The sequence below is a fragment of the Salvia hispanica genome, chromosome 4 (genome assembly GCF_029641045.1).
Source record: "Salvia hispanica isolate PSC_SH4W2 chromosome 4, Shi_PSC_v1, whole genome shotgun sequence".
NCBI classification, from domain to species: domain Eukaryota; kingdom Viridiplantae; phylum Streptophyta; class Magnoliopsida; order Lamiales; family Lamiaceae; genus Salvia; species Salvia hispanica.
The window spans coordinates 23,662,258-23,734,346 of NC_142695.1; the positions used below are offsets into that span (position 1 = coordinate 23,662,258).

At 36.2% G+C, this 72,089-nt stretch overlaps 2 protein-coding genes, 2 long non-coding RNA genes and 2 pseudogenes across 4 annotated transcripts; 2 read left to right on the forward strand and 4 right to left on the reverse strand.

Annotated features, from left to right (window-relative positions):
- Positions 1–7,997: 7,997 nt before the first annotated feature.
- On the reverse strand, positions 7,998–11,259 carry LOC148927503 (homoarginine-6-hydroxylase 2-ODD-C23-like). The gene is made up of 12 exons (XM_089056052.1): positions 11,199–11,259; positions 10,973–11,088; positions 10,366–10,484; positions 10,220–10,283; positions 10,035–10,102; positions 9,807–9,865; positions 9,580–9,742; positions 9,446–9,465; positions 9,313–9,359; positions 9,158–9,238; positions 8,976–9,065; positions 7,998–8,906 (listed from the first exon to the last, which is right to left on the reverse strand). Exons 1-12 carry the CDS (start codon positions 11,230–11,232, stop codon positions 8,775–8,777), a joined length of 993 nt encoding a protein of 330 aa, XP_088912178.1. The 5' UTR covers positions 11,233–11,259; the 3' UTR covers positions 7,998–8,774.
- An 11,012-nt stretch (positions 11,260–22,271) lies between these two features.
- LOC148927504 (phototropic-responsive NPH3 family protein NPY3-like) lies at positions 22,272–35,441 on the reverse strand (annotated as a pseudogene).
- A 1,143-nt stretch (positions 35,442–36,584) lies between these two features.
- Positions 36,585–38,004, reverse strand: LOC148927505 (uncharacterized). The gene is made up of 2 exons (XR_016128983.1): positions 37,870–38,004; positions 36,585–37,754 (listed from the first exon to the last, which is right to left on the reverse strand). It is a non-coding gene; the product is annotated as an uncharacterized LOC148927505 (long non-coding RNA).
- On the forward strand, positions 36,908–39,924 carry LOC148927506 (Leucine-rich repeat protein kinase family protein). The gene is made up of 2 exons (XM_089057367.1): positions 36,908–38,273; positions 38,974–39,924. The coding sequence occupies exons 1-2, from the start codon at positions 36,908–36,910 to the stop codon at positions 39,534–39,536; spliced, it is 1,929 nt and encodes a 642-aa protein (XP_088913493.1). The 3' UTR covers positions 39,537–39,924.
- An 8,450-nt stretch (positions 39,925–48,374) lies between these two features.
- Positions 48,375–50,586, reverse strand: LOC148927507 (uncharacterized; annotated as a pseudogene).
- A 667-nt stretch (positions 50,587–51,253) lies between these two features.
- On the forward strand, positions 51,254–52,720 carry LOC148927508 (uncharacterized). The gene is made up of 2 exons (XR_016128732.1): positions 51,254–51,420; positions 52,146–52,720. It is a non-coding gene; the product is annotated as an uncharacterized LOC148927508 (long non-coding RNA).
- The last annotated feature ends 19,369 nt before the right edge of the window (positions 52,721–72,089 follow it).

Genomic DNA, 72,089 nt, shown 5'->3' on the forward strand with positions numbered 1-72,089 from the left:
TAAATAGAATTAAGATTTGCATAAATCTTGGTTGATTGGATTTTGTTTATCTTAAGGATTATGATGGAAATGTTTCCAACTAGTAATATCCTAATACGATTTAAATAATGATAATCATAGATCAACGTTATCTTGAATTGTAGGATTTGATTTTATCGAAATAAAATCTTGAATAATCCTAAATGGATTTAGATAGTTAACTCTATCTTGTTAAATCCTAAATAAATTTGGATAATTATTATCCAATATAAAACTTAATTATTTAATTGATTCTCCCTTGACTAGATTAAATAATTGTCGATAATTATCATGTGTGTTTAAATGTCATGCATTAAATGGATTTATTTGTTTATTTGGTGTTTATCTATTTTAAGTGGATTATCTGCTTTATCTGCTTATGTGATAATTATGCAAAAACCATACAAAATATCTAAGTGATGATTACAACAAGTGCGTTGTATACGGTCTCCATCGGTTGGTCTGCCAAATTTTGAGAAGCTAGTTTCTAATATTATCGCCACCCACTCTGTGGGGACAATAATCCTACGAAACAGTAAGTTCATACGGGCAGACTTCTCACACAATAAATAGAATGAACTAGAAAGTGGTTCCTAATATTATCGCCACCCACTCTGTTGGGACAATAATCCTAAGGAACTACGAGTTTCAGGGTTCAATCAGAATTTATGAGATAGCTTGATTTTGTCATCAGCACATGAACATTGTCATGGGAGTGTGTTGTAGAGATAAAATTCTGTAATGCTAAATCTGATGGTCGTGTTTAGGCAACATTAGGCGGCCATGCCATCTTGTGGTCTCTGGACTATTCGTCGGTGTTGTGACCAGTAAAAATGTTAAAGTTGTGAATGAGTATTGACCTCTTCTAAAGGGTACCTGTTTTCGATTTTACGGTTGCAAGATACATAATTGTTTTGTGGTTATTTGCGATTATGTATTGAGCATAAGTATGTGATAATAAGTTTATTTGCCAAATCTTCATTATGTCATTTAATATTTGTCTGCGATCCTTAAAGAAAGTAAACTCGAATGCCTAAATTATGTAGACCGGAAATGAAAATGGATAAGATTTTCATCGCTGAAAGCTTGGAGTTTATATTCAATGACTCATGTCCTCCATTTCCTCGACATAATTCCACGAAGAATGTTCGAGAATGCATTATGCATGTACTTGACAAGCTCTTTGAGGAATAAGGTCAAGCTATTTTTCCTTTAAGTAGCTTGACAAGTCTTGGTTAATGACGATGAAAGATGGATATCAATAGAATCTGTCAAGATGATTCGATTTGAATATCCTAGAGTGACAGAATGTTTTGAGGATCTTTTGATCACTCAAATAGTTTCTGACACAAGTCATCGCCTAAAGTAATAAGAAATGGCTACAAGAAGGTTTAACTGAAAAGTAGAAAATCTTCAGAATAATAGTCGTTATATTACTGTTAGATGAAAGTAACATGATAGATGACGAATTCATAAAGGCTGCATTTTTCTTAAGTCCTAGTTCATTTGAACAAAAGACTAGATGTGGAAATGGGAGAGCCTGAATTGTTATCAAAGTTTATTTAAAGCGAGAAAAGATTTTTGTGAGTTGGATTGACCTGTTTTTATAGATGGACAATGACTTACATGACAATGCAACTTCTAAGTAAGAGATCTTGATCCAGTTAGGTTTTTGTTGCAGTGGGAGCTATTAATGCTCAACTATTGTTTTATGGTTGATGCTTAAGGCATCATAGTATTAAAATAATATAAATGCGACAAGGTTCAGTGTTCAACAACACATCAACTTCTTAACATTGAATGATAAAGTATTTATGGCTCTTAATCTTAAGGCCAAGAAAATACTTAGCTATTATTCAAACTGATCTAGACTATCAAGATTTTAACAATTTGTTTGTTAAATAGCTTGAAAGTCGAGAATGTATGTTTGATGCACTACGAGTTAGAATCGTTTGATTCAGAATACTTATAGAAGTACAACATAGAAAGACTAGCGAGTCTTAATGGTTTTCACCATAAGAAGAGGAGCAAAGTGTTATGATCAGTAGTGAGAGTCTAATCTCCATTAACGAATCCAAGCATTCTTCTAAAGAATGAGATCGTTATGTAAGAAGGAATCCAAGTCTTTCTAAGACAAGTTTGATTAAGTGATGAGTTTCTAAGAAGGATAAGCATTAGATACAACGAGATACACCTTAAAGAAACTACCAACATCAGTACCTTCTACAAAACACGAGTTGTGGACTAGAGCGACACTAGTCTAGCACATCTCAAGGTGTAATGTTGTTCCAACATGTGTTGGAAAAGTGTCCAAGAAATTGGAGTTGACTACTGAGGCATGTTTTAGGTTGTCCCAAATGATGTAAGGTTATAAGTTCTATAATCTTCAAAGATATAATTCTTGTATGAAGATCATGAGATGAACTACAAGCCTAACAGCGTGATGACTCTCAAAATACAGAGAGAGATATCAGATTTTCCACATGACCAAGAAGTCTTACAATTAGAAACTTTTGCACTAATAAAATCAATTTCAGTACCTAAGATAGTAAGAACCATGTCGTAGTGGGAGCGTTCCACGGGAACAAAACAAGTTCATGGGTCTAAGAGTGTCGTAAGACTTAGTCTTAGATTAACTTGAACATAATCTCTTTAACTAAAATGTAGTATTGGTTAATTTGGATAATCATCTTTGAAAAGGTGATAGATTTCATATTATAATCAAAGATAGACAATGACAATGGGTTATGCCCAAAGAGAATTATCTTCTCGTCTGTCGTTGTGCCAAGATTGATTCGATCCTACTGTCTATCAGAACTTACATAAATTAGAATAAATGTATTATGATTTTCAAGATAGCTTTCTATAAATAGAAGTCTTGAAGAAATCATCTGCATCCAACATCCTAATGGGTATGTAATAAAGGGCAAGAAACACATGATTGGAAGCTTATAAAGACCTTCGTGGTCTTAGGCTTGCATCTAAATCAGAGTATATGTGTTTTATCAAAATTGTCAAATGTCTAGAATTTGACTTTTGCCCATAGCAGTGCTGTAAGCACAAGGAAGTTGAAAGTGCATTAAAAATGGTATTATTGGTACTCTACGATGATGAAATCTACAAAGTTGCAAACAACTAAGATTGGCATCTGGCGTAGGAAAATTGGTTGTCTACCCAGTTTTTAGATAAAGGATTAAAGAGAAACTAATTACATTCTGAGCATCTAAGTCCTTTTACGATTGCTAGAAAGAATGTTGAGATTCTCTTAAGAATCCTATATCTGTACATTGCTTAGAACATTTTAGCATTAGAAATTCCATAAAAAGGTTAATACCTTTCAAGATGGAATTGTCTTGTCTCTAGTCAAGTGTCGTTTGACGCTTAGTGAGATCAAGAATTATAGACTAGTTTCGGAGATAGTTGTCTCATGACAAGTATATATCATATTAACCATGGCAAAGGACTTTGATTGAGGTAAAGAGTATACCATAGTGCTTGAGAAAGACTAATTGCTATATTCTAATTTACCAGTCATTCATGTATTGTCCTTGGGGTTACACTGACTTAGTTTTTTTACTAATCAGTGATCGAGTAAGTCATCCTCTGAATATGTGTTTACCTTAGGAATATCTTCCTAATAGCTTTAATCGTAAGTTTGAGTATGCCTATGAGTATTTTTTTTATTACTCTAGTGAAGGTTAACTCAAGGGACACACGAGTTTATTAAGCTAAGCAATCACATATGAAGATGAAATTAATTAAAGATCAAGTACGCAACAAATATATTATGATAAAAAAGATATTATCAGAGAACAACCAAGCAGATTTTTCTTTCACTTAGTGAAATGAATGGTAGTTCGATATATCTAGTACAAAGACCTACTTTGAGTATAAGTGGGAGAGTTTTTTGGCAGTGGGTATACTCGAAAGCATGTTTTGAGTATAAGTGGGAGATTGTTAGGTTTGGTATACTGAAAAGCATGTTTCGAGCAGTTTCGCGCGAATAGAATCTTGCTTGTATACGTAAAACTCTACAATCCATTTTTAACCCGATTCAGTATTATTCGAGCAGTTTCGCACGAATAGAATCAGTATATTATTACATTGTGTTTGCTTGTGCATTTATAAGATGTTTTATAAATATTTAAATGTATAAGAAGCAAACAAAACCTAAGTCTTTTGCTTAGTAGACTGGTTGTGGGCGGCGTCCACTTTAAGGTAACTACAGTCGGTTCTATGCAATGCTTTGCAAAAGAGCAAGAAGAATTTCACAACCTAGATAGGCTTTGGCTACCTATCGTGAAAGGTTGCAATGTCAGTACGCATATTTCTAAGTCTTACTGAAATAAGATGACATTGGTGTGGTATAGCACTGAACGGATCTAACAGCAAAACGTGTCTTTATGCTATCTACTGAAAGACTAGGTCTTGATAAAATACTATTTCTTAATCTACATATGTTAGCATTGAGCATACGGTATTGATTATGCACTACTTTGACTTATTAAATGGTGCGGGTTTTTCGCAACGAGATACACCTTAATGTTGTAGTGCCGCGCCGCAGTGGGAGGGTCTCTCATGAGCCGGAAAGGTACATTGGTTTGGGAGAATCTATGGATCACTCCTCGGACAGCAATGTACTAGATCCCTAGAATTTTGCAGAGGCGCAGGCGGATGTCGATCATTGCCAATGGGTAAGTGCAATGGATTCGGAACTACAATCTATTATAGACAATGACGTCTACGATTCATCTGTCCTACCCGAAGGTTGTACTGCCATTGGGAGCAAATGGATATACAGACGTAAACGTGGACCCAATGGACAAGTTAAAGTCTTTAAGGCAAGACTAGTGGCTAAGGGGTATACCCAAAAGGAAAGTGTCGATTACGACGAGACCTTCTCCCCAGTGGCCATGCTCAAATCGATCCAGATTCTATTGTCTATAGCAGCTTACATGGATTAGGATGTGTGGCAGATGGACGTTAAGACTTCGTTCTTGAACGGTAGTCTTGAGGAGGCCATCTATATGGAACAACCCGAGGGTTATGCCGTCAAGGGCAAAGAGCACATGGTTTGGAAGCTTAAGAAGGCCATTTATGGTCTCAAGCAAGCATCTAGATCATGGAATCAATGTTTTGATCAGACTGTTCACAAGTTTGGATTTGAAAAATGCCCTAACGAGAGCTGCGTGTACAAGAAGGTTGAGAAGGGGAATGTGGTGTTCTTAGTTCTATATGTAGATGTCATTCTTCTGATTGGAAACAATAAAAAAAATGTTGTCATCAGTACGAACGTGGTTGTCAAACCAGTTCGAGATGAAGGATATGGGAGACGCGGGACACATTCTATGTATCAAGGTCCTACGGGACCGTGAGAAAAGGATGTTGTGCTTATCTCAAGAACCCTACATCGACACTGTACTTAGTCGTTTTAGCATGCAAGATGCCAAGAAAGGTTTCTTACCTTTTAGACATGGCATCCGTTTATCTCAAGAGATGTGTCCTAAGACAGCATCTGAGATAACAGACATGAGAAGGATACCATACGCTTCGCCAGTTGGTAGTCACATGTATGCTATGCTTTGTACAAGGCCTTATATTTGCTTTGTTGTTGGTATGGTAGCAAGATATCAGTCAAATCCAGGCCAAGGACATTGGACTGTAGTAAAGAACATACTCAAGTACCTTCCGGCAATTCCGGTTCAAGAAAAATGTCACAGTTACGGTTCCGCGGTTAATCGCCGGAACCGAAAACCTTGGGCATGTCTAATTAATACTCCCTCCGTTCCTGAAAATTTGTCACCTATTTTCTTTTTCGTCCGTCCCTAAAAATTTGTCACCTTTCACTTTTACTATTTTTGGTAGTGGACCCTACATTCCACCAACTCATTCACACTCACATTTTATTATAAAACTAATATATAAAAGTAGGACCCACATAACATCAACTTTTTCAACTCACTTTCTATTACATTTCTTAAAACCCGTGCCGGGTCAAATAGTGATAAAATTTGGGGGACGGAGGGAGTATGACGGTACTACTAAATTTTTCAAACTAATATATTAATATTAAAGTCAGTTAAGTAGTGTTTGCTATTAAGTGGAGTATTAAGTCACAATGATTATGATTCTTATAAAAATAGTACTTACTACTCCCTCCGTCCCAGAAAGATTGTCCCAATTCATTTTTTTGCACTCATTTTGCAAAAATAATAATAAATAGATAAAGTTGAAAAAGAGTAAAATAAGAGAAAGAATAACGTAGGTAAGACTATTCTCTACATTATTCTTTCTTTTACTTTACTCACTCTCTACTTTAACTATTTATTATTATTTTTACAAAACGAGTGTGAAAAAGGAAATGGATCAATCTTTCTGGGACGGAGGGAGTACTATACTAGTTAGCTATCACAAATAATGTAGAATTAAGATCTTTTATTGGGATTAAACCAAAGTATTCCCGTGAGATTGAACTGAGAAGTATATGAAATATCGAAAACAAAAAAAAAAATTGAATTAATATAGTAAAAGTTCAATTATAAAGAAAAGTAAGACCGTTGATTGAAAACTAGATATGATCATGCATTAAAGTTTAAACTAGATGGTTAATCCAAATCATATTCTTTTAAAATAAAAATAAGTCAAATAAAAAAATTAGGAAAATCCCTCTTGAAGAAAAAATTTATTAAAAATTAACAAATTATGTAAAGTCTGATAAGATTCAATTCAGCTACTATACGACTATGAGATCCGCGAAAAATGAAAGTACTTAGGAGGTGTTTGGTTAGACTTTTTTGGTTTATTTAGAAAATGAATGATTGTTGTTAATGTTTTTATTTTCATGGCATTCATGTTATATAACAAATATTTGGTTTAAATGAAGTTCAATTTCCTGCGTTTGGTTTGACTTTCAGATAGTTCAAGTTTCCTTTTTTTTAAAACAACCGACTCTTTGGTTAAAACAACGATAAAAATGGATTGTATTGATGTATTTAATGCTTCTAAAAGCCAACATAATTCTGCATTTTATGTACTACTTCCTTCGTCTCATTAAATATGAAACGTTTGTTTTTTCACACATGATTTAGAAAAATGATAATATATAACTAAAGTGGAGAAAAAATAAAGTAAAAAGAGAATAATGTAAAGAGGACTCTCCTTACATTAATCTCTCTCTTATTTTAATTTTTCACCACTTTATTTATTTGTTACTACCTCCGTCCCTGAAAGTTTGACACAGTTTATCATTTCGGTCCGTCCCTGAAAGTTTGACACACTTCACTTTTTACCATTTTTGGTAGTGTCTCATATTCCACTAACTCATTCCTACTCATATTTTATTATAAAACTAATACTCCCTTCGTCCCGCTTAAGATGACACGTTTTCCTTTTTAGTTTGTCCCAATTAAGATGACACATTTCCTTTTTTGGTAACTTTCTCTCTCCAATTAATACACTCAACCACCTTTTCTCACTCCTATTAAAATATCCATCTTTCATTATCTCTCTACTTTAATACTTACACTCACCTTCTCTCTCTCCAATTAAACACTTTAACCAATAACTCCTAAAATCCCGTGCCGGCTAAGCAATGTGTCATCTTAGCCGGGACGGAGGGAGTACTTTAAAAGTAGGACCCACATCCCACCAACTTTTTCAACTCACTTTCCATTACATTTTTTAGAACCCGTGTCGGGTCAAAGTGTGTCAATATTTGGAGGACGGGGGTAGTATTATTTTTTTAAAACAAGTGTCCAAAAGCAAATGTTGCATATTTAATGGGACATAAGGATAAGGAGTACTAATTTGTAGTTAAATGTTAGTGTATAATTTAATTATGTTAAGTAAAATAATTTAAAACTATATCCTGATTAATCATAAGTTCATTATATATTCAATATTTCATTTGTTATTATACTATAATAATAATGAAGAGTAGTTTTAAAAAATATAGGGTGGATTAATTTGGAATAACCATCTGAGCATCAATGCAATAGTAAAATAAATCAATTAAAAAGAGTCGAAGCTTAGAAGTATACAATAACTCAGTTGTAATTACAGCCAGAGATGAAGTCTTGAACATGAGATAGCAATAGGGGAATCCGTTTCGAATCTAGTTTGAGTTTGTTATACTCCATCCGTCCGATAGAAATAGGCTAAATTTCTTTTTTCGTCCGACCCATAAAAATAATCAATATCTTTTTATGAAAAAAATTTCTCCTTCTATTTTACATTATCATTCATGGGTCTTATCACCCACTACGTTATTTCGGCTACTTTTTCTTATTTTCTCTCACTTTACCAATTACGCATTAAAACTCGTGTCATCCCAATTAGTCTATTTCTATGGGACGCAGAGAGTACATGTTAAAATTCTAATATCTTGTCCCACATCGGCTTGGTGATGATCCTATCTCTTCTATATAAGGATGGATAACTCTCCCCCTTATGAGGCCTTTTAAGGGTGAGTGACTCATTTCTAATATGGTATCAGAGCAGGGCCCAAGTCGATGATGGATTTATTCTCTTTATCTCTTCTCTTGCCTATCCACGTGATGGAAGTCCGATGTGTCATTCCGGCCCACACGTGAGGGGGCGTGTTAAAATTCTAATATATTGTCCCACATTGGCTTGGTGATGATCCTATCTCTTCTATATAAGGATGGATAACCCTCTCCCTTATTATGACCCCTTTTAACCCTCCCCCTTATGACCCCTTTTAAGGGGTGAGTGGCCCATTTCTAATAGTACAAAAACTAGAAGACGAAATTGTTGAGCACTTTACTAACCAAATGCTTCCCATAAACAACAGCTCCATCAATCTTCTTCGCTCCACCACTCCTCTCCACGCATATCTCCAGTGGCTCTACAGCAGCATCGTAGTTTGTCTGATAAAAAAATTTAACTGTCAAATCGTAGCATGTATAGCAGAAGCCTATATGGGGTCACGATTCGACCTCATAGAAGTATGCAACACAGACACGATATTTCGCAGAATTGTTCATCACCCGATGCACAGTTGATTCGTATATCCCATTTGTTAAGATCTGCATCTTCCCAATATTTAGAATGAGTACATATGTTATGTGTGTGCGAATACAAGCTTTAGATAGTCTTGTCCGTGTGTGTGTGCGTGTACCTTCAACATGTCGCCTATATTGCAAACAAATGTGCCTGGAGCAGGTGCAGCCGGTATCCACTCCCCGTCAATGTTTCTCACCTACATCTCAAAAAGTCGTAAGAGAAGAAAAATTGCATATGTTTGCTTCCGGGACTAGGGAGGAAAACACGTACTTGCAGTGCAGTTATATCGTCGTCTTGATTAACCAATGTTAGTAAACCTATAGGTAAAAGCAAAAAAAAAAAAAAAATCAGTTTGGATTCATAAATGTGTTAAGATATGAAAGTGCGATGACCAAAATCCTACCGTAGTCAGTGTGTTCGCCACTGGATTTGTTCGAGTGAGAAAGACGTGCAACGTAGCCAACAAACATTAGAGGTGTCGGAAAATGGTAAATAGAGGAGAGGAAACAGAAGTAAGAAAGTAACTCCACAACTTACCATCCAATATCGTTTATGGCATCGGGCATTTGTTTTCTGTTGACAGCAGGATAGCCGATAATGCGAAGCACCCAAAACGGATCTCCTGCTATATCACCTTCGAACATATCCAAAGGTCCGCCCAACGCTAGAGCTAATCCCCTTAATATCTTTCTGGACAAATCTGCAATGATGCAACTCCTCACAAAACAGAATCGAGATACATAGAATTTTTATCGATTTAGTACCTGTGCAACGGTTGACATAATCCTCCATTAAATCTTTAAAACGAGGAGGATCACTTGGCCTGAAAATAGGAATAGATTCAACAAGGATACACGAAATAAGCTTCCTCTTGCATTGGTTAACACCATAACTAATTCCACCATTTATTTCTCTTTCTCTATCTTCATGTTGTGACAATTCAACCCTTCATTTCTCCTTTGTTAACTTCTATAACTTCTACAAATACTTACCATTGATTACATCCTTCCATAACTTCACCAAGGCCTCCATACATTCCAGGTTTCACCTCCTTGTAGCACTGTATTTTGCAAAATCAAACATACAAATTGTGTAAAATATGTAAATGATACATCAATGGAAGATAGAACAATGCAACACTGAACAATCATGAAACATGGATCCAAACCAAACCTACATCAATCGCTTCGTGCTTGTCGAGTACACCTTTGGTAATGTTAATTCCGACACGTTGATATCCCCTGCATTCATGGGCATTCTAAGTTAGAAAACCACATTAATTACATCACCAATAACTATATATGGTCATTACATCCTAGAGACCTGTATCCGGTTGCCGGAGATAGTTTTATTTTGAGCTTCTCATCGTATGGCAAATCGAAAAACCGGCGAGATATGTTTCTAATTTCTTTCACAAAAGAATCTGGAATCCCGTGGCCGGTCTGCATACACACCATTTCATTAAAACAAAACTAACAAGCTAAGAAACAGGGAAGAAGCATTGATTTTTTCTCTCACACACAAATCAACATGAATCGAGTCTAAAGATGCAAAAATAGCTACTCCCTCTGTCCACTATTTAAAGAACCATTTACTTTATTTCAAGTATGCGAACCCCACATTCCACCAACTTTTAACTCAATCCAATATAAAACTAATAAACGGGTCTCACATTCCACTCATTTTCTCCATTTACTTATCTTCACAAAGTCAAACAATTTCTTAAAACTCGTGTTGAGTCAAACAATTTCCACGGCGTAAGAAGAAAGCACACATCTCTTCAACTTAGTAATTCTGCAACATCACACACACAAATAAGCATGAATTGATCACACTTGAGATCCATAAAACACCCTCTATCTGTCTCTCTCTCTCTCTCACACACACACATACATTGAGTCTGAGAGGAAGAGAAGGACAATATTATTACCACGTAAAAGAAGCCAGCTTCTCTGCAAGCCTTGTCCAAGTTTCGAACAACTTGTGCTACACTTTGATCTTGGGTTGGGTTGGGATCGTCCCATTTCTCAACTAGTGGACCAATGTCTGTTACAAATGCATTTTTGAATTAGTCATCAATGAGGCAAGGCAAACACCAAATAAAAATTATTGATAATAGTCAAGAAAATGATGGTATAGAGAAATTGAAGAAATACCAATCAAGGGGATGGATCTGAAGTCGGTAGCCATGGCCGCAGCTCTCAAATAATTATGTAAAATTGTTGCTTCTTCTTCTGCCAAATACTTATGCTAAATATAAATAGGATTAGCAGACAATGATTGATCAAGTTGGGGCCACCACCACACCTACTACACATAACACATGCAAGTACAACTATTCCTGTCACATGTAACATGCATGTCTTGCCTTTATCAATTACTCCATCAGGTGCATAGGTAAATTTCAAAATATCAGGTGTATCAAGGAATTTTGTAAGATCATTTATCCTTCTATCTACCTGTACTTGTAATATTATTATTATTATTATTATTATTATTATTATTATTATTATTATTATTGTGAGAAGTGTGTGCATAAGTAGCCCAGCCCAATAACCGATTCAGCCCAAGAAGAGAAAGAAGGAAACGCAAGTTCAAACTCATGAACTAGCCGTTGGAGAAGTTAGGCAGTTAGAATTCTGTTATGTGTTTCCTTTGCCCTTTTCTTGTTTTAGCCGTGTGAGGCAGTTAGCTAGAGGAGCATATAGCGTGATTTCTCAGCTCATTTTGAGATGTTAATCATAGTGTAATCTCAGATTTATTGAATAAGATCTTTCACACATTTCCCTCAAAGACTCTCTTCATACTTTCACTTTCTCCTTCTCGATTACTACTCGATTATCTTCTAGATTTATAATAATAATAATAATAATAATAATAATAATAATAATAATTATGACAGTATTGTTTATAACTTCTTGTATTCATGTAAAATTTATAATCGACAAATTGACAAATTCATATTTAATGTTCCCTCCCTCCCAACTAAGATCACGTTTTCCTTTTTAATTTATCTCAATGATGCACTATTTTTTTAGCACTATAAATACCTGCAAGTATACAGAGTAGGAATAGTATAGCTAAAGGTCAGTACCAGATATCGAACACGGGAAAGGCAAACACAAAGTGTCTATCCTCTACTAGAACTCAATTACTATTTGAAAAACCGAAAGTTTTTGGGAAATTTTGAAAACAGAAAACAATTGAAAGCAAATAACAACTAATTGCAAACAAAACACGGAGATAAAATATAGAGATAAGGGAATTCCAGGGATGTGCGTTCACAGTTATGGTTATACAAATTCCAAACTACAATACCCTAGCACAGTTATTACTTTGATAGGACGAGTCGTCTAGCTTATGCACATGCGATACAAATGTTGATTACAAGATTAGGGTTGTCAATCCTAACATGTAACTCCAAAAAGCTCCAAAGACCCTTGAAAAGTCCCCACTCTCAATTAACAGTGTTGTTTTAAGGGAACTGTAGCTTCTACTAAGTGAACCTAACTCGCTAGAACTCTCTCACAGTTATGAAGCAAGTTATATTAAATCATACAAGATTGTGTCACTCAATCATGCAACATCAGAATTACTTAGGGAATAAACAAAGTAAAAGCAAAACGGATATTAAATAGAAAATTGGAATTGTATAACCAAAGTCGTTACTGTCACATCCCTAGAATCCTATGAGTTTAGTTACACATAATGGAATAAGCTAAACACATAGATTGAAGGGAAGACAATTTGAACATAAAACTAAAGCAAATAGAACCCGTAGGTTGAATCCTTGTCGTTCTTGATTTTCTTGAAATCCTTTTCAACTCCTTGCATAAAGACGTACTCTAGCTTTTAATCTCTGGGAATTTATGTTGCAAGAAGAAGCTCTCTAGGATTAGGGTTGGAGGAGGAGTCTTGGAGACTCCCCTTTTGGGGCTATTAAAGGGTTGGATTCTATGAATGAGGTTATGGGGTATATATGAGCTTGAGAAGGATCTAAATTTGGTAATAAGTTTCCTCCAAGCATTAGGAAAGATGTAATTTTCGTTCCCCATAGTAGAAGGAAAAATTTGGCTTCACAAGGTAATATCTTCCTTCATTCTTTAAATTTTCGCCTAGCTGCAGCTGGCAGCTTTGCGCGACTTTGGTAGAACGGCCATAAATCTCTCCACAGAACTCCGATTGAGGTGATCTTGGTACCAACTTGCAGCTCTTTTCAAGACAAAGAGAACGGTGTGTAGAACGCCCTAATCGCGCGCCGCATTTCTGTGGCGGACCGTCGCACCTTGGCCGGCGGTCGCCGCGTGTTGTCCAGAAGCTTCTGACTCCTTGTGGCGGTCGCCACGCACTTCCCGGCGGTCGCCGGGCGTGTCTTTGTCTTCGCTAAGCGCCGGCGGTCGCCGGACGCAACCTGAAGCTCTCCACATTTCCTACTTCGCGTTTTAACTCCCTTTTTAGGCTCAAATATGTACATTTCTCACAAAACATGTCAAAATACTAAAATAGATAAAATACGCAAATAATGGACATGTAATACAACTTTGACATAAAAAAGAGACCAAATAATGGCCTTAAAACAGTGCAAAATCCGAGCGTATCACTCAACCACATTTATACTTTTGATAATTTTCTCACTCCAAATAATACACTCAACCATTTTTTTTTCTTTTCAATTAAATATTCAACTTTCTTTCGCTCTTCACTTATACTTACACCAACTCTTCTCTCTCCAGTTAACCATAGTAACCAATAATTTATAAAATCTCGTGTCGATAAAGAAATGTGTCATCTTAGACAAGACAGAGGGAATAATTTATTCATAAAAATAATTCTATATATAGGATATAGTATAAAATTTTGAAACATATAAGTTTAGTCGGTGTAATTAGGATTTACTAAATTGTGATTTTTTAAATTTTGAAAATACATTTTTAAAAAATAGTGAAATTTGTTGGAACAAATTTGGAACACATAAAATAATAGATTAGTTTTACTATAATTTCAGACTATAAATTAACTTAGTGAAATGAGAAATTAATAACATCATTATATGGAATTTAAAATTTCAAAACAAATGATATCAATTTATTATACATTCCAGATTATAAAAGTAAATTAGATTTTGAAATCAACTAATTCAAGATTTAAGACGAACATTGATCGTTACTACAAATTAAGAGAGTAACAATTCTCTAACAACATATATGATTCGAAAGTAATCCTAATTCTTACAATTTTAAAATGGAACAAATAAAAATTTCATCCCCAATCCTATATGCTACCGTGGTGCCTCACAAATCCTACACAACACAAAGTCTCTAAAATTCTATCTAATTTTTCAAAGGGGGTATTAATTTTTTCAAACATGAAATATTTGTATCTCAATTGTCAGATTAACATATATGGACTAAATGCAAAATTTGTTTTCCCATGACAATATTCAACTTCTGCAATTAACGGTCCCTTTTTGCAAGCGATTACTAATAAAGCAATTACTAATGTCATTTTATCAATTAGTATTTCTTCATCTTCTACCTTTTTTCAAGCCGACAGATGCCTCCGTATAATGAAGAATGAGCTGAGATATGAGTCTGTTTTCTTTGCAAAACAAGGTCATTTCTACTTTCATATTAGTTTCTCATCTTTTATCTTTTCGCAAGCTTACTGATGAATCTGGAGTCGTGAAAAATGAGGCCATTGATTGATGAATAAAAAGCATCTCCGATATATGCACTTTTTATCTTTTACAAACAAAATAATTAGAACAAATAAAAATTAGCAAAACACATTTAAACATATAAGAGAGAGTAAAATATTAAAATCATGTAGGAAGAGAGTGAAAAGAGTAAATGAATGAAATTGGTGGTGTAAAGAGTGAAATGAACCTGGAAACTAAGGAATGATGGTTGATATTTTATAGAAAATTTTTTATCGGTTTTGGCTCTCTTTTCTTAAATCTGCATTTAAATTGTACAATTTTCGAAAATGGTAACAAGTCTGGTACACTTTAAATTTTCTCAGTATCTCAACATCTATAATAAAAAACTTTCACAGTATGTTGTGTTGCATGTTGTATATACTGTACATGTCGATAACTTTCCTGCCGAAAAAGAGTCTCAGTGTCATTCTTGAAAATTTTCAAACAACTATCTGTTTATATTAGTATAGATAACATATGCCCATTTTATGATTTAAGTCCTAGACATTATTTTATGAATTTTTGCATCCCAAACATTTTAACTCGGATCACAATCGGTAAAAAAGTAGTATAGATAACATATGCTCATTTTACGATTTAAGTCCTAGACATTATTTTTTAAATTTTTGCATCCCAAACATTTTAACTCGGATCACGATCGGTCAAAAAGTTACGATTCCGTCAAATTGTAACACTCAGCGTCTTTAAAATGGATTTTGACCAAATTAAGCATTTTGATTATATTTTTTTTATTATTCCAAAAATATTAAATATTAATACAATTTATTCAATTAAAGTGAAACAAATTCGGTCACACTCATCTGCTTGCTTGAAGCAATTCAAAAATCTTCCACCACCGTTCCACGCCTGAGACCTCTAGCTCCACCGCCACCAATCGTTCCAGCAGCACTACCACCCCAACCCGGACGACAACAACCCCTTAGCCTAAAGCGCGACTGTGACGAGAGCTACAGTGGCGGCGAGGTGTCGCGGAACAAGCTGAAGCCGCCCATCATCATCACCCGCGACAGCGCCAACGCGCTGCGGTCCCAGGGCCAGTTCGTCGGCGGCACAGTCGTCGACTCCGGCCTCGTCGTCATCGTGGCCGCCTCCTTCTAGCGCCTCCCCCTCGAGGAAGAAGAAGCGTCGCGCCCAGATATGCGCTATCTTAATGCGGCGGAAAATCAACTTTTCTGATCACGAGCGTCGAGGCGGGCACCGACCACCGGGCTTCTCCATCAACTACCACGTGCCAAATCTCTTCAACTTTCCAAACCAAAACCAATTGAATTTTCCAATTTGGGGGTGTTCCTTTCTAAAAGTGCGGTAGAGAAAGAATAAATTGGGGAAGAAATGGGAGAGAGAAGTGAGAATACGATTTAAATGAGAAATTGCTTTTAATAATTAACGATATAATTTGGGAGTCAATAATCATATTTAAAGATTGTAATTGGGTCATAATCCAATTAAAGATGTTGACCGTTACAATTTCACGGAATCATTAGTTTTGGACCAATTGTGTTATAAGTTTAAATGTTTGGGATGCAAAAATTCAAAACATAATGTATGAGACCAAAATCATAAAATAACCATATGTTCAGGATCAATTTTGACTTTTACTATTTAAAAAATATTTAAAACTCATCTATCAATAAAGTAAAGTCCAGTTCAAAATAGTCAACTGATGAAAAGTTAGACAAAAGATTACACCATATTTGACTTCAAGCTCATCCAAAATTAGAGGCATGGAGATAGCCAGATAGGGGAAATGAAGATACACATGGGCAGGGGCGTCGCACCACGCTGGTGCATGAAATAGTGAGGAATATGGCAAAGTAATAAACACTTAAGGTCATACATGAAATAAATGTGTGCATGTGATAAGCTACTCCTTTCGCACGCTCTCTTCGTTCTCTTTAAAGCGTGTATATTTCATTGTGAACTGCTCAAGTTAGGCAACCGACCTGATCAGGCAAGCCTATTTCTGCTTGTCTACCTGCAAAATGTGGGTGAGTGGAACCGGTAAAAGCTCAGGCTGATCAAGCTGAGTGACTCCGGCTCGAGTGAGAAGAAGGGAAGAGCTAAAAGGAGGGGGATCAAATAAAACCTTAACCCACTAATACAATTAACTAGTACTCCCTCCGTTCCATAGTAATGGAGGCAAAACTTTTCAGCACGAATATTAAGAAAAATAGTGTTAGTGAGTTAAGTAAAGAGAGAATAAAGTGGAAAATGAAAAAGGTAGAGAGATGAAGAGGGAAAAAAGTAAGAGAGAGTAAAGTAGGTGTGGAAAAATGTGTTGACTTTACTAAAAAGGGAAATGACTCTATTACTATGGAACGTACCAAAATGGCAAAATGACTCTATTACTATGGAACGGAGGGAGTATAAGGAAGTAAGGTTCGATCCCACAGAGATGAGGCGTTGGACATTTGTTTGTGCGACACGGCTTGGGGCTTGGCTGTTGCCACGCTTTACTTTGGGGTGGGTTAAGTTTAACTACTGGGTTTCGAAAGAAAAACTAAACTGAACAACTAAGCAAACCTACCTGATCAACTTGCGGACATTACTATAAATGGACAAACAAAATAAACAGATTGTCAGTCCCCTGCAAAATGTACGAAAAAGCAAAACAACTTTAACAGAATCATCTTCTTCAACTAGTCAGCATAGAAAAACAGAGCAGCTAACAGATCTGAAAAGATAAAGAAGACGAAACATCAGAAAACACATAAAACTTAAATTACTCCTACGATCTAAGCTACGACAACGTAAAACAAGAACTATGACACTTTCATGCAGATTCGAAAAATAAACACCTAGGTCTAAACAGAGAAAGATGACTCAAACATGAAACATCAAATCTAAGCTAAGACTCAATATAAAATACAAAGGCGAAAACAGATCTAAAACATAAAACATAAATCAAACAAAAAGCTAAGAAACGGAAACGAAAATCTGGATTAAACTAGGATAGAATGTAAAAGAGTCGATTACAACAAAAGAAAATAGGAACTAAGCTAAGAAAGCAGTAAATTGTTTCATCACCCCTTCTCGGAGTGGATTATAGAATGGAAAATGAAATGTGCAGGAGAACAAACACTAAACAGCAAACTACCAGCTAACTAGAACGGAACCAAGTGTGTGCAGCAAATCGAGAGCAAGGAATTGAAAGGCGACTCTGATTTCAGCCCTGAAAGAGAACTGAAATACTACCTACTCTAAGAAGATGGATGAGAACCCCCTCTAAACAACGATGCAGAAACGAAATTGGGGAAACTCCCTTCTCTTGGTGTGTCGGGCTCCTTTATATAGGGAGGTGTAGGGCTCTGATCCCTAGGGTACCACCTTCGTAAATGAGAAAACAGGAACTAAACTTCAAGAGGTAAATGAGAAAACAGGAACTAAACTTCAAAACCCATGCAGAATTTAACAGATCTAAGCATCGGACGCTTCATCCACTTCGGATCCAAGCCATCCACCACAAACCACAACAGTTCCCATCTCCGATCACACCGATCCAACCAAAATCACCGATCAATTACAATCCAACACAATTCAACTCAAACCAACAGATCAAGTGCGAAAAGCATCCAAGGTAAAGTAATAAGCAACGTAAGCATAAAACGAAAACATAACGTAAACTTTCATAGCTAAACGAGTACGAAATCAACAGAGATAACAAAATAAGGCCGAGCTTCGAACAGCGAAGACTCGGGGAATTCAAGACAGAAATTAAAAACAGAAAGTAATAAATTTTTTCTTCGCCTCTCTTAGAGACGGTGGTACACAACGATAATGCTACTACGAACCCAAACCCCTGAATTTGGTACCCCTAAGTGTGTATAGAGTGTGAGAAGTGAGCTAAGAGCGAAAGTGGATGATGGATGCCCTCAGGCGTGTTGCGTGCTCTTATTTATAAGCGTGGAGTTGAGCTTCTAGAATCTTCTTTGAATTCTCCTTTCTGCCCCTCCGTCTAGAATTTTCCTCCGTCTGGTGACTTTTTCCTTCCTTCTGCTCACTTTTCCTGCTAGACTGCTTCTCCAGGTAATTTCCTTCCATCTTTCTGGATCTGACATTTTCCTCTACATACCTGGCTTACAAACTTTGTTAGACCCAAGAAACTGTTGAATTTAACCCCATAACCAATGCATGAAATTAGCCTTATCAATGACTCACCATTACAACTCATTAAACGCTAATAATAATGTGGGTCTCACTATCCACTAATACTCCCTCCGTCCACAAAGAATGTGCACTTTGAGTTCGGCATGTGTTTTAATGCAGAATTGGTAAAGTAAGAGAGATGTAGCGAGAAAAAGTAATTGAAGTATTGTTAGTGGAGAATGGGTCTGAGATTCATAAAAATTTTAAACTGGTCAACTGATCCGGTTAGAACTGGAACCGGCCGAATAAGCAGGCCTATGTCTTTATACAAAATAATTAAAGAAACTTTATAAGCCCATTAAATATATTTACCTGTTAAATAAAAGTTAGTAATTTGTATCAAGCTCATGTGATGAACGAGTACAGTCAACTGTAACACTATAATTAGGAAACTCAAAAAAAAAATTATAAAGGTTAATTTTGGTCCTAAACATATGATCAAAATACGAATTTGGTTAAAAAAAAATACAGTACATAGTTTTTAAATTAACATCCTCATCTTGCCATGAAATTTAGGTGTGGCTATCACTACAACTTTTTAGTACTCCCTACGTCCCACTGAAGAGGTATCTGGCACCACATCTCATACATTTTTTAAGGAAATCTGTAGCATCTTCACTGTTATCAGGCACTTAGAGGGACACGAAAATGAAGATATAAAGAGAATGGGCACAAACATGAAGTCGAAGTTGGGAAACTACTGGTTAGAGGACAAAGAGCTAAACCCGATTATGAACAAGATAATGTATATTGCAGCTATGTTAGATCCGCAACAAAAGATGAAACATGTGTAGTTATGTTTGAAGACAGTGTATGGGGATCGCAAGGCAACGGAGTTGGTGGAAATGTTAAACAAGTCAATGTATGACTTGTTTGAGTTGTACCAAAGTGAGATGAATGTCAATTCAAATCAACCACTAACACCAGGATGTACAACTCAAACTAATGTACCGGTTGATTAAGATGGTTATCAGGAGGTTTACTTATCTAGTTTGGTGATTGTTGATGAAGAAGAGAAAGAGGATGTCCCAGATCTGTCAGAGTTGACTTTGTATTTCACAGAGAAGCAATACAAGATGAACATAGAGGAGGTTAGTAATTTTGACATTCTTCAATGGTGGAAGTTAAAAACTCCTCGTTATCCCGTTCTATCTGAGATGGTGAAAGATATATTGGCTATTTCAGCATCTACCGTAGCTTCAGAGTCTGCATTTAGTATTGGGGGGGGGGGGGGGGCGTGTTCTATATCCGTTTAGAAGCTCTTTTGACTCCAAAAATGGTGAAAGCTCTCATATGCTCTAAAGATTGGTTGAGATCTAGTGGGAGTAGCATAGTGATAGATGCATAAGATATATGCGGGACAGTGATGGACAAAGATTATGCAGATGGCTAGTAATTTACTTATTTATTTATGTAACATATAAAGTATTATTTTTATTTATTATTGTCTTTGATAGTGGTGGAAGCTCTTCAGAAGGTTGGCATTATGGTGGTACCGGTTAGAACTGATTCACGTGCTCTGAGTCAAGTTCAAGTGATTTAATCACTTGAGTATTTGTATTTTCATTTTGAGATATTATTTGATCTTGTTGGTTTAATTTGGATATTATCGTCAGTTTGATTTGGATTTTTTTGACATTGTTGTTTACTTATTGGTTTGTTTTGGAATTGATATTGTTGGTTTGTTTTGTTTGAATATTGATTTAACGAATATTTTAGGTATTAGATTTTTTTAGGTATATGTTTGTTTGAATTTTTAGATATGAATTGTTATATTTCTAGATGCTCGATTATTGAGTTGTTTTTTTGGGTATTGAATGATAAATATTGTCGTCTTGTTGGTTTGTATTATTATGAGCTTTTTTGAATTTTTAGGTATTTAATTTATTGAAATTTTAGTTATTGGATGATAAATATTGAATCATTTAAATCTTTAATTAAATAAATTCAGATTAAACAATAAATCGGTTCCGGTTCTGAACCTGAATCGACCGGTTCCAAACCAAAAATGATCGATTCCGATTTCGGTTCTGGTTCTGGGTTCATGAAAATTTAAAACCGGTCAACCGATCCGGTTAGAACCGAAACCGGCCGAATAAGCAGGCCTATGTCTTTATACCGAATAGTTAATGAAACTTTATAAGCTCATTAAATATATTTACCTGTTAAATAAAAGTTAGTAATAATTTGTATCAAGCTCATGCGATGAACTAGTACAGTCAACTGTAACACTATAATTAGGAAACTAAAAAAAAATAAATAGTAAAGGTTAATTTTGGTCCTAAACATATGACCAAAATACGAATTTGGTCCCAAAAAAATACATACTCCATAGTTTTTAATTTAACATCCTCATCTTGCCATGAAAATTTGGGTGTGGCTATCACTACAACTTTTTAGTACTCCCTACGTCCCACTGGAGATGACCCACTTTCCTTTTTAGTTTATTCCAACTAAGATAACTACTACTCAAAATAGAAACTCTTTTATCTCTACATTATTCCATTTCTCTTAATTTACTCTCTCCACTTACACACAAAATAAAACTGCATAAAATCGCGTGTCACCCAAGGAATTATCTTCCTTGGGACGCCTAGTAGTATTAATTAATATTGATTAAATTTATGACTTTTGCTGTTCATTTTTTATCTCTAGTTAGAATCTAATGATTCTAGATTATTTTGTTAATCTTATTTAACATTAAATAAGACAGATGTAGCATCCATACACATCGGAAATGTGGAAATGTGACTCTTTTATATACTAATATTGGTTTATGAAAATTAATTCTATTTTTTATTTTAGTCTGTTAAAAAAAAATTCTATTTGCTTATTGATATTTTTTCTCTTAAATAAATTAAATCTCATCATCCATTAATAATCAATGTTGGGAGTATCGAGACACCTATAAATCAACATGTAAAATATTTACTGTGTCACCGGTGAATACACTTGGTGATAACCAAAATAAATTTAAAACACATCAAGACATGATTTCGACAAAAGAAACTTTATTTCCGGACTTTAAGAAGAGTACTCCCTCTGTTCCATAGTAGTTGAGTCATTTTGTCATTTTGATACGTTCCATAGTAATGGAGTCATTTCTTTTTTAGTAAAAGTCAACACATTTCTTCTCACTTACTTTTAGGGCTCGTCTGGTAGCTGCAAAAATATTAAACATGGGTACATGGTTAATAGGGAATGGGTGGATAGTGTTAACCCATGTTTGGTTGAGCCCATCTAGAATGATAGGCCTATTTCCATTGTTTGGTTGAAATGGGGAATGGCTGAAACGAAGCCCAACAAACAATTATTTGCCCAAACTACCCCTCTCCCGGTTGTTTGGTGAATTATCCATCCTCACTCACAAATTGTGTGAAATTATGGTGGTAAACATCAAGTCATACACAAACTGCTCAACCAAGTCATACACTATGTCTATGTTATAAAGGGCCGTCTCACCATTTGGCGAACGGATAAGAAATCAGCCACGGTTGCCTCCCCGAGCTGCTGTGCGATTTTCGGCATCAGCTCCCTTCTTCCCGGCTCTCCACATCCCAATACGAACGATGCTTGCAGTAATTTGAGCAGGAAACCACACGACACAGAGCTTATCTCCATTGGCAACAACTCTGCGATAGTTTCAACCAAGTATCGGTACTTGAGTGTATCTCCACCTCGTATTGTTGAAATCACCCGTTTGCATAGAGCAATATGAAGCTCACAAAGCTCTCCACCCACCAGTCTTGAGGCACGGTTTGCTGTTTCATCACACCGTTCCACAGAGGATCGTTCTCGGGCAGAAGCTTCTTCCGGTTATAGGTCTACGACCAATCAACTCTGGAAGGGTCGATAAAAGCTTTGGAAGCGATGGAATTGAGGCAGTGGCTGACGATCTTCAGCTCCTCGGACCAGGGGAGATGAGACCTTGTGGTTTGAAGAAAAATTATGGAATCTTTCCAACTTCGGAAGATGTTGGAGCTGAGGAAGACGTCGATCTTTTATATGACATTACCCTTCTCGACGGTCTTGTACATTTCTAGATACTCTGTTGCACAACGCACTGCCACAACGTTGTAAGCGTTGAGCGTGGCAACCATGCCATAGCAGAACTTAGCACATATTTCGAGCGTAGTAGGTCCTCCAGGAATGTCGTCTATGCATATCTTATCGTTTTCTTCGTTTACGCTACCAACGATCCTCTAAAGGTGAGAACTCTTGGAGAGAAGAGGAAACTGCAACAAGAAGATATACTTAACCACTTTCTAAGGAATATAGACCACAATACCTAATTTGAATTCAGTCCATTCACAATTGAAAATCAAAGGGGGAGAAGCACATGAAAGAAAATGTTTACTGCACACAACAAGTCGACCACCATCCGAATTGAATCTTTCACACAAAAACCCAGCCTATACCAAAATAGCTTCAGTTTAACTGAATGACAACAGCAAGGGACGCGAAATTGGGAGCACAATCTAGCTTATAGCAGATGCACCCAATCCTGCCAGACAAACTCATCTTTGATAAAGCAACAAAATTGGCACAAATCAGAACCAATTGAATTAAACAACCACACCAAACCAAATCCATCTTCAAAACACAAACCAACAAATCGAACCCAAAAAACCTCAAATGAACAAAGCAAATAAAGTTACAGATGCACAAAGCGAACCGAAATCAATTAAACAACCACACCAAATCAGTCACAGCAACAGATCGAACTTAACAGATTAATCGAACATTCGAATTCAAACATACCCGAACGAAGCTACACCGACGGAATCCGAATTGAACTAAGGCGAGGACACAATCCGAATTGAACGAAGCTAAGCCGACGGAATCCGAATTGCACTACGGCGAGGTCAGAATCTGATTTGAACGAAGCTAAGCCGACGAGGTCTCGAACGGCGGAAATTGAGTTCCCAACGGTAACAACAAGGATGTGGTTGACGAAATCGGAGGGCAAAATTGTACAAAGGCTCGTTTCCAGCCGAATCGTGAAACACCCAAAAACCGTATACCACCTCACGACCTCGATACACTTGACACGGATGTGCTGATAGTTGTAGATGCGCGTCTGAAACCCGCTTCTGAATACCGGGTCGGTGGATTGATGTTGAGCCTACCAAACGAAGAAAATGGAGTGAAGGAAAGTGTTTTTCAGGGTATTTGGGGGCTACCAGACGCCCCCTTAGAGTTGTCAACTGGCCCGACCCAGCTCGGCCCAGGCCCAGCCCATCTGTGAAATGGTACGGGTCTGGGCTGGGCTCATTGGTTTAAGTGGGCTCCATTTGAGCCATTTTTGTAAACCTAGGCCTAGGATCATCTAAGACCCAGCCCAGACTCACCCCATCAGAGGCCCACCTTATATAGTTAATGTTTCTAAATGTAATTAACCATTAATAATAGTACTCCGTCTGTCCCATGTTACTTGCACTGTTGCTTTTCGGCTCGTCACAAACTCTTTACACTATTGAAAAACGGGTCCATAACAAACGAAATCAACGTCGATTCGGTCCTTTTTTCACGATTCCGCCAAAATTATGGAGTAGGAATTTTTAAATTTATTAGTTAGTTCATAACTTATACCCCCTTCGTCCCATAAAAATATGTGCACTTTCTATTTCTGTTCCTCCCACAAAAATATGTGCATTCTATTTTTGAAAAGTTATCCCAATTTATTACTCTCATGCATCAACTTATTTACAATTTATTACTCTTATACCACCATTAAACACCACTAATTTTGTCTTAATTCTCACGCCATATCAATTGCCCATATTTTTATGGTACGAAGGGAGTATGCCATCATCTACTTATAGTTATGCACTTTTAGATAGAGTAAAAAACGTTAAAAATGATATTAGTATAAAGTCAGCAGATAAACCTAATCATTATTTTAGTTTAGATTTAGTGTAAGTGAGACACAAATTAAAGTGATAAAATATAAGCTTTCATATAATATTTTTAGAATCTCCTTGATCTACATAAATAAAAAAAAATCAAATAAAGCCCAGCCCGACTCAGACATGGGTCTGGGCAGGGCTGGGCCAAAATATAAGCAGGCCTGGCCGGGCCGGCCCACTTGACAACTCGACTTACTTAACTCATTTAACATAACTTTTCTTAAATCGAGTGCACCTCCATTACCGCAGTACGAAGCGAGTAGAAAATAGACACTACTACCTTTAATGCTAGCATACAATCACACAAAATTTTACTACGTCAGGGGTGAATTATTTAAAAAACGCACTAAATATTATGACTGCGACAGTATACAATTATCTCTGTTGTTTTAATTACTAGCATATGTCAAAATTTCAGACAAATTTATATCAGTAACTGGCATCAAAATCAATATACATATCAATTATACAATTACGAACATGCTGAATTGTGTTTTAAAATTCAAAAATATAACAGAAGGTTTGTCAAGTTGCATGAAATTTGTGATAAGGAAAAATATACTAACAATATCGGTACATTGCATTTATTGAAAAAAAAAATAGTACTGAAAATATCAAAATTTGGATGTACTGTAATTTTCTGTAGATAATGATATGCATTTTTTTCATGGCATGGTATACGGGAAGGTTTATCGAGTAAGTTGCATGATATTTGTGATGAGGAAAAATATACTCAAATCCGTCCAAAAAAAAATAGTCTTATTTATAAACAGAACGAGTTTTGATAAGAAATTTGGTAAAGTAAGAAAGAATGAGAAAAAATATGTAAAGTAAGAACGATGTGGAGAAAAAATAGGTAAAGTAAGAGAGATATTGAAAAAAAATAGGTAAGTATAGGAGAGAGAAGAAAAAGTGGGTAAAGAATGAGAGATAGAGTTTTCATTTATAGAAGTGGGACTATTTTTTATGGACGTCCTAAAATAGCAAAGTGAGACTATTTTTCTTAGAAGGATGGAGTACTGAACATATCGGCACATAGCATTTATTGAACAAAAAATATCAAACTTTTGATAGGCGGTAAATTTTATAGATAATGATATGCATTTTTTCATACCATGATATACAACGATACACCATACTTTTCAATATACATTGTAAAAAGTAAGAATGTATTGATTTTTTTTTCATACCATGATATACAACGATACACCATACTTTTCAACATACATAGTAAAAAGTAATTCAACATACATAGTAAAAAGTAAGTATGTGGAGTATTGATTTAATCACATGCGAACCTAACCCGTTCTTTGGCTGAATTCAACTAATTATGCTCGAATGGATTTGCGGATATAAGCCGAAAGTCGCTCAGCGGGTGACGGGGTTTGAACCCGTGACCTCAAGGCCACCACATCTCTACGCTGCCAACTGCGCTGCGACCCGCCAGAAGATAAATGTAGCTCGTACCGACATTTTCAATACTGTATATGGTATGACATTTTCGATAACATATATCGTATCGAACCACCCTTGATTCGAACAATAACTACACAATATGGATAAATAAAGACTATAAATAAGTGACTCGGTTGATTCCTTGCATAAGTGAAACAACATTTCCCAACCTAGATAGACTTTAGCTTCCTATCGTGAAAGGTTGCAGTGTTAGTGGGAAAGTTTTTTTACTTTGAAAGTTTAAGTATGTATGGAATGACATTTTCGATAACATATATCATATCGAACCACCCTTGATTCGAACTATAACTACACAATATGGATAAATAAAGACTATAAATAAGTGACTCAGTTGGTTCCTTGCATAAGTGAAACAACATTTCCCAACCTAGATAGACTTTAGCTTCCTATCGTGAAAGGTTGCGGTGTTAGTGTGAAAGTTTTCTTACTTTGAAAGTTTAAGTAACAAACTGATGTGGTATAAACAGTGAAACAAGTCTTTGTTATTTACTGAAAGACGAGATATTAGTGATTGTTATTTGTTTATCTTTGTACTCTATATAACATTGAGCAGTTTTATTTACAGAAGACATAAAGTTGGTTCCCAAGAAAATGCTTCAATGTTGTTTAAGATGTACTCCCTGCTCCCAAGTTAATCGGGGCATTTGTTTTGTGCATGGATTTAAGAATTGATACTACATGTTAAATGTTAAAGTGAAGAGAGTAAAATAAGAGAGAGAATAAAGTAAAAGAGATAAAAAGAGAGTGAGGTATGAGAGAGGATAAAATTTTTGCTGAAAAAGAAAATAACTTGGGACAACCCAAAAATGAATATGACCAACTACCTTGGAACGGAGGGGGTATTTTTTAAGTGGTGTAAGGCCATCAACAACCCACCTCTTATTGTAAGAGTTACACTATTTGTAACTCTCACACCATTTTTTATTCCATCTTTTTTTTTTGGTATTTACCAGGGGTATCCATGGGCGGATCAAGTGACTATTTCCCGCGCTGATTTATAGGCACCTTAATAGGTGGGACAGCTGGCCAAATGATTTAAAGCTGCTCCATATCCAAAGGCAAGGTTCGATGCCCTGAGCATTTGGTTAAGGATGGACGAGTCTCATACCACTCTACCACACCTGCAACCCAATATCTCTTAACCATCTCTTATTTTAATTATTCATAGTTCTCACTATTTAAATTCTATCATTTTATATTTTAATTTAATTATTATGAAACTCAGTTAAATAAAATTTTGATTTAATTAAATTACACTTCGTCCGTTTTCTAAAAATATAAATTATTTCCCTTTTGGTTTGTTTCCTAAAAATAGACACTTTCCATTTTAGGAAATGTACATGATAAGTCATATTCTAAGCCTTGGTTACTGGTCAGTATGTCGTTACATGTATTATCCGCAAGGAAGTTGCTTAAGTGTGCAGGATAAAAGGGTCCAAATCAGTAGGAAACGGTTCGGACAACTCAGGTGAAAAAAGCGCTAGAAGGGTGCAATACTAACCATGATGCATGCCAGAGAGAAGGGTCGAGATGGAGAAGAAGGATTGTTGGGATGATCAACTATAAACAAGGGCAAGAGAGTCATTTCGCGGGGGAAGTCTACCCTAAAAGTGAGGGCAAGCCTCCCTATAAAAGAAGCCACTTGGAGAGAGAGAAAGGGAGTTCGGAGTTCAACCACTACACTTAGTTAGAATTCTCTTTCGAAGATCAGTTCCTTCAGCATTGTCCACATTCTTCTCGTTCCTCGCCACAACCATGATCACCTGAAGTTCTAGACGTCCACCGGAGAATCATCATCCACTGTTCCAGCCAGTTCATTCGTAGTAGTAGCAGTTTCATCGCCCGGAGTGGCAAAAACAATCTTTACTTGCTTTCTTAGTTTAATCTTACTTGTTTTCTTCGTTGGATCTGTTGCAAACTTAGACCTTGTTACCTTTTGAAGTATTTCGTTAAGATCCAAACGTTTTAGTTATGAAGTTTGTTTTACGCATCTCTCTTTGGTTAGAATCTGCCTCATTTTTCCTAGGAAAGTTAGATCTAGTTATCGCGTTTATTTTCTAAGTGTTTATGCATGTTTGTTTGAGTAGGCTAGATCTGGGTTTGTTAATTGTAATTTCAAGTTCATGTTTCGGTTTAAGTTCTCGTGCATGAGTTTCTCGTTCTTCGTTGCCATTGTCACCCTGCATGTTAGCCAGTAGGAGTAATTTAGAGTTATTAGTCGTTAATCTTCAAGTTTAAGCTTTTTAATTGATGAATCTTATGTTTGAAGTTGTGAATCTGAGTTCATCCATGGAGTTTGTGTTCATATAATTTCTGTACATACTTGTTGAAGAAGAAAACATCACAATCCACTTTTTCTAGGACCACTTTTGCTTTTTAGTTACTTTTTACTTTTGTCCTTTACTTTTAAGTTTGTACCCTCCAGACCTGTCAGAGTAGCCACCCAGCCACCACATTTTCTCTGGTATCCCATATTACCTTATTTAGTACTCCCTACGTCCCATAAAAGTTGAAACAAAACTTTTGGGCACGGAGATTAAGAATTTATATTAAATAAATAGGAGAGATGAAAAAAGTAGGAAAGATAAGAGAGAGTAAAGTAAATAATGGAATAAAATAAGAATGATTAGATGTTTTGTCTTTTGTTAAAAAAGGAAATGACTCAACTTTGTTGGGACGGACTAAAAAAGGAATACGACTCAACTTTTATAGGACGGAAGGAGTAACTGTTTACTTTACACATGCCTCTGAGATACCTTGTCCCCTATCTTCACGTACACAGCCACATGTCGATCACTTTCACGCCTACTAGTCAGTAGAGAACCACCTTTAATTTCTGTCTAGGTAGAGTCTCAAACCCAAAAGCGTGGTAGCTAACCAAACCCTTCCAGATTATCACCACAATTATCCTAACGTGTCCATCTCTGAGGGATTCGACCCTTACATCCACTATACTAGCCAGTTGAAGTGGGTTGAGGAATTTTATTTGATACCAGGTTCCAATTGTCGTGCCAAAGACTCAATTAGGTTAGGATTTCCATCCTGATCAGTTGGATACACCCTTAAATTAACACAACACCGAAAACCTGCACTTTCAGTACCCAACAATTTACTGACACTAATTTTACTACTTTTTCTCTTTATCTCTCTTACTTTACTCATTTTTTTTCTCTTTCTCTCTCTTACTTTACCAATTTTACATTAAAACTCATATCGTTTCAAAACTTCCTATATTTTGAAAACGGAGATAGTAAGATTCATTAAAAATAAAATATCACATGCAAGTTTATTTTATTAAAAATTTCAAAATAATATTCAAATTAAATTCACATTAAGTCATATATACAAACATTATTAAAATTAAATTCACATGATAACAAAATTATAAACAAGATATTAGAAAAGAAACCATATATTTCATTCGTTCCATAGTAGTAGAGTCATTTTGCTATTTTGGCATATTCCATAGTAGTGGAGTCATTTCCCTTTTTAGTAAAAGTCTACATTTCTTCTCACTTACTTTACTCATCTTACTTTATTCCCTATATCTCTCTCTTTTTTTTGTTCTTTTTTCTTCCTTTACTTAACTCACTTAACACAACTCTTCTTAAGTCACTGTGCTGGAAAGAAATGTCTCCACTACTATTGAACAGAGGGAGTACAACAAAAGAATGCAATAGGAAATATATAAAATAGTCAAAACTAAAAGTAAAACATAACTGAGATTACTTTTTGTGTTGCAATCCATTACAAACTTATATAAATGTTATAAAAACTCTCATTAAGTATAAATCTAATTGTCTCACATCGAAATCACAAGAAAACTTAATGTTGAAAACATATCTATAAAAGAACCATTTGTCTCACATCGAAGCCACAATAAAGATCGGAGATAAAAACCTATCTGTAAAAGATTTATCCAAGCAATGCAAAACTTAGTCCTCTATTGTGATGGTTTATGAGTACAGAACTTACTTCTCAAGCAATGAAAGTTTGGTGGAGGCTTGACACGCTGACTCGCCAACTTACTACTACAACGAGCCCCTCCGCAAGACAAGACAGTCACAACGCTGGCTCGTCTCGGCAAGATGCGTCCGAGCCAACAACAAGCCATGTTGCTTGTGCTCAAAGGTTAACAAGTTGGCAAAATGGTTTATTTTGACTTCTATGTGTGAAACATCATCAACTACGAAAATCTATTTTCAATAGTTCCTCCGTCCACAAAAAACAGTGGTATTTTTTTCACTTTGGGATGTCCACAAAATATAGTCTATTTTTAAAAATGGAAAGTTTCTCTTATATACTTTACCCATTTTTTCTCCTCTCTCCCATAATATACTCACTTTTTCTCTATATCCCTTATTTTACCTACTTCTTGTCCTTTCGTAATTTACCAATTTCTCAGAGAAACCTTTGACGTCCACAAATGAGACTATTTTTTGTGGATATAAGTAATACTCCCTCCATCCATGAAATGTTATCCATTTTTGCTATTGCGGTCCATCTGCAAAATGTTGTTCGCCTTGCTTCTTTCCCAATTTTGGTAAATGACCCACTTTCCACTAACTCATTGCACTCATATTCTATTATAAAACTAATACTTCCTCCGTCCACGAATAGGAGTCTCATTTTTTTATTTTAGTCTGTCTGTGAATAGGAGTCCCAGTTCAATTCTACTATAAATTTGTCTTAGGGCCCCACATTTTATTAACTCATTCCAATCACATTTCATTTAAAACTAATGTATACAAGTGGGACACATATTCCACTAACTTTTTCCACCCATTTTTCTTAACATTTCTTAAAACCCGTGCCACCAAGAAATGAAACTCCTAATGGCGGTCGGAGAAAGTACTATACAAATATGGGAACCACGTTCGACTAACTTTTTACACTCACTTTTTTCACATTTCTTAAAACTCGTGCTGAATCAAATGTGGACAACATTTCGCGCACGGAGGGAGTATTGATTACCGATAAAGTATACTCCCTCGATCCCATAAAAATGAGTGCACGTTCATTTTCATTTATGAAAAGTTGTCCACAACTCATTACCCATATATATATTAATTTATTTACAACTTATAGTCTTATATTACTATGTGCCACTATTACAACTCGGTGATCACTAATAATAATGTGGGTCGCAGTATTCAGTAATACTACTTTAATTATCCTTCTCCTTATCTCTCTTACTTTATCAATTAGATTACTTATCGTGCCATTTCAAATACAATAATATTATTAGACACATGGTCGAATTAACTTTTAAATCCAGGAAAACTTTCAGAAATTAATTTGTTGTAGCAAAATAAATATTCTATTTATTCTAACTAAAGTGATGCATCTGTGATTTGATCATAATAAAAAGATTAAAAAATTATATTTTCTCCGTCCCACATGAAGTGACACATTTTAATTTTCAAAATGTCTCATCTTATATGACACATTTCTTAAAATAGAAATATCAGTCCCTCTATTTTTTCAGCTCTCTTACTTTATCTTCTCTACTTAACTCACAAAACACTACATAAAATATCGTGACGAAAAAAAAAATGCACCACTTATGGTGGAACAGAGGTAGTATTAAATAAATAAATGAATAAAAGTTGTACTACATTTGTCCCAAATTACTTGAGTTGTACGGTATTTCTCATTTTGGCTAAAAACAAAACATCTAATCACACATACTTTATTCTTTCTTTTACTTTAATCTCTCTTCTCTCTCTTACTTTATTCTTTCCTCTACTATTTTACAAAAGAAACGCCTCAAGTAACATGAGATGGAGGAAGAGTAATAAAGTAAAAATAATTAAATATTTTATTATTATAAAAAATGGAAATGACTACTCTCTCTTATTTTTTACATTTTATCTATTTCTGACGTACTTAATCAATTTTTCATTGAAACTCATGCTATCCTCAAAAGCGACTATTTTTATGGACGAAAGGAGTAAAACATTTGATTTTCGCCACGAGATTTTGTGTAATATTGTTTATGAGTTAATAAAGAGAGAGGGTAAAGTAAGAGGGGGGGGGGGGAGGGAAAGTAGAGATGATGTTGTTTCTATTTTAGAAAAGTTTCATTTTAAAGAGATAACTCGAAAAGGAAAACATTTCATTTTTAATGAGACAGGAAGATTAATTAAAAGTATGACCCACATTTCACTAACTTTTTCACGCCACAATTTATTACCCCACCCGTCCCTTCAAAATTTGTTAATTATTTTCATTTTCGTCCGTCCCATAAAATTTGTCACATTTCACTTTTACTAGTGGGCCTCGCATTCCACTAACTCATTCTCATTTTATTATAAAACTAATATATATATATAAGTAAAACACACACTCCATTAACTTTTTCGACTTACTTTTCATTATATTTTTTTAAAACCTGAGTAGAATCAACACATGATAAATTTTAAGAGAAACGAAGGAAATATACTCCCTCCGTCCCACTACAAGTGACGCATTTCAATTCAAACGTTGTTTACAAATGATAATAAATAGTAGAGTGAACTATAAAAACAGTCCCTGGGCTATGCGTTTATCTCACCCTTAGTCCCTGGACTTTGAAAATATCCACAGACAACCCTGGACTAAGCGTTTATCTCGAAAATGGTCCTTTTGCACTATTTTCGGTCGAAAATACCCTTTTGGAGGGTTCGGGCAATTTGATCTTTTTACACTTTTAACATTTTAAATCTATATTATTTCAGTGATGTACTAAATCTGATATTATTTCAAAATTATCATTCTTCTTCCATTTTTCCATCCCTCACTTTGTTTCTTTATTTCAATATTAAATTTAATTTTATAAAATTAAATTTTAAATTTTAATTTTTAAATATCAATAAATTATATTAAACTAAAACTATTAATTCATGGACACTATAAATATCGATTAAAACTATTAATTTTTGTTATTTAATATAATATTCAGCTGAATTGAAGAAGTACAGATTCATTTTTGTTATTAAAACTATTCTATTTAGCCTTCGTTCGGTTGTTATAATATCTTGTGACTAAATATTATGAAGTTAACTAAAAATTTGATACTACTAAAAATTTGATATAGGAGAATTTTTGTTGAAATTTTCTAGTTAATTTTGATTGTTTTCAAATTAATAAACGAAAATTATATTAGTCTTACATTAGATGCATATTTATTTTAGAATAAATCATGTTATATGATCTATTTATGATTAAAACTATTAAATATTGATTAAAACTAAGGCATCGTCGTACCTTATTAATTAAATATTAGACACTATCAAATATTGATTAAAACTATTAATTTGTTATTTAACAGTAATTTTAATAATTAATAAAAATTTATTGATATTTAAAAATTGAAATTTAAAATTTAATTTAATAAAATTAAATCTAATATTGAAATAAAGAAACAAAGTGAAGGGATAGTAAAAGGGAGGAAGAATGATACTTTTGAAATAATATCAGATTTAGTACATCACTAAAATAATATCAGATAATGTTAAAAATGTAAAAAGACCAAATTGGTCAAACCCCCCAAAACCCCCAAAAAGGTATTTTCGACCGAAAACAGTGAAAAGGGACCATTTTCGAGATAAACGTTTAGTCCAGGGTTGTCTGAGGATATTTTGAAAGTTCACGGACTAGCGCGAGATAAACGCATAGTCTAAGGACTGTTTTTTGTAATTCACTCTAAATAGTAAGAATGGAGAGAAAGTAAGTAAGAAAATAATGTATATACGACTCTCTTTTATATTATTCTCTCTTTCTTTACTTTCTCTCAACTTTAACTATTTATTATTATCATTGTTAGGGCATCCACAATGGGGCGGACAATAGTCCGCCCGATGCATCGGTATGCGGACGATGGGTTATCCATCGCCGCGGACTATAGGCCTTCTACTATGCATCATCCGCGTTTTCGTCCGCCCCACTGTGGGCGACGCAGACGAAAGCGCGGACGCATTTTTGAATTTTTGATTTTTTTTTTATTCTATTTAAACACTCAATTTCCCCACTCATTTATCCCATCTCCCAATTTATTTTCTCCCATCTCTCCCATCTCTCAAAACTTTCCAACTTTCTCATAAAAAAAGTGAACCCCGGCAACGACGAGTGGAGTACATCGGAAGGTATTACTCGGGCCTTATTCGAGTGCGTTAATGATGCTGCAGCAGAATGCTTGGCGGAAATGGAGCGCGAGCCTGAGGCGGCGGTGGTGGCGGCACAGGTTCCTCGGCCGATTCGGCGTCGGACGTATGTCCGCTGTGAGCACGACGTAGCTCACCAACGTCTGTTCGACGACTATTTGTCTAGCAACCACGGTGGGGCCCGACGGTTTTTCACTACCGTTTTAGAATGCGGCGAGATCTTTTTGTCAGCATTGTCCAGACGTTGGAGGCACGTGACGAATACTTCCAGTATCGGGAAGATGGCATCGGCAAACCCGGACTTACGCCGTTGCACAAGTGCACGGTTGCGCTCTGGCAGTTGGCTTACGGCACTATGACGGATATGTTCGACGAGTACCTTCACGTCGGGGAGACAACTGGCCGCGATTGCCTGAATAATTTTTGTAGGGGAATTGTAGAGGCTTATAGCAACTTATATTTGCAAAGGTCGACTGCTGAGGATTGCCAGGCCCTGATAAAGATGCGCGAGACGGCGCACGACTTTCTTGGAATGCTAGGGAGCATCGACTATATTCACTGGGAGTGGAAGAATTGTCCGACGGTGTGGAGAGGCCAATTTACCAGTGGATACAAGGGTAACCACCCGACGATGATCCTCGAAGCCGTCGCTGACCATCGGCTCTGGATCTGGCTTGCTTACTTCGGTGTAGCCAGGTCGAACAACGACATCCACGTCCTCAACTCGTCCAACCTCTTCGCCGATCAATGCAGGGGTCGCGGTCAGGCCATCGAGTTCACTGCCAACGGATGCCAATATAATATGGGGTACTAATTGGCCGATGGCATATACCCAAGGTGGCCTGTTTTTGTGAAGATGATCAGCTGCCCAATAGGTGACAGGAGAGTGTTATTTACGGCAAAGCAGGAGGCTGCGCGGAATGATGTGGAGCGGGCTTTTGGTGTGCTCCAATCGTGGTGGGCAATAGTGAAAGGTCTGGCGCGTTTCTGGTTCAAGGAAGTCATCGCCGATGTCAATGTATGCGTGCATCATCTTGCATAACATGATAGTCGAACAAGAAGGTGGAAGTGTCACCGATTGGGGCGAAGATGAAGGTGGATTTAGCTCCAGCACGATGACCCCGCCTCACGTTCGAGGAGTACGGATGGGCTTCAATGAGGTTCTAGCTAGAGAGACCTCAATGTGCAGCCAACAAGACCATACTCAGCTCATGAACGACATGATTCAAGAATTTTGGAAGCGTAACGGCCATTGAGAATTTATAGTTTTTTTTATTTCGTACTGTAATTTGAACTTTCAATGAAATGAAGTTGTTTTTGACGAACGGCCATTGAGAATACGCAGTCACCTCGTGATTGTTGGCGAACACCGGATCCTCCGAAACATCAATCCAGCATCTCGTCAAGACGATGGATTCGGGGTCGGAGTAGTTCGTCCTTCCCGGGGAGAACTCTTCACACACCTCCGTTGAAGGCAACTTCTGGGCACGTGCATTGGTCCGCTTCTTCTTGGTGGCGGAGCCCGACGCGGCGGCGGCGGCGGAGGGAGCGGCGGCGGCGGAGGGGCGGTGGGGAGAAGGCTCCATGTCGGACAGCCCGTACGAGTCGGTGCTGAAGTCGGGATCGTACTCGGTGTTGGTGTCGAATGGCCGGTATTCGTCGGGTTCTGCACCCGGCCATCGTGCACCACTGAACATCGGACTATTCGGATTTGGGTAATCTCCAGAATCCATTTTGCTTGAAATGTAGAAAATGTAATGTGAATTTGAGAGTGAAGAGAGTGAAAAATGAAGTGAAAATGAGAGGTATATATAGGTTTTGAAAATTGAATAAAATTTAAAAAAAAACGAAAACGCGTCGCATCGTCCACAGTGGCGGACGATGAGACGAACGATGGGGTATCCTCCGCACATCGTCCGCGGATGATGTATCGGGCGCGGACGATGGTTAACCCATCATCCGCGATGCTGCAGTGGCGGACGATGCATCATCCGTCGCATCGTCCGCACCACTGCGGATGCCCTTACAAAACAAGGAAGGGCCGAAAAGAAACCCTTCACCTGTACTTGGATAAAAAGAGTTATTTTTACAATTATGCTGGATTAAATTATGACAATTAATGGCGGAAGAAAAAATGTAGTAACACAATTTTAAAATTGAATATCTTACATTTACTCTTCTGTGCAGCTAAAAACTCCAGTGGAGAGACATCACCAACATCAAAAAGTTACAGTAATAAAAGAGAAAAAATGCACGAATACCAAAAATAAGAAAGAAGAAAAACCAATACATTTTTCAACACCTTTCTGCTTTCACGTGACATTTTTTGACCCACTTTGGCCTGTCTCCGCCAGCTGCTCCCCATTTCCATTTCCCACCACCCCTTTTCCGGCGCCCAATGCCTCCTCTTCTCCACCCAAATTAACCTCTTCTCCTTTTTAAAACCTTCCTTCACTCAAATTCAAAACACAATGCTTCTTTTCACACTCTTCTTCCTCCTCACCTCCGCCGCCGCCGCCGCCTCCCTCCCTCCCGACGCCGCCTCCCTGCTGGCCTTCAAGTCCTATGCCGACCTCGACGGCAAGCTCCTCTACACCACCAACGAGCGCTTCGACTTCTGCCACTGGCGCGGCGTCAAGTGCGCCCAGGGCCGCGTCGTCCGCTACGCCGTCGACGGCCTCGCTCTCCGAGGCACCGTCTCCGCCGCCTCCCTCTCCGGCCTCGACCAGCTCCGCGTCCTCAGCCTCCGAAACAACTCCCTCTCCGGCCCAATCCCCGACTTCTCCTCCCTCCTAAACCTCAAAACCCTATTTCTCGACCACAATCGCTTCTCCGGCGAGTTTCCGCTCTCGATTCTGGTCCTCCACCGCCTCCTAATCCTCGATTTGTCTCACAACAATTTCACCGGCTCGATTCCGCAAAACCTAACCGTTTTAGACCGGCTCGGATACCTCCGCCTCGACTCCAACCGATTTTCCGGCGAGATTCCTCCGTTGAACCAGTCGACTCTGGAGCTCTTCAATGTCTCCAACAACAACCTCACCGGTCCGATTCCGGTCACACCGACGCTGAAAAAGTTCAGGATATCCTCATTCGCGTACAATCGAGATCTATGCGGCGAAATCATCAATAAACCCTGCCGCGGCTATCCTTTCTTCAATTCCCCCTCCGACGCCGCGCCGCCGTCCTCGCCGCTCCTGCAAAACGCCCAATCGCAGCAAGGAATCACCGACATTTCCCCTCCCGCCGAGAAACGCCACCACAAAATCGTAGGCCTAATCCTAGGGCTAGTCACCGGCGCTCTGCTAGTCCTCGCCGCTGTTCTAAGCCTCGTCGCGTTAATCAGGAAAAGGAAAGAGGAAAACGAGGAGAGAGGAGAAGAAATTGAATCGAAAATTGAAAGCAATCTCGGCGAAGAAGACGGCAAACCTACCTCATTCATCTCGCTCCAGACGAATTCCGAAGCCTCTGAATCGAAAAAGGGGAAACAACCTCCGAGAATGATGAAGAGCGGCAACCTCACATTCTGCTCGGGCGAGGAGGAGCTGTACACGCTGGAGCAGCTGATGCGAGCGTCGGCCGAGCTGCTGGGGAGGGGCACCATTGGCACGACGTATAAAGCTGTGATGGCGAATCAGGTGGTGGTGTCGGTGAAGAGGTTGGATGCGTGCAAAACCGCAATAACGAGCGGGGAAGCATTCGAGCAGCATTTGGAGTGTGTTGGTGTGCTAAGGCATCCCAATCTGGTTCCACTCAGAGCTTATTTTCAGGCGAAGCAGGAGAGATTGATCATATTTGACTATCATCCCAATGGAAGCCTCTTCAATCTCATTCATGGTATGCTTTTACTTCTTACATTTTATATTTGGGTTTTGCTAATACTCCTATATAATTAATGCCATCTGCCATCTACATTTTGTTTACTTTTTGTGTTACTCTTAAATTATTGCCTCATGATTGATTGGCTTTGATTGGGATTGCACTCTAAGTAGAACAAGTCTATCTAGTCGCCAAAATATTAAGAAAAAAGATGTAATAGTAGTATTAAATAAATTGATAACAAAGTAGGAGAAAGTGAAAAATAGAAAGAGATTATGTGTTATATTTTGCCAAAATGGGAAATGATTCAACAACCATGGAATGGAGAGAGTATAATTTAGTCCATCTCCAACCATGCACCAAAACTCATTTTTAGTGTAGAAAACTTCTCCAACCATACACCAAACCCAAACTCATTTTCGGGTTTTCTATGGAACATATTTGGTGTTATTTCAAAAATTTTGTGAGAGTGGCATGGAAATCATGATATATCTAAATAAGGAAGTAATGAGTGACACGGGAATCAAATTTTAATTATTGCTTTACTACTCTTTCTCTGTCATCATAATCTTGGTTACTCATTTGTTTGCTTTTTTCACAATGATATGCATATCCGTGCAATTTTGTTCTTGACTGAAGTTACTTTTGAAGCTATAGATGACCAAAATGTTTATATAGTTGTTTATGTAATGCTTCTTCAAAACACTGTAACTTTCAGGTTCAAGATCAACGATGGCAAAGCCTCTTCACTGGACGTCATGCCTGAAAATCGCAGAAGACGTGGCTCAGGGCCTCGCCTACATCCATCAAGCATCGAAATTCGTCCACGGGAACCTTAAATCCTCGAACGTCCTTCTGGGGTCCGACTTTGAGGCCTGCATCACCGACTACTGCCTGGCCATGCTCGCAGACACCTCGGCGGAAGATGATCCCGACTTCGCCGGATACAGAGCTCCCGAGATCCGGAAGTCCGCACGCAGAGCCACTGCCAAAGCCGACGTCTATGCCTTTGGCATCCTGCTGGTGGAGCTCCTCTCGGGCAAGCCCCCGTCCCAGTACCCCTTGCTCGCGCCCCCTGATCTGGCCGACTGGGTCCGTGCAATGAGGGACGACGATAGGGAGGACGACATGCGGCTGCTGATGCTGGTCGAGGTAGCCAGCATCTGCAGCCTGACGTCGCCTGAGCAACGGCCGACGATGTGGCAGGTGTTGAAGATGATCACGAACATAAAGGAGATCATGGATGATAGCTCGAGAGATTTGGATCATGGCTACTTGTGACTTTTGTGAAATGGAGTTTTGGCTGCAGATCAAGAATCAAGATGAGATGAACTGCAACAAGGGTCCGACCCGGATGCTGTATACGGGTCGGTATGGATTTTGGAGTCACAAATATGTGATGTGATGCTTTGGAAGAGATTCAAGTGGCTATGTTTTGAAGCATAGGTTCCGACGAGATTGATTTGCGAAGAACCCAACTTTAGAAAATGTGGCTATCCAAGATTATTAGCTTTAGCATATGTCAATGGGTTTAAATTTAGTGTGACACAACTTTGGCTATTTTATTGCTTCCCTCCAAATGGTGAAGTTTTATGTAATATGGCTGTTATATTGAATCAAATCTATGATGTAGGTGGTCTATTGTTAAAGAAAATTGGGTAGTTTTATATTTTATTAGTTCTAATATCTTTTATATATCTCCCAAATAAGACGCATTTTAATTTTCAGAGATTCACTTTGTAGTTTCTCTATTCTATTTTTGTAACTTTATCTTGTCAATTAATACTATTCAAACTATCTCTCTTACCATTTAATTTTTAAATCTATTTTTTCTTTTCAATTAAACACATTAACCAACCACTTATAAAATCACAGGCAACATTAACCAACAACTTTTCAATTAAACACATTAACCAACAACTTATAAAATCACAGGCAACATTAACCAACAACTCATAAAATCACATGCCTGACTAAGAAATGTATTATTCAAATAATGTTTTGTTTCCTCTCTCACTTTATTATTACTTTAATTACATTTTTCTCTATCACATTAATGTTTTTCAAATATACTATCTCCATCCACAAAAAATAAATTATTTTTTTTTATCATTTTGGGTCGTCCATCAAAATTAGACTAATTTCTTAATATAGAAAGTTTTAAGCATTAAAATACTCCTATGAATAATATAGACCCTGCAATCCACCCATCCTGCTTCTCTCTTATTTATTCCTCATTTATCTTATTTTACCAATCGTACATTAAAACTTATATCATGCATAACTATGTTTATTTTTGGTGGACGGAGATAATATTTTTTTATCTTCATTGTATCCATCATAAATGACATGTATTCTTTTCAGGATATATCAACTAAAATGAGTTATTTCTTTTTTGGCAAAATATAGCACAATTCTTCTCCCATATTTTATTTCTTTCCTACTTTAGTGTCTGTTCACTTATCGTACTTTATTTCGGATGTTACTTTATTCTCTCTCCATTTAACTATCTAAACATCATTTTTTAAAATCTAGTGCTCCAAAAGATATGTCTCGCTAATTGATGATCATGGGAGCCGATACCGTGAAGCAAGTTAACCCAAACCCGTTGAAGACGCTAGCCAACGCGCTCGGTGACCTGGAAGAAGCTCGAAGACTTTATCGTGCTAGTGCAGAAGCTGCTGGACGAGGAAGAGGCAAAGACGAGGCTCGTGGATGGTTTCCAAGAGGCTCACCCGGACCAAGAGAGAATAATTATTTTGCTTAAAAAATTAAATAAGTCAACTACCTTAGGACGACCCGAAAATGAATATTACTCAACTATCATGGGATGAACTGACGTCGCAACGTTTCACGATTGGTAGCATATCTAGGTTGTTAATTTGTTGTATTCTGCAAGAACTTACTTAGTTATCACTGTGAAAGCCGCTCACAACTAATCTATTATGCAGAAGACTTAGACTACTTGAAATAATACCAAGTGGCTATGAGGCGAAAATTAAATAATTTTTTTTTACGAATAATGGGTGAGCGAATAAATTTAAATACTCCATCTATACCATTAAAAATTCAACGTTTTCCTTTTTGGATTGTTCCATTAAAAATAAAATGTTTCCTAAAATAGAAACAACTTTATCTCTACTTTTTTATCTCTCTTACTTTACTCTCTTTTTCTTAACTTACAAAATAACAAACTATATAAAATTTCATACTGATTCTCAAATATTTTATATTTAATGGGACAGAAATACGCTCTAATGTGAACCCAATTAATTTAATCAAAGTCTAATGTCCAATCAGTTACTAGAATTGGACCATCCTATTTTCTTTGACCAATTTAAGCCCAATTCAGCAAATAATATTTTCAGCCCAAATTTCCTATCCTTTCTGCGCCACTCTAGCGTGAAACATAGTACTTCCGTTACAATTAAAACTCTTTAGCCCATTAGTATACACTCCAATCATTCCAACATCAAGCACCACATTCAAACAATTGCAAGAAGGTTAGTCAACTGTTTTCGAGCCCGATTTCTTCCAATCTGTTGAGACAATCAATCACTCCATCTACAATCTGCCTCATTAATCCCAATCTTTGTTCAATCAACCTCAAAGAAATTTTATGGCAGTAAAAGAAGATAGAGAGGGAGGAAAAAGTTAGGCAGATTCTACGAGAAATTAATATCAATCACTTGTAATGGGACAGAGGCAGTGACGGTGGAACATTGGGGCCTGGGGGTACTGGCCCCGCATTGCTTGTTAAGTACTCCCTCCGTCCATGATTACAAGTTCATATTTCACATGACATAAGTTTTAAGTTTTAAGAAATGTAGTAGAAAGTAAGTGGAAAAATGTTAGTGTAAGGTAAGCCATATTTTTATATATTAGTTTTATAGTAAAACGTGAGTGAGATAGAGTTGGTGGAATGTAAGATATTTATTGGTGTATGGACGAAAATGATAAAATGAAACGTTTATTGGTGGATGAAGAGAGTTATATCTATATCTATGTGTTGGTGGAGTTGGTTTGACAGAGCTGGGGAATTATACCGAAATACCGAAATACCGGACTTACCGTACCGAAAAAATACCGAAAATACCATTTTTTCGGTATACCGTAGTTTTCGGTACGGTATCATACCGTACCGATCTCTATCGGTACGGTAACGGTATTAGATTTCTCATACCGCGGTATACCGAAGTTTCGGTATGCCGGTATATACCGGTATACCGAAGTTTCGGTATATACCGATGCTTCGGTATACCATGGTATACCGGTATACCGATTGATATATATATATATATATATATATATATATAAAATATGAATATATATTTATATATGTTATATTTAAACTTAAATTTAAAAAATTAAGAATTTTAAATATACAAAAATAAAAGAAATAAAATTGGGAACCCTATTTTCTGAAATCTCAAAAGTCTGTGTCTCAAACCTCAATCCCGCCCGCGCCGCTCAAAGTCTCAACTCTCAACTCTCAAACCCTCACGAGGTCACCGTCTTGCTCCGCCGATTCAGCCGGCCCAACCTCTGCTCCGCAGCGCCACCACGAGGTCGCCGTCTCGCTCGCCAATTCAGCCGGTGTCCACAAGCTCGCCGCTCAGCTCCACCATAAGCTCGTCGCTCACCTCGAAGCTGCTTCATCAGGTAATCTTAATTTATTCATTACTTCATTTATAGTCCTTATTAGATACTACATACTCAAATGGAAAGGGATTTGTTACTTTCTTTGGTGTTGCTATTTTGGAGATTATGAATTTAAAATTCTAGTATTAAGTATTAACTACCATATTAGTCAATTTACCTTGCAAATGCCTCTCAATTCGATCACCAGCTGGCCCTTTAATTGAATGTGCTCTTGAGCAGCTCACAGATTTTGCTAAGTATCAATTAATTAATTAATGGAAGAGCTTAATTTTTAAACAGAGTTTATACGTGCTAGTGACTACTGAGTGCTCCTATTGTATCAAGAAGTTTTTGTTTTCCGGCAGTGATATCATATCCGACAGTATTACAATAATCTGAAAATTCTTAAGACACAGTAGTGAGGTGAATTTTTGAGACTAGATCTAACAGTTAGTGCAAACTGAATTAAGTAAAATGGGGCATAAATAGACTAGAAATAATAATTTGTGTGATGAAATGATAGAATGGTGAAGAGGGCAATGAGCAGAGTGGAACAGTGCAACAATGCAGCTTCAGATTGCTTGACTGGTTTGCTGCTGATTCTGTTGTTGTAAGACTAACTATGTTGTTATCTTTTCAGAATGGAATCAGAGTCTTCTCATGCGCTTCCTAATCCACCTATTCATGAACCATCAAAAACAGTTGACACATCAACAGTTGATGGTGGTACTAGTCGAAAGCGAGCAATAGAAGATTCGACAGAAAAGCCTCCTCTAGCTCCTAAAAAGAAGAAGCGTAGCCCATACTGGGATCATTGCGACTTTAGAGTTAAGTGCATCGAAAACCCCTACATCTCATTTGATTGCAGTTTCGATGTTTGCTATACAAATTGAGATTGAGAAAAAGTGCAGTGATTATTCAGATCCGATTCTGTCAGATATTGCAAAAGCAATGAAGGTGAAGTTTGAAAAATACTGGGGGGAATGGAATAAGATGAATCCACTGATATTTATTGCTAGTGTTCTGGATCCGAGAAACAAGCTTAAAATGCTCATGGTAAGCGTCAAGAAATTGAGAGGCAAGCAATTGAGAGACAATGATCAAGAGCTTCAAGAGTTATGTGATCGTTTTAAAAATGATTTGGTGTGTTTGTGGGGAGAGTATAAAGGAGTGACTGATACCTCCTCCTCTAAGACTCAGAAGCTGTACCTACAAGATGTGGACAATGTTGATGACAATATCAGCCAAAGTGGATTGCATCTCTTTGATGAAATTTACAATGGAGTGCAAGAAGAAGTTTCTCAAGACCAACTTAAGCAAATATCTAACGAAGTGGATAAGTATCTAGCTGATGAGATGGAGCAGCGTGATCCTTCTTTTGATCTTTTGGATTGGTGGAAAGGAAGTGAAACTAGATATCCAATCCTTTCACTCATTGCAAAAGATATCTTTGCAATTCCAAGTTCCACAGTTGCTAGTGAATCTGCTTTCAGCTTAGGTAAAAGAGTTGTGGATCCTTTTAGGACTAGCTTGAGTCCAAAGATGGTGGAGGCATTAGTGTGCACGAACGATTGGCTCAATGCAGATAAGTTCAGTTTATATAGGGATCCAACTGATGATGACCTTGATTTGTATAGAGAAATAGAAGAAATTGAAAAAAGTAAGTATTACTTATTTACTTTAATTTATGAAGTTTCTTTGTCTTATATATATTAACTATTGGTTTGTTTTTTTTAGATGCCAGCATGAATCAAGATGATTCTCAAGTTTTATCAACTACTTCATCCAACAATTTGAATTGATCAGGTACTAATTTTATTCAAGAAATTTCATCTTCTACTTTTTTTTGAACTGTTGGCAGTAGATGGGATCATGGGAGTCATGGGACAGAGAGTCTGAGAGCCAAAATGATTCATGCTTATGAAGCTTATTGCAAAAGATATGTGTAATGCATGTATTTGATTAAAATATATAACTGTAATGGCAGTAACTGGAATTTAAGGTGTTGCACTACTAGTTAATAATTTGAAATAGCAATTCTTGTATTCTACTTGATTCTCAAGTATTCATTTATCCTATGGTAGTTGTTTTCTAGATATTCATAGGTACACGTATTATACTAATCATCTACTAGTATAAATTGTGTTGTATAATAATCAAATACTCCATTTATTACGGATGTATCAAATTATGTTTATGGTCCCTCCTCAACCCAAAACCATTTATTTCAGTATTTAATTAACTATATGAAAACACCATTTGTTGCTTGTTAATGAGTTCTTTTCCGTATTTTGATTATGTGACATAATTAATCTCTATTTCTTGTTTCTAAACAGCAGGTTGGATCCATTTTCAGTCCTGTCTACAAGTGATGTCTTTTAACAAACTCACCAACAAGGTTGCAAGAAATGAAGATGATGTTGCTCTTGATTTTATAATTTGTTAGAATGATGTATGAACAAGATTTGACTGTGATGAGTTTGATTATTTTGGACTTTTTGAAGTAGTTGAAAACTAGATTATTTATTTTGGATATAATAGATTTTTTCACGGTATAACGGTATAACGGTATGCCGTACCGCAAAACACGATATAACGGTATATCGGAATACCATATCGCAGTTCGGTATACCGTAAAAGTACGGTATACCGAAATGCGGTACGGTATACCGATAACACGGTATGGTAACGGTATGGAAAACTGCCATACCGAATTTCCGGTATACCGAACTCCGGTATACCGAAACTTACGGTACGATATCGGTATGGTTTTTGTCATACCGTTACTTTCGGTACGGTATACGGTATGGCACCCCGGATACGGTATACCGTACCAAACCACCCCTAGGTTTGAGCGCCAGTTACTTGCCTTGAGGAGTTTGAGACTCCTTGATCACGAGTTTAGCACTCCTTCATCTCAAACTTTTTTTTCATCAACATTTTTCATATATTCCTTTGGGTATTTTCCCTTGTAGTTTATTACTTAGGGGTGTGATAATACTATTTTTTCTTAAACTGCTAACTTGCAAACTCATCAATAGAGAGTATTAAAAATGTCAACACAAATTTTTGTTATATTTTAATATATCGTGTTGACATTTTAAATATCAATGTCAACACAGTGTATTAAAATATCAATTAAATTTATGTTGACATTTCAATGTGTTATAGTGTTGACATTTTCTGCGTTGATGAGTTAATAGAGTTAGCAACGTATCACACCTCTTATTACTTATATTAGGTATTTTTTGTATATTGCTTAGGTATATATCCTTAACATTTTTCATATATTTCCTTGTTATTCTCAATAATCTCTGTTTTTGTTTTCTTCTTTCTTTTCACTATTTTTTGTTTTCTATATTTTCTATGATACATGTATTTTTTTTAGAATTCTTTAAATTCTATAAAATATGTAGTGGAGCACATCTTTTAGAATTATTATTACCATCATCAATTTCTAGGTTATGGATCAGTCGTTTATGATAATAAGATATTCCATATCTTAATTTATCCAGTAAAATTAAAAAATGTTACTAAATTTTATAAAATAAATATTTATATATTTAATTGAATAAGTATTCGTAGACTTTGTTAATACTAAATGTGTTAAGGGGAGGGAGTGATCAATTGCTAACTCATCATTTAATTGCTAACTACAACTAATTTAAGGCCATAGGATTTTAGAAAACGTGTGGTCTACAATTTGCCACGTATAATTTTCGTTTTTATTAATAAAATCAAAAAAGATAAAAAAAAACTTCAAATTAGGGTTTTGGATGAAAATGTCAATATAGTGTTTCGAAAATATCAACACAATGCTTTGAGAATGTCAACACAATGCTTTAAGAATGTTAACCCATTGCTTATATTGACATTCTACATGTATTATATTGACATATTTTATATAGTATGTTGACATTTCTGCTGTACGTAAAACTTAAAAATTTTCGAAACTTTTTTCAAATTTTGACGTCGGAACATATGCATGTATGATATCGTTGGAGTCCTTATAAAATTATCTTTAATTTGATATATGTTATATGAGTTTAAAGTTTTGAAATTTCTTTTAAAAGTTAGTTATAACTAAACATGTAGTTAATTGACATTAATACCCATATTGATAATTTTTGGAATTAATCATGTGGCCTTATTGACGTTTTTCGTTGATTGTATTGACATTTAGGGATTGATGATCTAAGCTCCTTAATTGAATATCTAAGGACTATTATTTAGTTGTAGTTAGCAATTAAGTTATGCGTTAGCAATATAACACTCCTCAATGTGTTAATATATCAAATAATACAAGTATATTTCATTTTAAATTATGCTCTTTATTTATAATTTTTTTTTTATTTATCACTGTGACTGGAAAATGGCAGCGCGACCTAAAAAAAACACTCCAAATTTGGGCCTCTGACATAAAATATTTTGCTCCGTCACTAAAGATAGGAATACTTGAATAAACATAGGAATACTTGAATAATGCATTACTTAATTTACATTCTCATAGTATGCTATCGATATCGTACCGAATTACCAATCTCTTAATACCATTATTTTCAATGCAACCTCCTCCCTAAATTAGTCCAATGTTAGCTCATATATTGGGGAATTCTATATATATTTTACAATTAGATAGTTTTCGAATTCGAAATTAAATATTAGGGTGCAAGAGGGTTAATTGGGCCGCAGGCCCATTTTGTTTATTGAAGGAAACAACCCCCTTGCCCCACTTCCACAATTGGAATTTGTCATCTACATCAACCCAATTTCATCATAATATAAATCATTTTTTAATAATTGTATTTAATTTTTAATTTGCATATATAAGTAAAGTGGTTTTGATCCATGCAAAACTAGATCTAAATACAAAAATACAGAATAAAATTATAAATAGGGTTTAGTTTTAGGTCATTTTAATAAAGGATGCTCTAAAATAATCTAACAATGACATCCAATCCAAATATTATAAAGACCACGATTTAAACTGCATTTTTGGATTTAGATATATTTTTATTTGAATAAAAAAAATCCTATAAGTATCTATTCGTTTATGCTGCCCAAAAATCCTCCTGATCTAGGCCCAATCTATTTAATGCTCATTGTTTCAAGGTATTAGACTACTTTTTAGCATTTATGATATAGGAATGGCAATGATGATAATATTAATGAATCTGACCGTGGCTTAGTTGAGTTAGGAAATTTTATTCTATTTTTAACATTGGTTTCTTGTCACATAATCTACATACATACATCCTGTCACACAGTGAATTTCATTTCACCTTCTCTTTATGAATTCACAACTCACGTCTGTGAACAGTGGCGGATCCAGGAATTTATATTCAGGGATACGAGTCATATGATAAATCATTATATAACATACCAAAAATAAAACTAATACTAATAGAAATATGTTCTGAAATATTATAAAATTTTAGAGTCATACATTTCAAAATACAAAAATAAACTACATTATATCTAATTTATTTTTCGACGAGTCTTCATTGCTTCAAAACGATTCACTACATCGTCATCGGATACTTGTAGAAACACATCTTTCTCAATGAAAGTGACCAAACAATCATTCAAAGGTTGATCGCCCATACTATTTCGCAACTTATTCTTCACAAACGTCATTCCAGAAAACACTCTCTCTACACTTGCAGTGGCAACCGGAAGAATCAAAATCAACTTGATAAGCAAAGCCACACGTGAATAAACCACATCTCTTTTTGTTTCAACAAGCTTCACCAAAAGAGAACTAATATCTCGCAAATTCCGAAAGTCTTCATCACTTCTCACATCTCCAATGAATAAATCAAGTTGGCACTCAAGCTCCATCAAATCAATGTTTGAAAAATCGGAAGGATAAAAAGTGGCTAGTTTGAGTACCTTTTCCTTGTCAAAAGAAGAGAAGTCATCTTTAGGATTGAAGCAAGCCATACATCTGAGCAACTCCATATTAACTTTATCGAATCGATTATCAAGTTCTTGAAGTAATAAGTCAATCACTTTGATAAACACATCAACACGAAAATGATGAAGATATGAAACTTGTTGAATAAAACTTTTGATCTTCCATGAGGGCTATATTGAGCTTTCATATCCGGAACAACAATGCCATGTTTATTGCAAATTGAGATTACCTTGTTCAAGTGAATCTCCCATCCATCCTCCCTCATTTTCTGTAGTTGATCTTTAGTTAGAGTGACAAGCCTCATAGCATTAATGATGTCTTGATCTCTTCTTTGCAAAGCAAGACACAAATCGTTAGTGTACCCAAATATAGTAGTCATTAGTTGTGCCATAAACACGAAATCAAATGACTCTAGTAAGTACAAAATGCCTTGAGCTTTTCCCTTATCACTGAAAATTGAATCTTTCTTTCCAATCATCGTAAGAACTTCAAAAATCATAGAAAACAAGTCCATGATATTCAAAAGAGTCTTGTAGTGAGAACCCCAACGAGTGTCTCCAGGCCTCTTCAAACTAAGTTCTTGATTCAACCCCGATCCTGATTCAAGTTCACCAACTTCCAACGCTTGAGCAACTTTTTGTGCTTGAATGTCGCGAATCAATTCATTTCTCTTACAAGAAACTCCAATTACATTCAACAAAATTCCAACAGTTTCAAAAAGCCAACTACAATCATCGTTCTTTTTTGAAATGGCTACCAATGTTAGTTGAAGCTGGTGGGCAAAGCAATGTACGTAGTAAATGCTTGGAGTATCTTTCATGATCAAAGTCTTGAGTCCATTTATCTCACCCTTCATGTTACTAGCCCCATCATATCCTTGTCCTCGAATCTTGGATGGGCTTAATGAATGTTCAATAAGTAAAGTCATAATTGCACTTCTAAGAGACAAAGATGTAGTACCACCAACATGCACAAGACCAATGAATCGTTCAACTACCTTTCCCCTTTTCTTTTCAACATAGCGCAAACAAAGAGCCAATTGTTCCTTTTGGGACACATCACTAGATTCATCGGCTAATATAGCAAAGTAGTCATCACCAAGATCATCCACAATTATCTTCATTGTTTCTTTAGCACAACAATTGATGATGTCTTTTTGAATAGTTGGAGATGTCAATTGACAATTTCTAGGGGCATTTTCCAAAGTCACTTTTGAAATAACTTCATTATGTGACTTCAACCATTTTAAAAGTTCAATAAAATTTTCCCTATTAAGGGAATCTTCACCTTCCCTATGACCACGAAATGTCATGCCTTGTCCCAATAGGTAACGTAAACAAGAAATTGAAATCTTCAAGCGAACATTATACTCTTTGTTAATCACATCACTAACATTATCTAAAGAAACCAGAATCGATTTCTTTTTGCCATTCCTAAAGTTCACATATTTCTCATAAGCAAGATTATGAGCACTTCTAACTCCACCAATATGTTTTATAAATCATTCCGGCTTATTCCACGACTTAAATTCACAAATGCATCTCCCCCTGCATGTCCAACTTCATTCTTGAACAAGTAGCAAACAAAACAAAATGCAACATCTTCATCCATACTATATTCAAGCCAATCCCATCTATCAAACCATGAAACCATAAACCGACGACGCGAACCTCCAACTTCTTTTTGAGGAAAAGAAAAAGTTCTTGGCTGACAAGGTTTTCTAAGAATATACGCTATCCTAATTGTATCTCGGTCATTTGGGGGATATTTCATTATAGCAGTTCTTCTAATAGGATCATGATGAAGTTTTTCGATATCATAAATCAATTCTTCCTCATGTAATGGAACACTAGCATCTGAAGGAGATACAATACCAATTGAAGCCGGAGAGCTTGAAGGTGGGGAGCTTGCAGCCGAAGGGCTTGAAGGTGGAGAGCTTGAAGCCGGAGAGCTTGAACTATCATGAGTTTTTCTCCTTTTGGACATAAATTGTCGAAGATCGGATTGTTTTCTCATTACTTTATTTCCTGCACACGATGTCATTACAAAATTTGTCAAAATCAATATTGACCATTCAATTCTAATATTGTGAATTCACAACAATTATAACTAGACATCAAAAACAACTTTATCATAGAAGTCAGAATATCAAATTTTTAAAATTGAAACACAATAATTTAGAATCGAAACAACAATTAAGCACTGCTATTTAAAATTAAATACTAGTGCATTTAATACTCTATAATCCCTAAAATAATACATAATTGAGAATTTCTCATCCACAAATAATTGGAAGCGTGGCTATTTTCAATTCACGCCAATTCCAAGACAATAAGATAGAGTCATAAAGTGTAAAGTATTATTCTATTTGCACAAGCTGCCAAAATCCTAAATTATTTAATGAACTAACTTTTTACACCTAATCAATTCACTCACTTTTTCAACACTTTCACAAAGTGTTAGAGAAAATTGGGGCGGCGAGTCACGGAAGAAGGCAAGAATAACCAGGGTTGGAGAGAAGCAGTCGGCGCCCGGCGGCGGCGGAAGAAGGCAAGAAGAAGCAGAAGCAGAAGCAGTCGGGCGGTTTTCAATTGGGGATGGCAGTAGGTTTGTTAATTTTACCTTGTTCTATAAAAGAGCTTTAACACTCTTTGATTTATTAAATATATTTTATTTCTTTTCCAATATTTATTAGAGGAATAACCAAATAGGGGAACATTATATATAATCTTATTAATATAAAATCAGATTTTGTATTTAAATATATAATACTACTATTTTTTTTTGGGGTACACTCGTACCCCCTTGCTCCTTACTCCCTCCGCCACTATTTGTGGATTAACTCTGAAATTGCTCACTCGTGTCTCACACATAGAGGTTAGGTTACAATTCTTAAAATTTAATATAGATTAAGAATTACACCATTCGTTCCAAACATTGTTCATCTCAAATAAAACAATACATACCTGTTAGCACGAAAATTAAGAAAGTAGTGTTTTAACGTATGTCAAGAGTCGTATGTCAAGAGTCATGTGAACTATTACTCCATCCGCTTCTCATTAGTTGTCCACTTTTACCATTTTTGGCCATTTTCATTTTTTTTTATCATAAATGGTAAGTATTTCTCACATTCTACTGACCTATTTTACACAAATTTTATTATAAAATTAATATATAAAAGTAGGATCCATATGATATGCTCGGATTTTGCACTGTTTTAAGGCCATTATTTGGTCCGTTTTTTATGTCAAAATCATGTTACATGTCTATTATTTGCATATTTATACATTTTCGTATTTTGACGTGTTTTGTGAGAAATGTGCATATTTTAGCCGAAAAAGAGAGTCAAAACGCAAAGTCTGGAAATTTGGAGTTCAGACGGCGACGGGCGACTGCCGCAAGGTGTACGACGACTGCCGGCCAGTGAAGTGCAGCGGCCCGCCTCGGAATTTTGTGCTTGAAACGGAGTCTCGTCCGACGACCGCCGGAGAAGGTTCGGCGGCCCGCCGTGAAAAGGCGGCGAATCCGATAGCCCTAGATTCTGCTCCAAGATTCATATTTTGAAGATCTTTTCCTTCTATGATGAGGAGTGACTTTCCCCTATAAATAAGACCTCAAGCTTCATCAAATTAGAGCTTCTTTTTGCAACATAATTCCCAGAGATTAAAAGCTAGAGTACTTCATTGTGCAAGGAGTTGAAGTAGGATTCAAGAACATCAAGAACGACAAGGATTCAACCTACAGGTTTTATTTGCTTTAGTTTTACGTTCCTCTTGTTTTCCCTTGAATCTATGTGTTTAGATTATTCCATTATGTGTAACTAAACTCATAGGATTCTAGGGATGTGTTAGTAACGACTTTGATTATACAATTCCTTTTTCTATTTAATATCCGTCTTTTTTTTTTACTTTGTTTCTTCCCTAAGTTATTTTTTACGCTTCGGGTCTGAGTGACGCATTCTGTGTTGATCCAACATAACTTGCTTCATAACTGTGAGAAAGTTCTAGCGAGTTAGGTCCACTTAGTAGACACTACAATTAGCTTCTTTTAAAACGACAATGTTAATTGAGAGTGGGGACTTTTTAAGGGTCTTAGGAGCTTTTCGGAGTTACGTGTTAGGATTGACAACCCTAATGTTAGTAATCAACGTTTGCATCGCATGAGCATAAGCTAGGTGACTCGTTCTATCAAAGTGATAACTATGCTAGGGTATTGTAGTTGGAATTTGTATAACCATTACTGTGAACGCACATCCCTAGAATTCTCTTATCTCTATACTTTTATCTCCGTGATTTATCTGCAACAAGTTGTTTATTGCTTTCAGTTTTCAAAAGTTTTCAAAATCTTTCGGTTCTCCATATAGTAATTGAGTTGTAGTAGAAGATAGACATTCTGTGTTTGTTTTCCCCGTGTTCGATATCCGGTATTGACCTTTAGCTATATTGTTGCTACTTTGTATACTTGCAGGTATTAATAGTGCTAAAAAATAGTGCAACACCATATTCCATTAATTTTTAACCCACTTTTCCCTGCATTACAGTAAAACTTGTGTCAGAACCAAAATGGACAATTATTGTGGGACGAAGGTAGAGATGCCCAAGGTTTACGGTTCGGGCGATTAACCGCGAAACCGTAACTGCGGTTACGGTTCCTAACCGGAACTATGAGATATAAATTGAACCAAAACCGTCAGTTTTGGAACCATGGTCCGGTTTAGGTTCAAATTTCTAGAACCACGAAAAACCGCCGAAAAATCGTAAAACCAAGGAACTGCAAAAAACCATCGAAAAACCGTAATAAGCAGAAAAACCGAAATCGAAACTGGCGGTTCGGAACCGGAATCGTAACGACGAAACACCCTTGCGTTCGGTTTTGATTCGGAAATTTCCAAAATCGGAACCGTTGATTCCAGAATCGTGGGCCTGGTCAAACTTCAAAGTCATATACTTTTCAAAAATAGAATAATTACTCAGTTGAAAATTTCAAAATTATCACATCTAAAATTTTTTGGTGGCCTATGTCAACAAATTTTAATGACATGACTTACATATGCACTAATTTAAATAATGTAAATAATGTATTATATATTTGTATTGACCAATATTCATTTAAATCATAAAATAATTTTAAATTTTGGTATTCTATTTCCAAAATGGAATAGTAAAGCATAGAGTATCTCTCATTCGTGTTCGAAACAACATCTTTTGGTGATACTTAAAATGCCGGCTTTTGATGATGCATAAAACGACATTGTTACATTAATATAAATATTTTTTCCACCTTTATTATTCTGAATAAAATTGATATCCATTTCATTCCCCTCTTTTCTCTCTCTTTCTCTTACCTCAAACACAACTTTTACTACCTGATACGATCATGGAAGCCATATGCATCAAGGATTTCATATACAGTTGGATTCCACCGGTGATCACCCTATTGAGATAATGTTAAAACGCTTTGGAAATGACACCAATGTCTTCGTCTACGAAATAACTTCGCGTGAGTATATTGTTAGAGTTTGTATACTAGAAATCCCGTTTCGAGTGATTGAAGACTGTAAAACTCTTATTTTATTTTCCAATAAATAAAACAGATTATTTTTTGTCATAATGTTGTTATGTTTTACATTTAATGGATGTTAATGCATGTTTAAATGTATAAGTTAACTTAACAAAGTCTAAGTCTTTGTTTTAGTACACCGGTTGTGGGCGTCGTCCACTTTAAGGTAATACGGTCAGTTCTACACAAAGAAAAAGATGAATTTCACAACCTAGTTGGAATTTGACTATCCAACGAGAAAGGTTGCAATGTCAGTCCGCATATTTCTAAGCCTTACTGGAATAAGATGACATTGGTGTGGTATAGCACTGAACGGATCTAACAGCAAGACTTGCCTTAGGCTATCTACTGAAAGACGAGGTCTTGATAAATATTTATTTCTTAATCAATGTAGGTTAGCATTGAGCATACGGTATTGATTATGCACTGCTTTGACTTATCAAATGGTGCGGGTTTTTCGTAACCCAATTATCCTGATATATTGGGTAGTGGTGATCAATATCTAGCGGTGCTAGGATTGCTATTATATTGAATTGTGCACGAGCTGAGTCTCGTTTGATAATGTCCTCAAGAGGAGCGTGAAACAAGGTTTTATTATTCGGAACCTAGCTAGTTGGAGTGTGATTACTCTATGAATAATAAATGAGCGTTTCATGCTAAGTCCACTCTTGGAATTAATAAGAAGTTAATTAATTAAGTCAATAGCAGACATTAATTAATTAATGGACATTTTAATCTTAAGCGCGGGAAATAAAAGTTAAACGGAAACCTGGATTACTTGTAATTTCGGATTTGGATGGGGAGAGTTCAATATTACTTCTGTAGTGGCTGCTCATAATATTCCAATTATAACTTATATTAAATTGTGGGTTCAATTTAATTAGTAAAAAGTAAATTGGATGAGCCCATATCCAAAACCTTACATAGATCCCTGTCTAGGCCCAAAAAGAACTTAATATATATAGGAGAATAAAGGAGACAAAAATCATCACAATTTTATCTTTAAAATTTTCAAAAATTTTCAGCCCCTAAGCTGAAGGAATTTTCGAATTCCTCTCCTGTTTCAAAAAGGATTTCTTATGTCTTCTTTATTTAAGTCTTAGTATTCTAGTAAGATCAGCCCACACTGATATTGGGATACTGTTCGGGAACCAGAGAGAAGATTTGTGGTCTAGTACTCAAAGCATCACGTGGAGAAGAGGCTAGGCATCTTCAATTCTTTGGAGAATTATTTAGGTATTTTTCTGCTCCGTAGAAAAGCATGTTTTAGGTTTCAATATTTTTAAAGCATGGTTAATTCAAGTTATGAGCATGATACATGGCAAAATTACGCGAATAGGTTTTGTCTAAATAATCTGCTAAATAGATCTGATTATTATGTGATTGTTATTTATGCGCCCGCTTCCGCTGCCAGTTCCATCAATTGGTATCAGAGCTAGTCTTTGGCTCTGATTATTTGGATTTAAATTTCGCGAAATTCATGTATGCATGTCTTATTTGATTACGAAGCATGTTCTTGTGTTTTTGTTATTTTTGTTTATGCATGTTGAACTCAAGAACATTCGAATCATAGAACTTGAATTATTCGAACGCACGAGATGTGCGATTCGTTGGCGCTTGCGCCGGGACGAATCACACTACACGCGATCGGAGTAGGGGTGTCGAGGGAGTGGGGTTGACGGACATGGGGCGACGCGCCGGCGAGCATGGGCTCGCGCGCGCCGCCGGCCAAAATCTGTCGCAACCCTAGGCGGCACCCGAACGAGTTCGACGAACTCGTCGATTAAGTGGGAGCCGAGGGTCGACGACTATGGGGCGACGCGCCGGCGAGCAAGGGCTCGCGCGCGCCGCCGGCCAAGATTCGTCGGAACCCTAGTCCGCCCCGATCAAGCTCGATGATTCTGATGTCGAAGTGGGAGCCGAGGGGCGGCGATCACGCGGCGACGCGCTGATGAGCGTGGGCTTGTGCGCGCCGCCGATCGAGACCGCGACCCTAGCCGGAGCCCGCTGTATCGGAAGGAGGAGAAGAGGCGCGGTGGCTCGTCCGAGAGCCACCGAGGCGCCGGATACCCCAACCCTAACCCTAAACCTAATCCGCCGAAACCCTGGCCCTAGTGGTGCTGAACCGAGAGCGGCCAAGCCGGCTACGGCGGCTTCTGGTCGACGCGAGACCACCGGAGCAAAGGGACACCACCGGAGCTGTGCGGCCTTCGCTGCATGGCTGGCTGAACTCGGCGGAGGCACGAAGACTCGGCGGTTTACCGCCGGGAAGTAGAAGAGAGGAAGCGGCGCGCCTACCGGCGGCGGTCGGGCGGCGAATTCGCCGCCCCGGCGAGCGTCTCCGGAGGATATTTTCAAATCTTCGTCGTGTAGATTCGTGCCAACCTCGAATCGCAAGATATTGACGAAAGATTTTTTTTAATGATTATTTAATTGATTAATTAATAGAAATCATTAAAAATAATATTATTTAATGAAATAAAATATTTTGGGAAGATTTCCCTAGATTTTAGGAATATTTGGATTATTTTCTATATCTATGAATATTTAATATCCTAGATGATATAGATAAGAATAATTTAATAGTTTCCTAAATATAATATATATAGAATCTATAATAAGACAGATATATATATAAGATTACATTAAATGATATAATTTAATTTTCTTCCCAATCTTGAACTTGGAAATTATATGAATTTAATTTTTCATGTCTAATTAAGATTATAAATAATGTACTTTATTTTTGATATATCTTATAGTATGACATGAATAAGAATTAAATTCTAGATTAATAATTCATGAACTAAGATACTAAAGATAATAAAAGATTTAATTATCCAGTCAATTAAATACCAACAAAATTTAATTAGTCTTAATCTGCCTTAAGGCTAAAGGATAATTAATGAAAAACCATAACTAAAATATCTAAGCGATAATTATGAACTATAAGTTTATATATGGTCTCCATCGGTTGGAGTGCAAATTTTGTGAAGCTGATTTTCGAATATTATCGCCACCTACAAAGTAGGGACAATAATCCTACGAAAACAGTAAGTTCATAAGGGCGGACTTCTCACATAATAAATAGAATGAACTAGAAAGTGGTTCCCAATATTATTGCCACCTGCAAAGTGGGGACAATAATCCTAAGGAACTGCAATTTTCAGGGTTCAATCAGAATTTATGAGATAGCTTGATTTTTGTTATCAGCACATGAACATTGTTATGGGAGTGTGTTGTAGAAATAAAATTCTGTAATGCTAAATCTGATGGTCGTGCTTAGGCAGCATTAGGCGTGTTGACCTCCAAAGGAGGAAGATATTGATGCGTCGGTGTTGTGACCAGTAAAATTGCCAAAGTTTTGATGCGTATTAACCTCCAAAGGAGGATACAATTTATTAATTTTGCTGTTGTAAGATTTTGAAAAGTTCTATGGTTAATCTACTCAATTTCCTTACATAAGTTTATGACAAATAGTAAAATCTTCCGTTTGCAGTGCAATAAAATCCGTCAAGATGTCTTTTAATCCTCTTTCTGCCATTCTCAAAGAAAACAAACTCGAGGGCCAAAATTACATCGAATGGAAACAAAACTTGGATATCGTTCTCACAGCCGAAGAGTACAAGTTTGTGCTCACTACTCCACGCCCAGCTGTGCCGGCAACTAATGCCGCGCAAGCACTGCGAGATGCGCATAGACGGTGGCATAAGGCGAATGAGATGGCAAAGTGCTATATGTTGGCTTCTATGTCATCAGTACTCAAGCATCAGCATTCTGCCATGGAAACTGCCGCCGAGATCATGACGAATCTCGCAAATCTTTTTGGTACTCAGAATCGAACGACTAAGTCTCAAGCCTTTCGGAGTATCATGACGAAGTCTATGAAGGAAGGCTCGTCTGTGAGGCAACACGTCCTCGAGATGATGAGTCACCTCAACCAGATTGAGGTATTGGGAGGGACGATCGATCCCGAGTCCCAGGTTACTATAATCCTTCAAAGTCTTCCCCCTAGCTTCCAACAGTTCAAGCTCAATTTTGAGATGAACAAGCGGAATTACACTTTGGCAAAGCTGCTGACTGAACTTCAGTCGGCAGAGGACCTCATGGTTCAAGCTAAGGTAGCTATGATGAGTTTGGCGCCTAATTCCTCTGGCTCTAAGCCTAGAAAAGGAAAGAAAAAGGCGCCGAATCCAGTGGCAGCTAAAAATGCTAAGGGAAAGAAGAAACAACGGGGTGACAAGAAGCCTACTGGAAAGTGCTTCAAATGCGGAGAGAAGGGTCATTGGAAGCCAGATTGTCCTAAGAAGGGCAAGGCTACAGGTATGCACCATGCTCTAGTAATCGAGTCATGTTTGGCTTCGACATCTACTCATACTTGGGTTATTGATACTAGAGCAACTGATCATATATGTTTTGATCCTGACTTAATGCAGGTGACAAGACGGCTACATGATCATGAGATCGAAGTCCAGCTGGGCGACGCTACGAAAGTGGCGGCCGTTGCAGTGGGAGACGTTTATTTGCGTTTTTCTAGTGATAGATTTTTTATTTTGAAGAATGTTTTGTTGATACCTTCTTTTAGAAGAAATTTAATTTCGGTTTCTAAATTGTCTTTTGATGGATATTCGATTTCTTTTAATGACAATTGCGTTATTAAGAAAGATGCTTCTTATATCTGTCGTGGTATCATGGAAAACAATCTGTACACAATCACTTCTACACAATTTAATCAACGTAAATCAGAACTCAATGCTACATCGAAAATTTCTAAGAAAAGAAAAGAACCTTCAACTTCAATGAATGAAACGTACTTATGGCACCTTAGACTTGGTCATGCCAACGAAAGAAGGATTCATGCGATGGTTGATCAAGATCTTATTAAAGGTCTTGAGAAGGAACCGTTTTCGAAGTGTGAGTCCTGTCTCGAAGGCAAGATGACTAAAAGACCTTTTAGGTCAAAGGGGAATAGGGCCAAGGAAGTATTTGAGCTCATTCATACTGATATGTGTGGACCAATGTCAACCGAGGCAAGGGGCGGCTATCGATATTTTGTCACCTTTATAGATGACTTCTCGAAAGTTGGATATGTCTATTTGATGTGCTACAAGTCTGAAACTTTTGACAAGTTCAAGGAGTTTAAGCCTAAAGTAGAGACGCGTCATGGTAAGACTATCAAATGCATGCGATCTGATCGCGGAGGCGAATACCTAAGTGCCGAGTTTTTGGACTACTTATCAGTGGCGGGAATTCAATCCTAAACGACTGCGCCGGGCACACCCCAGCAGAATGGCGTAGCTGAAAGAAGGAACAAGACCTTATTAAACATGGTCCGCTCGATGATGAGTTATGCACGGTTACCTACTTCGTTTTGGGGGCATGCGTTGCTTTCGGCAACCTATCTCTTAGACCACTTACCTTCTAAATCAGTTCCTACCACCCCATATGAGTTGTGGAATGGGCAAAATCCCAATCTAGAACATCTCAGAGTATGGGGATGTCCGGCTCATGTATTGGAAAAGGATCCAACTAAGTTGGAATCTAGGACGGAGGTTTGTGTGTTTATAGGATACCCTAGAGGAACGAAAGCTTATGAATTCTATAGTCTCAGAGATCAGAAAGTGATTGTGAGCACTCATGCCACATTCTTAGAGGAAGACTATGTAATGAATCATAAGCCCAGCAGTAAGATAGCTCTTGAAGAGCTCACTCAAGTCACAACTTCCATTAACCAAGAACAACTACCTAGTGTAACAACGATTCCAGAAATTTCAACTAATACTCCAGATATTGTAGTGCCGCGCCGCAATGGGAGGGTCTCTCATGAGCCCGATAGATACATTGGTTTGGGTGAGTGCATGGATCACTCCTCGGACAGCAATGTACTTGATCCCTGTAATTTTGCAGAGGCGCAGGCAGATGTCGATCATTGCGAATGGGTGAAAGCAATGGATTCGGAACTACAATCAATGGTAGACAAGGACGTCTACGATTTGTCTGTCCTACCCGAAGGCTGTACTGCCATTGGGAGCAAGTGGATATACAAACGTAAACGTGGACCCGATGGACGAGTTAAAGTCTTTAAGGCAAGACTAGTGGCTAAGGGGTATACCCAAAAGGAAGGCATCGATTATGATGAGACTTTCTCCCCAGTGGCCATGCTCAAATCGATCCGTATACTTTTGTCTATTGCAGCTTACATGGATTGGGAAGTATGGCAGATGGACGTCAAGACTGCATTTTTGAACGGGAGTCTTGAGGAGACCATCTACATGGAACAACCCGAAGGCTATGTGGTAAAGGGCAAGGAACACATGGTTTGGAAGCTTAAGAAGGCCATTTATGGCCTCAAGCAAGCATCTAGATCATTGAACCAGTGTTTCGATCAAACAGTTCAAAAGTTTGGATTCGAAAAATGCCCTAATGAAAGTTGTGTGTATAAGAAGGTTGAAAAGGGAAATGTTGTGTTCTTAGTTTTATATGTAGATGACATTCTTCTAATTGGAAACAATAAAAAAATGTTGTCATCAGTGCGAACTTGGTTGTCCAGCCAATTCGAGATGAAAGATATGGGTGGTGCGGGACACATTCTCGGTATCAAGGTTCTTAGGAACCGAGCTAAGAGAATGTTGTGCTTATCCCAAGAATCTTACATCGATACAATACTTAGACGCTTTAGCATGCAAGATGCCAAGAAAGGTTTTCTACCTTTTAGACATGGCATCCATTTATCTCAAGAGATGTGTTCTAAGACAGCATCTGAGATAGCAGAGATGAGAAGAATACCATATGCCTCGGCAGTTGGTAGTCTAATGTATGCTATGCTTTGTACTAGACCTGATATCTGCTTTGCTGTTGGCATGGTAGCAAGATATCAATCCAATCCCGGCCAAGGACATTGGACTGCCGTAAAGAACATACTCAAGTACCTTAATCGGACTAAGGACTATGTTCTAGTTTACAATGCAGCCGAGCTCTGTCCTTTAGGATATACAGATTCAGATTTTCAATCTGATGTAGATTCGAGAAAATCAACTTCCGGATATGTGTTTACCTTAGGAGGTGGAGCTGTAATTTGGAAGAGTGTAAAGCAGAAATGCATTGCGGACTCTACCATGGAAGCCGAATATGTGGCCGCTTCGGAGGCTGCAAAAGAGTTTGTATGGCTTAAAAACTTCCTTCTGGACTTAGGTGTGGTTGCGAATATGCCCAAGACCATCACCATTTATTGCGATAATTCTGGTGCTGTGGCAAATTCGAGGGAACCACGAGCTCATAAGGCGAGCAAGCACATAGAGAGGAAGTATCATATAATTCGAGATATAGTGTAGAGAGGAGACATACAAGTGGTCAAGATTGAGTCAGAGAACAACCTGGCAGATCCTTTCACGAAGGCATTAGCGGTAAAGCCGTATGAAAGCCATGTTGAAGGAATGGGAGTTCGGCTAATTCAAGACCTCAATCCGCTTTCAGTATAAGTGAGAGATTTTTTTTTTTACGTTAGCACATTTTTTTTGTATACTCGAAAGTGTTTTGAGTATAAGTGGGAGATTGTTAGAGTTTGTATACTAGAAATCACGTTTCGAGTGATTGAATACTGTAAAACTCTTATTTTATTTTCCAATAAATAAAACAGATTATTTTTTGTCATAATGTTGTTATGTTTTACATTTAATGGATGTTAATGCATGTTTAAATGTATAAGTTAACTTAACAAAGTCTAAGTCTTTGTTTTAGTACACCGGTTGTGGGCGTCGTCCACTTTAAGGTAATACGGTCAGTTCTACGCAAAGAAAAAGATGAATTTCACAACCTAGTTGGAATTTGACTATCCAACGAGAAAGGTTGCAATGTCAGTCCGCATATTTCTAAGCCTTACTGGAATAAGATGACATTGGTGTGGTATAGCACTGAGCGGATCTAACAGCAAGACTTGCCTTAGGCTATCTACTGAAAGACGAGGTCTTGATAAATATTTATTTCTTAATCAATGTAGGTTAGCATTGAGCATACGGTATTGATTATGCACTGCTTTGACTTATCAAATGGTGCGGGTTTTTCGTAACCCAATTATCCTGATATATTGGTTAGTGGTGATCAATATCTAGCGGTGCTAGGATTGCTATTATATTGAATAGTGCACGAGCTGAGTCTCGTTTGATAATGTCCTCAAGAGGAGCGCGAAACAAGGTTTTATTATTCGGAACCTAGCTAGTTGGAGTGTGATTACTCTATGAATAATAAATAAGCGTTTCATGCTAAGTCCACTCTTGGAATTAATAAGAAGTTAATTAATTAAGTCAATAGCAGACATTAATTAATTAATGGACATTTTAATCTTAAGCGCAGGAAATAAAAGTTAAACGGAAACCCGGATTACTTGTAATTTCGGATTTAGATGGGGAGAGTTCAATATTACTTATGTAGTGGCTGCTCGTAATATTCCAGTTATAACTTATATTAAATTGTGGGTTCAATTTAATTAGTAAAAAGTAAATTGGATGAGCCCATATCCAAAACCTTCCATAGATCCCTGTCTGGGCCCAAAAAGAACTTAATATATAGGAGAATAAAGGAGACAAAAATCATCACAATTTTATCTTTAAAATTTTCGAAAATATTCAGCCCCTAAGCTGAAGGAATTTTCGAATTCCTCTCCTGTTTCAAAAAGGATTTCTTATGTCTTCTTTATTTAAGTCCTAGTATTCTAGTAAGATCAGCCCACACTGATATTGGGATACTGTTCGGGAACCAGAGAGAAGATTTGTGGTCTAGTACTCAAAGCATCACGTGGAGAAGAGGCTAGGCATCTTCAATTCTTTGGAGAATTATTTAGGTATTTTTCTGCTCCGTAGAAAAGCATGTTTTAGGTTTCAATATTCTTAAAGCATGATTAACTCAAGTTATGAGCATGATACATGGCAAAATTACGTGAATAGGTTTTGTCTAAATAATCTGCTAAATAGATCTGATTATTATGTGATTGTTATTTATGCGCCCGCTTCTGCTGCCAGTTCCATCATATATTGCACTCCTCAATTGGAGTCCGGTGAAGGGAGTTGTGGTCGTTTTACGAAAGTCACGCAACGCAGAAAAATGTCACCCTGACGGGTGACTTTCAGCCACCAAAAGCCACCCGGGCAGGTGACAAAACTAAGGCATGGTGTGGTCAAAATGTTCCACCCGGATGGGTGACTTTCGGCCACCAAAATCCACCTCAATGGGTGACAAAACTAAGACGTCGACAATCCAGGGGGATTCCACCCGGACGGGTGACTCGAGGCCACCGAGTCCACCCACCCGAGTGGCTCACGCAAAGGCTAGTTTCCGTGGGCCTTTCTTGGAATTTGGGCCTAAGCTATAACTGGCACATTTTCTCATTTTTCTAGATGGTTGAATATTGAATTTGTAGCCTGTGAGCTTTGATCTCTCATTGGTGAGAGGTTTTTTTATCTAATTCTAGTTTCTAGGTTGCTTGATCATCAATTGATTCAATCAAATATGATCAAGTATAAGTATGCATCAAAGGGCTTGTGAATTCTTTCGAATATTGGAGCCATTAGTTGAATCTAGTATGTTGAAGAATGCTTAGAGTATTTTCTCCATCAATAGATTTAGCTAATATCAAATTCACACGTCTTCATTTTGGATCTAGTTTTTTAAGGCTAGATCCACCCTGTGTTATTGTGTTCAATTTCAAGATCAATCACCATTTAAGGGTATAAATCTTGGGTTAATGGATCTCAATCTACATGGATCCATATCACTACCGATTGCGAAGAAAGAGTAATGAGTGTAAGAGATAGAGAGGCAAGTGAGATGAAGTAAAAATAATCACTAATGCTATGTTGTAATTCAGTATTTTCGGACGACATCGTTTTGTCCATATAGATATTTTTAGTTGACAGACTACGATTGATTTCACCAAATTAAGAAAGATGTGATGATTGTGAAATTGTCGAACTTCGAGATTTATAAATTCATCTTTTTAATGAGGTAAGACCGGCCAAAATTTGACCTAACTTAATGGTTTATTTGGAAAACATTACAAACAACGTCGTTTTGTCTTCTCGTTTGTTTTATACGAATATATATTCCACTTTACATCCCTAATTAAAGAATATAGGAAAATTGTTGGTGACTTATCATTTTGTTTTAAATAATATGAGACCGATCAAAATTCAATCAAATTTGATGATTTATTTGGCAATTTAACCCCAAAATTCAATCATTTATGTGGCAATTTAACCCGAGATCTTACATAGGTTAAATTATTAATATCTTATATTTTCTTATCAATCTCTATGTTAAAATGGCCTATGACATCTCCGTTTCAACATTATTATCCTCAAAATTCATAGAATAAAATAAGGGCGGAAACATGCTTAACTCATTTTGGTTCTAGTTTGGTACATATTAGGGGGATAGATTACATAAAGGCTCTTAATGGTTTGAGAATAAATAGGACTAGAAGAGTAGAAATCCACCAATAACTAGGAGACACCTCCAAATAAAGGTAGAGAAAATAAGAGCAACATTATTACATAGGATGGACCATAAATTATTTAGGAGGTTGGACATAAGAATTGTACTAAGTAGCTAAATATTTAATTTCTTTAAGTGGAAAATTATGATTTTCTACGGCTTTAAATGGGATGGCCTATTTGTGCCTGCATTTGCAACTCTTATTAATCTATGGCGTGAGATATTCAAATTTGCCATTCAACCAAAGGTTTCCCAAACTGTCTACTTTCGTAAAACTATGCCGTTTTTCATTAATTTCTACTACTTCTTATTTATTACAAACATATGTGATATTAGTAACATTCAATGCAGTAACGTCACTGGAATGGTTTCACTTATTTCCATTTATAATTAACCTAAAATAAGGAAATAAAAATAGTACTTATTTGTACAATGCAAGCTGGAGGGTAAAATTGAATAATCTAGTTGGATTATGTATGTATGACTTTGGTAAATTTAATCAATTGGTGCCGAATCTAAGTAATTAGCGTAACATATAGTTAGCTCAGTCGTTAAAGGGCACTCTAGCTGAAATCCTCGATTATTAAAATATAGGAGAGGATCAAATTGTAATTGAGAGGCTAGAGCTTACATTATGTTCGAGATATATAAATAATTTAAACGGTAATTTTCGTGGGTTTTATTCTTGTTAGTATTATACTTAACAACAACTAAAACGTAAACTAATCATAATATTGCCTACAATATACAACCGCGAAACTTTTAGTCATGACTCATGATTTTTTAACTAAAACTATTAAACGTTAGTTAAAGACAAGGCAGTACTTTGAGCTGAAAATTAAGTATAACGAATTATGTTGCGTTTCATAGGAGTAATAATTTAGTAACCAAAATAATACCATGATATTCATGTAACATTTCAGATGCACAGGTAAACACATCACTTTCAGTATTATTCCTCTTTTTAATAGTTATGTTATAATTATGATTAATTTTAATACAATTAAACTAGTACTATTCCAACGGGAACCGCTTTCTTGAGCGGCACAAGATTTTATGTAATTTTCAATATATAATATTTCTATTTTAAGTAATAAATAATCTTAATTGAAACAAATCAAAAAGGAAAGTAGCTCATTTTCAATAGAACGGATGAAGTACATAATTAATCGAGTATGATACAAATCCATAAGCTTATCTTTTATCCATATTTTTTTTTGAAGAAGTGATCAAATCTAAAACTCCAGCTTTCGTTTAATTTATACTCTCTTTATCCCATAATATGAGTTATATTGATTTGAGCACAAATTTTAAAAAAATTAAAGAAAAAAGTGAACTGAATAAGTTAGTGGAATGTGGGTCTTACTTATATATAGTAGTTTATAATAACAAAAATTAGTGAAATACGTTGGTGGAATGTGAGGTCTACTTGTCATTTATGATAAAAGTGAAATAAGACTCTTATTAGTAGGTGCAGATTTTTCGTAGCCCAATATTCCTGGTATTTTGGGTAATGGTAGTATGATGTCAGTTTTGTTATCACATTGAATCGTGTCCCTGCGTGGTTTGACTATATCACCAAGATGTGTTCAAAAAAAGAAAAGTTTATTATTCAAAACCCGGCCGATTTGAAATTTATTCCAATAATAATAGGAAAAATATATTTTAAATATACATCTCGAACTGTAAAATCTCTTGAAAAATAAAAGATAATATTAATTAATTTAAAGTCCATAACATACTAACAAATTAATTGATGGATATAGTTGTTTTTTTATACTGGAAATAATTTATTAAAGAGGTAACCCAGATTGCTTGTAATTCTGGATTGGACAGGTGGTAAGTATTTCTTCTATAGTGGTCCAAGAAATATTCCTTTGACCTTGTATTAAATTATGGGTTATAATTTAATTAGTAAAGATGGTCCAAACACCTCCCAGTCCAAGTCCCATAGATCCCTAACCTAGCCTCTACACTACACAATCGGCCTCCTCGTTAATAAGAGTTTTCGAAAATTGCACAAAGTGAGCAATTGGTTTCTCTTGGTTCTCCTTCAAGATCTCTACATTTCTAACAAGTTCCTCCCACAAGGAAGTTAGATTAGAGTTGGGTCATGGTTAGAAGATCTATGGTTTAGAAATCAATTCAAGATTCTTCACGTGGAGACATAGCAAGCCACTTCGATTCTTTCGAAAATCACTATGTAAGATTTAATTTCATAATTTAATTATATTATATGAATTAAATGCGCAATCATCGTGTTCTAAGCATGAATTCAATCGATCCACATAATCAACTAAATAGATTCTTTTGAGAATTTATTTAATTTGCAATTTTCGCCCCAACACTTCCGTCTCATAAAAATATATGCATTTGAAATGGCACGATAGTTAATTCATAATTGGTAATGCAACACATAGGAAGAGAAAGAATATGTAAAATAATACCCCCTCTGTCCCTAAGAATATGCACTCTTTCCTTTTCAGTCTGTCCCACAAGAATATGTACTTTCTAATTTTAGAAATTCTCTTCTTTATAATGAGGTGTGCCTTTTCTCTCTACCCCTTTCTTACTTTATCAATTGCATTAAAACTCGTGTCCAATCCAAAGTGCATATTCTTATCGGACGGTTGAGCAGAGATGAAGTGAAAACATAGTGGAATAAGTGTTAGTGGATTATGGAGTCCATTTCGTAAAATGGAGAGTTTCTATTTTTAGGAAACGGATGGAGTATTATTCTACTCGATGATATGATGTGAGGGATAAATGAGTTAATGGAATGTGAGGTCTATTATTAAAAATAGTACTCCCTCTGTCCCGCTTTAGCAGTCCCATTGACTTTTCTGCCCTCTTTTTGTAAAAATGATAAAAAATAGTTAAAGTAAAGAAATGGTAAAGTAAGAGAGACAATAATGTAGATAAGACTCTTCTCTATATTATTCTCTCTCTTAATTTATCATTTCTCCTCTTTAACTATTTTTTATTATTTTTACAAAAAGAGGGCAGAAAAGTCAATGGGAGTGCTAAAGCGGGACGGAGGGAGTAAAAATTAGGTGTGATACTTAAGCGGAGACCAAGAGTTTTCATGGTCAATGCTTATCCATTTACTACAAATTTAATATCAAACCCATGCACTAAAATTATGAATTTAAAATTTACTTTATATAGGAAATGAAAAACTCACGGATTGTTGAGTTGACAGATGCATAAGTGGTCATAATGTTAGTAAGCATTATCTATCCACAACTAGTAGATCCATGATTTTCATAAAACTATAGATAAGCTTGGTTTTGAATATCCTCAACGATAGCAAACTCCATTAATTGTTTTAGTGACTCCGTTAATTGTTTAAGTGGATATGAAATCCAGCTACTTAAAGTGCATAAAGCTTTATTTTTGTTATTGTTAAAAAATAGCAGAGGCTTCACTAACCATGCGAAAAAGGCAAGTTTTAGGAGCTATATGACCTAAAACCAGCAAACAAAACTAAAACGTAGGTTGAAAACATGTGTGTGATGCTATAATATTTCTCTAGCGCCAAGTGTCTAATACATGATTAAATCAATCATAGAGTTTTTAAATCTACTTAAATCTATAGAAAAATGTATATATGTGTATTTGACAGTAAGAAATAAGCTAGGGCGACACGAAATTTTAATATCCGAGCGATGAGTGAGGGAATTGGTATGAAATAAAGGTGACGTGGAAATCAATGAATGAAAATGACATTAGTGTCAATTAGTGTTGCTAATATTTGATGGTAATTTATTAGTAAGTCATCGGTCGAGTGCTGGTGCTATTTCCATTAGTAGGAATGCTAGGAGAAAAATATGACAATCATAATTCTTTTTAATTTGAATTTGCTTAACGTGAGAATATATACTAACTATTTAAAGATTTGTCTACTCAAACTTTGAAAATATTGTTATATGTACGTGCGTTTGTTAGCCTAGTAGGTAACGCATAAAGTCAAGATCTCATGTTCGAATCTGCCGTAATATTATCTTTTAAATTTTATTCATTTATCCATAAAATAAATATTCTTTATATATGATTATATGGGGGAGTGATCAATTGCTAACTCATCCCTTAGTTGCTAACTACAACTAATTTAAGACCATAAGATTTTAGAAATCTTGTGGTCTACAATTTGCCATATGTAATTTCGTTTTTCATTTTTTAATATTAAAAAGATAATAGCAATTATCAAATTTAGGGTTTAGAAATATAATGTCAATACAGTGTATAAAATACATCAACACGAAGACATAATAATATGAACACAATTTCATATTGACATTTTACAAGCATAATATTGACATATTATGTAAGGTGTATTGACATAAATCTGTTCGTAAAAAATACGAAAATTCAATAAAAAAATTCAAATTTTTTTCAAATTTTGACGTCGGAACATATGCATATAGTATATCGTTGGAATCCTTATAAAACTATCTTTAATTTGATATATGTTATATGAATTTAAAGTTGTGGGATTTCTTTTAAAAGTTAGTTATAACTAACTTGACATTAATACCCCTATTGATTTTTATTAGAATTAATCCTATAGCCTTATTGACGTTTTTTGTTGATCGTATTGACATTTCGTGGTTGATGATTTAGGCCTTTAATTTGAATATCTAATGGCTATTATTGAATTGTAGTTAGCAATTAAGCATTTAGTTAGCAATATAACACTCCCCTGATTACATGTCTCCGAACTTTAAACTAATATCAATAGAATGATTTTTGCAATTTTGAACTTTTTCCATGTAAATAAATGGACTAAAACGGGCATTTTAACTCAACAAAGTTCTAAAAAGTACTCCCTCCATCTCAACTATGATGATTCCATTTTCTTTTTAGTTTGTTTCAAATAAGTGACATATTTTGTTTTCTAATAAAGTAATTTATTTATTTAATTAATACACTCAATAACTTTTTTCCTTTTTAATTAAAATATTTCAATCTATTTTTCTCGCCATTTGATACTTACACAATTTTTTTTCTCTTTCCAATGAAACACGTTAATCAACAACTTCTAAAATTTCGTGTCAACTAAAAATATATGTTAATCTTAGTCAGGACAGAGGGAGTACTATAGTTTACTAAGAGCATCCACAATGGATGCCCTAGTGATAGTCCTAGTGAGAGCCCTAGTGGTTGCCACATTAGCATGTCATATCTTTCTGCAATGGTGTAGTCCTAGTGGATGCCCTATCTCTTATCCATTTTCCATTTCAATTTTAAATCATTGGTTTTTATTTTTATTTTTAATTACTAAAATGCCAAAATATATTATATTAAACACCACAAATGCAAAAAAAAACATTACTTAATTTTTTTTAAAAAAAAACTATATCATACTACTTAGCTAAAAAAACTACATTAAACTAAAATACTAGATTATAAAAAACCAAACTAGTCATCTAAATCTAACCGTCGCCGCCGCTGCCGCCGCCAAACATGGGCATATCGTCGTCGACATTATGGGGGTTTGGGAATTGAGTCGGATCCATTTCTGAAAGTGTGAATATTGAGAATAGAGAAGAAAAAGTGGGGAGTAGAGAGTATTGGTGTGTGAAAAGTGAAGAGAAAGTTGGGTATTTATAGTGGTTTAATTTTACGGTTTAAAGAATTAAGAATAAAAAAAAATTAAAAAAATGGAAAAACGTCCGATCGGGCTCGGGCATCGGGCTGCAACGGATGCCCGATCTCACGCCTGATGGATCGGGCGAGAGATCGGTCGATCTTCCTCGGGCGCGCCCGACTTCTGCAATGGGTGCCGACGACGCCCGAGCCCGATCTTGGGCGATAGGGCGTGAGATCGGTCACCCATTGTGGATGCTCTAATGTTGTTATATCAAATGTCAAAGACGTTTTGAGTATTTTTTAAATATAGGCACAGTAAATGTGTAAATGACAAAGTGTACAAACTAATTTTGCAGTGATTATCGAAGTATTCATTATCGGAAATCGCATAATTAAAAAAATTCAGAATTGTGTATCTATCTATTATAGGTGTGGGTTAACCATTTTTATATTTATACAAAGAATGCATGAAATATTCACTCCGTCTCTTTGTGGTAGAGAGATTTTGTTTGGACACTCATTTTAAAAAAATAATTGAAGTCTACATGAACTGATATATATATATATATAGGGGCATGTTAGGGTGTCACCACCCCTTAAAATAACACCATACCACCATTCCTAGCCAATCATTTGTACACGTGGACGAATAATAAACTGCCACGTGGCAAAAAAAAAAAAAAAAACTCCAAAAAAGACGGGCAGCAATCTGCTGGCCTTTAAATAGCAATTTTTCTTGAACAGCAATATCCAACACGTTAGACAGCAATCTATAGATTGCTGTCTAAGTAAGCGTTGTCACGTTGTCATTTTAAGGGTGGTTGTCATTTTAACACAAACCTATATATATATATATATATATATATATATATATATATATATATATTATTTAGAGAGTTTTGTAAAATGAAATAGGAGTATTGTTTATTATTCATGGGATAAAAAATATTGTGTTAAGTGAGATAAATAAAGAAAGAATTAAGTAGAAAATGAAAAAGATAGACAGATGAAGAGAGACTTCAGTAATAAAGAAGAAATGTGTTGACTTTTACTAAAAATAGAAATGACTCTACTATTATGAAATGTACCAAAATGACTTCCCAACTCAGTAGCGGAACATTAACAACTCTCTCAATATATAATAATCCTCCAAACCCTGTTCCTACTACAATTCTAATTACAATATTTGGTTTAATATTTTCTTATACTAATTCAAATACATCATATTATTTGGGAATTAAATAAAATAAAATTTTAATTTTCAGTTTTGAATTGTAAATAACTTTAATTCTTAAACTATGAATATTTAAAGTCATTCATCAATTTGATAAATGAATTCGTAGTCCAAGGATAGAATTTGGGTGGTGTTTTTTAAGTTGTCATTTATACGATAAGAGAGATTTGTATGCTTATAAATAGTTTCGCAAAATTTGGGCGACTTAAAAAAAAACTTATAATAAAGGTCATAGTAATTAAAATTCATATCATATACTCCCTTCGTAAGAAAGATGACTAATTCCTTAGGCGACACGATATTTTATGCAGTTTTATTTTATGTGTTATATGAAGAGAATAAGGCCATCCGCAACGCTATCTCTTATCCGTCTCTTAACCGTCTCATCTCTTAACTATTCATGGGC

What these genes read in the sequence shown, in the direction of transcription:
- LOC148927506 (XM_089057367.1), top strand. Translation starts at nt 36,908, where the DNA reads ATGCTTCTTTTCACACTCTTCTTCCTCCTCACCTCCGCCGCCGCCGCC. An exon ending in CCTCTTCAATCTCATTCATG is followed by an intron (nt 38,274 to 38,973) that starts GTATGCTTTTAC and finishes TGTAACTTTCAG; the next exon opens with GTTCAAGATCAACGATGGCA.
- LOC148927503 (XM_089056052.1), bottom strand. Translation starts at nt 11,232, where the DNA reads ATGGCTACCGACTTCAGATCCATCCCCTTGATTG. An exon ending in ACAAGCACGAAGCGATTGAT is followed by an intron (nt 10,103 to 10,219) that starts GTAGGTTTGGTT and finishes TGCAAAATACAG; the next exon opens with TGCTACAAGGAGGTGAAACC. An exon ending in GCCATAAACGATATTGGATG is followed by an intron (nt 9,466 to 9,579) that starts GTAAGTTGTGGA and finishes GAACAAATCCAG; the next exon opens with TGGCGAACACACTGACTACG.